This window comes from Oncorhynchus kisutch, linkage group LG17 (genome assembly GCF_002021735.2).
Source record: "Oncorhynchus kisutch isolate 150728-3 linkage group LG17, Okis_V2, whole genome shotgun sequence".
NCBI lineage: Eukaryota > Metazoa > Chordata > Actinopteri > Salmoniformes > Salmonidae > Oncorhynchus > Oncorhynchus kisutch.
Window position 1 is genome coordinate 31,194,183 of NC_034190.2, and position 69,837 is coordinate 31,264,019.

At 43.4% G+C, this 69,837-nt stretch overlaps 1 protein-coding gene across 1 annotated transcript; it reads right to left on the minus strand.

The window, feature by feature from the left end:
* Positions 1–13,410: 13,410 nt before the first annotated feature.
* On the minus strand, positions 13,411–51,920 carry LOC109906917 (brevican core protein). Its single transcript, XM_031793547.1, has 14 exons — positions 51,610–51,920; positions 31,824–31,903; positions 30,727–31,113; positions 30,407–30,581; positions 29,772–29,899; positions 27,934–28,227; positions 25,797–27,746; positions 24,632–25,642; positions 18,791–18,898; positions 17,761–17,919; positions 17,123–17,205; positions 16,872–17,016; positions 16,403–16,585; positions 13,411–15,709 (listed from the first exon to the last, which is right to left on the minus strand). Exons 1-14 carry the CDS (start codon positions 51,627–51,629, stop codon positions 15,582–15,584), a joined length of 4,851 nt encoding a protein of 1,616 aa, XP_031649407.1. The 5' UTR covers positions 51,630–51,920; the 3' UTR covers positions 13,411–15,581.
* Positions 51,921–69,837: the final 17,917 nt, after the last annotated feature.

Consider the following 69,837-nt stretch of genomic DNA (forward strand, 5'->3'; position numbering starts at 1 on the left):
CTTGAACACATTTTTTTTTCATAACATTTTATTTACATGAGGATTGTTATTATTATTTGACACTTGTATATTAAAGCATAATTGAGAAATAATTTAAGTTGGAATACAGGACGTCGCCTGATCCAAAATAAACGATGTACAATGTATTATTACAAATTGTTACATTGTTACACCTTGTTACTATTGCCGAGTCAATCAAGGCCCTGATTGGTGTACCATTGTGCTGGACATTTTTTATGTTTGAGCTTTTCTAATAACTCATTTCTGTGTTCTACTCATGTGCTTTTCTGTGTTCATGCAAGTGACTGACTGAACGAATCCTCACGATCAGCAGCTGCAATTTGGCAGCATGCCCAGACCTTTGTTTTCAGAACCAAAGATATCTCTGTTTCAAGGCCTCAGCTTAGGGAGAAGAAGCCGCATGAGCTATTGGTCTGTCACATGTTATGAACCAGTATTTGTCGGTCACATGAAAGAACCAAAATGGTAATGATGAATTAATTATGCTAAATCATGCAAATAGAACTTGTCTGTGTATAGCCGTGTATAAGACAACTGCTGGGACTGCCCCAGCAGAGCTCCTGATTGACATGTGTGCTATGGTGCATTGAGTTGGTTGGAACATCTCCAGCGCTCTGATAATAAAGGATGATTTATTTAAGATTGACTTCACGTGTCCCTTGTGGTAATTTCCACAGCGTGGCGGTGAATTTCCACTGATCCATTCACCACTCTTTCACTGTTGCCAAGGTTAGAGATACTCACACACGGTGCTTTTAACATAGTGTTTTCAACATACATATACTAGATTGTGCATGTTCATTTACACAATAATTCATATTCAACAGTCCTCAACTAGGATTTGACCTCCCAACCTCTTTGTTTACGGTACACCAATCTTCCTGCTATGCTACCATGTCCGTGTCATGTGTCAGTTAATCTGACCCTACTCATCATTGATTTGATTGACTTATTTCAGCAATTTAAGGGCTTTCAGTGTAGTTGTCTAATGTTGATGGGGCATGTTAACATGCTTTAATGATACTCCTGAACACGGGTTGGAACCGGTTCAGGGAACAGAATAGCGGAAAATAAGAACATTATTTAGGGAACAGAACCAGAACTAAAAGCCGAACGTGATCTATACTGTTCCGGAACAGAACCGTTATTTTAAAAACATTGGAACCGGTTAATAATCTTCTTTAACATTCTAGACATTTTTTTCCCAGACTTTTTCCAGTCCCACAGTGCAACAGCGCAAAGCTGTCACTCTGTCACTCAGAAACTTATTCCAGCGCCTGCCTGCCAGCTGGAAGTCTTTGCCAGTGGGTGTACGTGTGTGTAAGCTATGACCTGCCCGTCGCCTCTGAAGCATAGGCTACTGTAGCCTACTGACAAAGTAACAAACATTAATTCAGAAATTAGGGAGATGTTTAATTAGAGAATAATGGATTGACTTTTTCAATGCTAGATAAGGATACTATAGTTAGTTATCACGTGTCACATTGAATTTATTAACTACAAAAAGGTAAGAAGTGTTTTTCATTCTAGTGCTGCTCTGCACACACAAGCTTGTTAGCAGGTAGGCCAGAACTGGTAGGCCAATGAATTGCCTAATTGCCAGGTGAAAAGCAGCCATTTATTATTATTTTTTTACACAAACACCAGAATGAGAAAAGGCTGACCTGAGAACTGGTAAACTAACACTAACTATGGGGTGAATAACTGCTATTGTAAAGTCTACATAATGTCTCCCCCTTGTGGGAGCAAGAATACATTGTTTGTTTTTTGTTGGAGATGTTAATAATGGGATGGAAATCCTTTTGAGTTACATATCCTTAAGAAAAGCATATATTAGCATAACAAGGTTGTTGGTTGAAGTTTATGTCTTTATCTCTTTGTTCAATTAATGTCAGGGGTATTCATAATTTACTCAAACGTAAAGGCTATTTTCCTGTAATTGCAAATGATTTAATGCAGACTTTTACTTTCAAGAGACTCATGCTTGTTATTCCGATCTAGCTTTTTGGAAAAAATCAGTGGGTTAACGATATCGGGTTATCATATGGCAACAACCACTCTGCAGCTGTAGTAGTTTTAACAGGTGCATTTAAAGGCAAGGTCATCAGTACTAAGACTCACCACTCTGCAGCTGTAGCAGTTTTAACAGGTGCATTTAAAGGGAAGGTCATCAGTACTAAGACTCACCGCTCTGCAGGTGTAGCAGTTTTAAGAGGTGCTTTTAAAGGGAAGGTCATCAGTACTAAGACTCACCACTCTGCAGGTGTAGCCGTTTTAAGAGGTGCATTTAAAGGGAAGGTCATCAGTACTAAGACTCACCACTCTGCAGGTGTAGCAGTTTTAAGAGGTGCTTTTAAAGGGAAGGTCATCAGTACTAAGGCTCACCACTCTGCAGGTGTAGCAGTTTTAAGAGGTGCATTTAAAGGGAAGGTCATCAGTACTAAGACTCACCACTCTGCAGGTGTAGCAGTTTTAAGAGGTGCTTTTAAAGGGAAGGTCAATCAGTAGTAAGACTCACCACTGTGGACGTTGGTTCATTTTAACAGTGAAATGTTTTTATTTGGGAATATTTATGCATCCAACAACAAACAAAACAACAGGATATTACTTAAAAAAATTGAAGAAGAGATTAATAGAGTTATAGGTGTATTTCAGGGTATCAAAATGATCTCATGTGGAGATTTTAATTATATTTCTAATGTGATGATTGAGAGATATCCCCCCCTAACAGATCCAGCATTGTTAATCTTAAATTTAATAACTGCCGTCTTGGTCTTGGATTATTCGATATTTGGAGATCTAAATGTCCTGATAAAAAGGACTTCACTTGGAGTAACAAGGACATGTCCAGACAGTCAAGAATTGACTTCTGGTTGATTTCTAATTTATTAGATAGTGCTGTATGTAGTCAAGGTATCCATTGAACCATCGATTCTTAATGATCATAAAGTTATATCCTTATCTTTAAATATGAATGGATCTGAAGTTAATAAAAATAATCGGAGTTATTGGAAACTTAATAGTAGACTGTTGGAAGATGATCAAGATGGACTTTCAAGATGGATGCCAAAGATATTATACAAGACAATAGGAGGAAAGCCCAGCTATTTAAGTCCTATGGGAAATTTAGGGAATTAATGAAGTAAGACAAACAGCCATGAAGAGAGGTACAGAAATTGCTGACCTTAAAAGATTGAGGGAAGATAAAGTATTTCCTTTTCCCTCCTTTCCTTAACTTGATATAATCTCTATGGAGGACCTTGATGAAGAAGAAAGGGTCAGTTATTCTCTTTACAACTACAAATGGCCTTAATATAGATGGCAAAGAAAATGAAAACCGCAAAGATATTTCAAAATATGTTTCAGAATTCTATGGTAACCTTCATACCAGTAATGCCTGTCCTACTAGTGACATATCTGCCTTTCTAGACTCTGTCAAAGACTGAAAAATTCATAGATGAAGACTTCCAAAAGTTGTGTGAGGAATTTATTTATATAAATGAAATAAAAAAAATGTATCAGCAAGTTTAAAAGAGAACCAGTCTCCAGGGAATGATGGCATTATCAGGTGAATTCTATAAATATTTTCAGGAGGATATTATTGAATTTATATTTCATGTTTTTAAGGAGGCAATTGATTTAGGAGTCCTGCCTGTTTCTATGACACAAGGCCTCATTTCTGTAATACCCAAACCAAACAAGGATTCTATGATGTTAGAAAATTGAAGACCAATCACATTAATGAACAATGATGGAAAGCTACTTGCATCCATCTTCGCAGAAAGACTTAAAAAAGGTATTGACCAAATCATTGACGATACCCAGTCTGGTTTTATGAAGGGCAGACATATATGTAATTATATTCTACTAGTATTGGACTTGATAGACTACAATGAGCACATTATGGAAGATAGCTTTATTTTATTTGTTGACTTTTACAAGGCATTTGATTCAGTTTAACATTGTTTTATTTTTGAGACTCCTCGATTTTTTGGTTTTGGACAATGCTTTCAAAGAGTAATTAAGAGACTTTACACTAATAGTATGAGCTCTGTTAAATTATCCCATGGAACTTCACAGAGATTCGACAATAGGCATGGAATAATCAAGGATGCCCAATTTCTCCTTTCTTATTTTTATTGGTCACACAAGTTATGGCACTTCATATAAATAAGGATAGTTTTAGGGGTATTCAGATACAAGACAGAGAGATAAAATCTTCACTTTTTTTTGAAAGATCATAATGAAGTCAGGAAAGCAATTGAGTGTATTAATGCCTTCACACATGTATCAGGTTTATCTCTGAATATTAGGAAATGTGAATTATTTGTGTTGAAAAGATGTGATTTAAACTCAGTATGTAATATCCCTGTGAAAAATGTGATCACCTATCTTGGTATTAAAGTTAGCAAAGATCAGAAATAAATGGCCAACTTAAATGTCTCTCCTATTGTAGAGAAAATTGGAAAGAGATTTAACTCCTGGTTATTAAGAGATCTTTCTTCATCTGGACGTGTACTTTTATCACAATTTGAAGGTCCAGATGAGTTTATACCTCCCTTGCCTTGGATGTTCCTCTTTCAGTAACTCAAATGGTTGATACTAAATTATTTAACTTCCTATGGAGGAATAAACCTCATTATTTAAGAAAAGTGGTAATATGTAGCACCCAAAGTGAGGGACGGTTGAATGCTCTGGATTTTAAAACCTCTAATATAATCTCTTAGATCAAATGGATTCAAAACTATTTAAGAAATAAGGATTGCATTTGGAAAATAATCTCTAATTTAATATTCCAACAGATTTGGTAGTCTAGAATTCTTACTCAAATGCAACTTTGATATGGGTAAAATCCCTATTGAGCTTGCTATGTACTTCTAACTTGGAACCTCATGTACACATAGGTATACAATCTGGAATAATAAAGACATGAAATACAAAAGCAAATCTTCGTTTTTCCAGAACTAATTTGACAACAACATTATCTGGGCTAAACAATTATTGAATAATGATGGACAACTACATGATTATCCAGAATTTATTAGAACACACAATGTTACATTCACTTCTGAGGAGTATCACATTGTTGTTAGAGCTGTCCCTAAAGGTGCTATTCTTCTTTCAGGAGAATGTAACAGTACTCCAAGTGCAACTGTTGAGGATTTTGTAGCCTCAATACAATTAGAAGGAATTGACATTTTAAACTATAAATGTAATAACATGTATATAAGGAAACTATGTCAATATGTTACTATTCCCTCTGCTAAAATGTACTGGAATGCAGCCCTAGGACAAATGTACTGGAATGCAGCCCTAGGACAAGTGTACTGGAATGCAGCCCTAGGACAAGTGTACTGGAATGCAGCACTAGGACAAGTATACTGGAATGCAGCCCTAGGACAAGTGTGCTGGAATGCAGCCCTAGGACAAGTGTACTGGAATGCAGCCCTAGGACAAGTGTGCTGGAATGCAGCCCTAGGACAAGTGTACTGGAATGCAGCCCTAGGACAAGTGTACTGGAATGCAGCCCTAGGACAAGTGTACTGGAATGCAGCCCTAGGACAAGTGTACTGGAATGCAGCCCTAGGACAAGTGTACTGGAATGCAGCCCTAGGACAAGTGTGCTGGAATGCAGCCCTAGGACAAGTGTACTGGAATGCAGCCCGAGGACAAGTGAACTGGAATGCAGCCCTAGGACAAGTGTACTGGAATGCAGCCCTAGGACAAGTGAACTGGAATGCAGCCCTAGGACAAGTATACTGGAATGCAGCCCTAGGACAAGTGTACTGGAATGCAGCCCTAGGACAAGTGTACTGGAATGCAGCCCTAGGACAAGTGTACTGGAATGCAGCCCTAGGACAAGTGTGCTGGAATGCAGCCCTAGGACAAGTGTACTGGAATGCAGCCCTAGGACAAGTGTACTGGAATGCAGCACTAGGACAAGTATACTGGAATGCAGCCCTAGGACAAGTGTGCTGGAATGCAGCCCTAGGACAAGTGTACTGGAATGCAGCCCTAGGACAAGTGTGCTGGAATGCAGCCCTAGGACAAGTGTACTGGAATGCAGCCCTAGGACAAGTGAACTGGAATGCAGCCCTAGGACAAGTGTACTGGAATGCAGCCCTAGGACAAGTGTACTGGAATGCAGCCCTAGGACAAGTGTACTGGAATGCAGCCCTAGGACAAGTGTACTGGAATGCAGCCCTAGGACAAGTGTGCTGGAATGCAGCCCTAGGACAAGTGTACTGGAATGCAGCCCGAGGACAAGTGAACTGGAATGCAGCCCTAGGACAACTGTACTGGAATGCAGCCCTAGGACAAGTGTACTGGAATGCAGCCCTAGGACAAGTGAACTGGAATGCAGCCCTAGGACAAGTATACTGGAATGCAGCCCTAGGACAAGTGTACTGGAATGCAGCCCTAGGACAAGTGTACTGGAATGCAGCCCTAGGACAAGTGTACTGGAATGCAGCCCTAGGACAAGTGTACTGGAATGCAGCCCTAGGACAAGTGTACTGGAATGCAGCCCTAGGACAAGGGACCTGGAATGCAGCCCTAGGACAAGTGTACTGGAATGCAGCCCTAGGACAAGTGAACTGGAATGCAGCCCTAGGACAAGTGAACTGGAATGCAGCCCTAGGACAAGTGTACTGGAATGCAGCCCTAGGACAAGTGTACTGGAATGCAGCCCTAGGACAAGTGTACTGGAATGCAGCCCTAGGACAAGTGTGCTGGAATGCAGCCCTAGGACAAGTGTACTGGAATGCAGCCCTAGGACAAGTATACTGGAATGCAGCCCTAGGACAAGTGTACTGGAATGCAGCCCTAGGACAAGTGTGCTGGAATGCAGCCCTAGGACAAGTTAACTGGAATGCAGCCCTAGGACAAGTGTACTGGAATGCAGCCCTAGGACAAGTGTACTGGAATGCAGCCCTAGGACAAGTGTGCTGGAATGCAGCCCTAGGACAAGTGTACTGGAATGCAGCCCTAGAACAAGTGTGCTGGAATGCAGCCCTAGGACAAGTGTGCTGGAATGCAGCCCTAGGACAAGTGTACTGGAATGCAGCCCTAGGACAAGTGTACTGGAATGCAGCCCTAGGACAAGTGTACTGGAATGCAGCCCTAGGACAAGTGTGCTGGAATGAAGCCCTAGGACAAGTGTACTGGAATGCAGCCCTAGGACAAGTGAATTGGAACAAAGTCTTGTTGTTGTCTGGTAACTATCGTATATCTAATAAGGTGAAAGAAGTATCATACAAACTCATTCATAGAATCTACCCTGTAAAGACCTTTATTATACACAGATTTAAAATAGCTATTGATAACAAATGTGTATTTTGTGCATGTGACCCAGAGACTCTTGACCATTTATTTTGGGACAGGTTCTTATGTCAGAAGATTTTGGAGTGAGTTAGAAGATTTTATTTGAAAAGAAACAACTATTAAAGTTATTTAAGAGACTCTGATATGATGTTTTATTTTGATCCAAATGACATGGGCCCTGATTTAACTTCCATTGTTCATTTGTCTATCTTTCATGGAAGATTCTTTATCCATGAAATGAAGTGGGCAGAGAACAAACCCCTCTTCACGTGATTTAAGGTAGATTTGAAATATTATTTTTGAAATGATCACTAAATGTAAAAACAAAAAAGCAATACGCACCATAATAGTTTTTTGACAAATTGAAAATGTATGTCGACATGTAACAGCCACCAGTCGTCTTTATATGGCTGTTTAATGTTACGATTTAATGCTGACCAAGTTTAACTACCCTTATTGCAAGATGAAGCCTCTGGTAAATGTGGATTATTACTGTCACATTAGCAAATACATCAAATCTTTTTCCTTTGAGTGGTATTAACCAAGTTCTTACAATGAAGAACAAGTGTAAGTGAACACTGACATGTTTGTAGTGTGTTTGTTTTTAAAATATGCTAAGAAATTAACAACATTTTACACTGCATTTGATGGCATTCACCACATCTGGTTAAACAAATGTAACAAGGCACAGTCTCTCTCTCTCACACTTGTCATTTTAGTGTTAGCACACAGTTCGGCAACACACTACCCTCATACATTTCCACATTCCATTTCCAGGGGGCAGGAGCAACCGGTTTAGGGGATGTGCTCCACCAGGAAGCCTTGATAATTACGCAGGTGTGGACAACCAGTATGATGGTCATTCCCGGGGAGGGAGGAGGCCAGAAGCCTTTGTTTGTTTCTTTGTGTTAAAGGGGAAGCCTGAGAGAGATTTGGAGGAGAAATTGGGAGAACCTGGAACTTTACCAGAACAAACTGGTGAATAAATTCTCTTTCCTCTGTCCGTCTGTGGCGAGGGCTTTCCCTGGCACTTTGCATCCTAATAATGTGTTTGTTGGAGGAGCCTGGAAGGTTGCCATAACAAAATGGTGACTATCCTCTCCCCCTGGCCGCATGTGAGCCAGCAGGTGGCAAGGGCTACCCCTGGTTGTTTGTATGTGCTCTCTAGGAAATAGGGGGAAAGGTTATGCACTAGTTATGTGTTTGTTGAAGGAAATGCAATCACAAATTCACATCCATTGTTCAAAGTTTACCCAGTGCACATCATCACGACAAAAACAACATCACGACATGTTTTTCATGTGAAACCAATAACTAGCCCGCTAATATTGATATGCTTTAAGGCCTAGTTAACTGCTCTTTAACCTAACTTGATTTAAGATGTGCATCTATGTGAGAAATCAGTATATGAGGACCGTGTTGTGTGTACATGTGCCCAGGAGACAGCTAACTTACAGAGTTCAGGACCAGCTCTGTCTTACTCTTGGTCGACCATCCCAAGCAGATTATTCACATGTTGTTAGAGGAATTTCATTCCTATATGTTCATTAACCAATTCAATTATAACTAAGCAAAACACTTTGTCAGTTTCTAAGAATTTGTAAGGTTCTTCTTTGCATAAAATAGACAAAAATCAGTCTCAATATTAATCAATAGCGTTTATTCCCAAGAGCTCTGGTCATAATACTATGTACATCCTCTCAGATACAATGGCAATATAGTTCACAAGCCTTCTCACATTGTCTACCACCTGTTAAACAATCTACTACAAGCCCAAGGTCTCTCCCCTCCCTGGGTGGGGACAGAATGTCCTGTAAGGAACACAGTATTCCAGCCGGTCTGACGATAGCTCCATTCGTTTCTAACAAGGAACAGAAAGTCCTTGTTCTAATTCTTGACCAAAACTACACACCTTATATTCAGTATTATGATTATAATAAGATTCATATGTTCATACAGTAACAGATTAGTATTCTGTTTAGTTATAATTCTAAGCTAAATGTATACATAATTTAGTCCTTATTTATAAAAATCCCATAACACATGTTCATGGTAAAATAATGTTTTTGTTAATTTGCCTGATTTGCATGTTATTTTTCATTAATTCATGTCACATATCAGTTTGCAAACATTGTAAAAACACACTAATTGAGTGAATAAAGCTGCATAATTGGGAGATAGTCGCTTTCTTGAGTAAGGCAGCTCTCAAACGCAGGGTTTTCAGCCTAGCTCAGTGCTTTCTGTGATGCTGGGGCAGCCAGCGAAAAAAAAAACAGAGCGTAGGCGTTGGTAATCTTCTCTAGTTGCGTCGGGATTGGCTCAATGTTCTGTCACTCATGTGGACACCAAGTCACCGCAGAATCTACAGAGAGAGCTAGGCAGTTCAAGCCACCTTAGGTGCAGCCATAGATTTACATTAGAAGTGCCCATCCAAGAAGGCTCAAGTTCATTGGCCACAGATAAAAATCACGTTTTATCCACCGTAGCTTCGATTGGACTGATCATGTCCGGGAGATGACACTTAATGGGATGACCTGAAGTATTCTGTTTTTAGAAAATGTTATGCTGTTTTCAAATGAAACACAATAGCTTGCTCTTGTTAAAGCTTTTATGATTGGATGACACTTAATATGTTGTGAAATCTGTTGTGAATGTATTGTAATGTATTTAAAAAATGTATAATTGCCTTAATATTGCTGAACCCCAGGAAGAGTAGCCTTGGTAGCAGCTAATGGGGATCCATAATAAACACAAATACAAATGTCGACATCATACTTTCAAAATCTTAGCTAGCAAGCTAGACAAGCCGTCATCATCGTGAATCACATCGACAATCTTGGCAAATCCCTTTCAATGCTTGTCATATGAAGAGAAATTATATATAAAACGTATCGGTGCTCATCGGCCATTGGACATAAACATTACACAACATGTCGGAAATCGGAAATTCATCAATAAGTGGTTTGGAAGGAATCAGGGGCTAACTGCCAGCGTTGCAAAGGATTCACTATTTTGCTTCCTCTGTCTGCTATTCGGTGGAAAGGGTGTGTGATCCAAGTCTGGGTTTAAGGATTTAAAACATCTGTCAGAAAGAGTCTCTTTTCCAAGCTTAAAAGGATAAACATTGACACATAACACCATGGGGCCAGAAAATGTTTAATACAATGGTCATGCTGTCAAACCAGCATGACTTCTGCCGCTTTCAAAACATCTGGAATCTCTGCCTGGGAAAATAAACTTTGAACGTTCATCCAACTCTGAATTCCAAGTTGGGAACTCGGGCCACTTTCTAGAGCTCCGACCTGAAGAGCTCTGACGTCGAGATTCAACCTCGTTTTTTCTGAGTTCCCAGTTGTCTTGAAAGCACCATAAATCCAGAGAATGCCAGACTTTGATGACAAACTTGGATGACAAAATTTGCCCACAAGAAGGACCGCCATGCCACCTTCCTGTTCAAGTGATCACAGCACAACAACGGTGAGTCCAATGTCTTGTATGCTTCTGCATAAATTATGTAATATGCCAGGGAGATATGTATGCTGTAGCTAATAAAGTAATACTAAGTGTATGTGGTGTGGTAAACTGTTAGTAGCCCATGTGCGTCACCCTAATAATGTCCCGCCCTTGATCTGTTTCACCTGTTCCTGTTATTGTCTCCAACCTTCCAGGTGTCGCTTATTTTCCCCAGTGTATTTATCCCTGTGTTTCCTGTCTCTCTGTGCCAGTTTGTCCGGTATGTTTTCAAGTCTACCAGCGTGTTTTCCCCATACTCCTTTTCTATTCTCTTTTTATAGTCCTCCCAGGTTCTGACCCCAGCCTGACTCTGGACTACTTTCCTGCCTGCCCTTCGGTACCTATTGGACTCTGATCTGGTTTTGACCTTCTTGCCTGTCCACGACCATTCTCTTGCCTACCCCTTTGGATTAATAAACATTGTAAGACTCCAACCATCTGCCTCCTGTGTCTGCATCTGGGTCTCGCCTTGATAAATTATTTGGTCCCTTTCCCCCTCAGAACTTAGCTTACTGTTCTGACTTGGCGGTGCACATGTAGCCTATAGCCTGTTTTAGAGAAATGTCATCATTGAATATTGTAAGAGCTTTCTTTGCCTGCTTATATGTCCCCTTTATTTATCCTACGGTTCTGACTTGGAGTACAGGCAGAATACTGTAAGAACGGCCCATGTTCTGAATTCTGTCGCTGTACATTTCAAAAGTGCTGAACATATAGTTATATGGACTATGTCCATCTTAGCCACTCATTAATGTCTTAGTCGAAATTACGGATTGCCTCTTATCCGCTCATTGTTCCCTTATGCCCTAGTTTGTACATCTTAATTGTTACAGGCCAATTGCTTATAGAGGTCTATCTCATTTGTATCTTATTCATCATTTTAGGCAATGTTGGAATGATTTCATTGTTTTGCTTACTTTGTGCATTATAATAAGCTCATGTGCTTTTCTTGACAAGGAGGATATACTATATAATGTTGTTGGGTCTGTAACCATGTTTACCAGTGACAGTCTCTTCTCATTGAAATATTTGTTTTCAACAAAATGTTCAGTAAAGTTCTTATTGACTTACACAAATCCACAAGAAGTCAGTAGTAGTCCACATTTGTTTAAGCAAGTCAGCCATATCAGATAGGGTTATTGAAAAGGCAGTAAATGAGGATGAATGAACTGTTTCGCTGCCAGACAAGGCTCCGCTGATTGCCGGGTGTAGCGGTGGTAAGGATTCACTCCATGGTGCTGAGAGGAAAGCTCTATGTAGGACCTAACAGTTTGTGTGCACCATTTGTTACTGTCATAGTACAGTTCATGTATTGTTTAGTGTTGTGGCTTTGCTGGCACTTTAAATCTTGTTGCCCCACCAAGATTTAAGGTGCATTTGGAAAGTATTCAGACCCTATAACTTTTTCCATATATTGTTACGTTACAGCCTTATTCTAAAATTGATGAATTAAAACATGTTCCTCATCAATCTACACACAATAAATCAAATCAAACTGAGATGTTATTGCGGGGTGTAGCAAAATGCCTGTGTTTCCAACAGTGCTGTAATATCTAACAGTTTTATCTAACAATTTCACAACAATACACACAAATCTAAAGGAATGGAATTAACGATATCTAAATATTGGGTGCGAGGCAACGCTGTCATGGGTGAACAGGGAGTACACAATACCCCATAATGACAAAGCAAAAACAGGTTTTAGACATTTTTTTGCGTATGTGTTAAAAAAATAAAAAACAGAAATGCCTGATTTACACAAGCATCCACATTTTGTCATTATGGGGTATTGTGTGTAGATTGATGGGGAGTAAAACAAATGTGATCCATTTTAGAATAAGGCTGTAATGTAACAGAATTTGGAAAAAAGTCAGGGGGTCTGAATACTTTCTCGAATGCACTGTACATGCTAAAATCGCCACTGGGTAGAGCAGATCTTTTTGGGATGCCGATGCTCCTCATTCTGGGAGCGCTGCTTGTTTAGGTAACATGCTGTTACTTTAGCTCTGCCAGGGCCATTGACAGTATGTAGACGCATGAGTTTAAGGTTATTTTGACCTGCTTTTTGTTTGTTTGTTGTAAATACAATCTCTAGATACGGTCTTCATCATCACCTGGACTGTTAAATCAAAAATGTGCACCTGGACCTCTGACTTCATCTCAACTGTTGATCCTCCACACCAACTAAATAGGCACACAAAAAGTCACAGAAACGTTCAAATTTTATTTTAGTTGGTTTATAAAGGAACAGTATTACCGTAAAAGATGCTTATAAAAACCGAAGCAAATAAAGAACAAACACATACAATTTCCGATAATGGCTGTGTGGTTAATACTCATTAAATCCTTGCTTTATTCTATAAAAAAAACTTTATTACAACACAAAGCTTTTCTTAGAACTGTGTCAGTAAAATGTAGGGCATCTATCAGAGGGAAGAGTGGACAGTAATTAAAACATACTTTGAGACTAAATTAATATCATTGATGAGTACAGTAGTGGCATCGTATTCATGGTCAAATCTTTTGCATGCTACTCACTCACTCTCGCCTCTTTCACCCCAAAAGAGTTATGACCACTGTGAGAAATGTAAATTCTACTTCGATAATGGTATTGACTTTTATAAACAAGCTTGTTTGGAGTTGTTTTATTTTTCTAACATCCTACTGCACAAACCTGCCAATTTGATTATTAAGGATAAATATTTCTTAACGTACTTCATGCAGGTATCATACGCAAGGGCGTTAGCACCATGTTTCATATAAAGTCTGTTGATGACAAAAGTCTAAGAAGGCGTATGGTTGTGAGATGGTTGAGATGGACATAAATGCTGAGTTCAAGAGTTGATATGGGTTCCTAAGAGCACAGGGATTTTTTGTTGTTGCCCCAATTCCAAACCAACCATTCCTTCCATTCCGAAGACTTTGTTAAGTCACCTCGTGCATCTAAAATATTTGTATTGGTATCAGCAATGTGGTAATAGCCACACCTAGCCCTCTGGTAGGCTTGGTGGAGTTTCCATCATATTGCGTACACCTATGCAGTCCTTTTTGTTTTATGAAGGGGACTCATAAAGGACATAGGGGTAGTGGTGTGGGACAGGTTACGTTGGACCACAGAGTCGACACTCAACCAGACATCCCTACAAGGACTCACCTGTCCTGCAGTGTACTCAATAAGATGAAAGGTTCAAATCATTGTAGGCAGAAATATTACTAACAGAACTACAGTCGTTCCCGAGTCCCGAGTCTACAGGCAATCCAATGTGGTGTCAGGGCAATTGGTGTGGATCTGTACGGAAATCTGTGACACTCAATTCAGGATGATACATTACGCTACGTTGGATAAAATAGTGGTCGTACAATATCATGCGAGTTGGAGGACGTACAGTATCATACGTCTTGGAGGACATATAGCATTGCAAAGTCTTTGTCTGAGACCACGTTGCTTGTTGCACTGTAACAACAAAGGACAATTACGGGGACAATTTAAGTTGGCGGTTACGGGAACTAACTACAAAGGTTAGGAGGACTAAAATGACAAAGGTTAGGTGAATTTACATAGCAGGTGAATTGGGTTAATGTTAGAATAAGGGTTAGGGGAAAGGTTAGCTAAAATGCTACAGATATCCCCGACGCGGCTCGAACATGCAACCTTTGGATTGCTAGACTGTAGGGATCATACCTCTTGGAGGTGCTCAGAACTACACAATTATATTTTGTGCGGCTCTGAGGCCAGGCTGGGCAATCATATCTATTCTACACAATACATTTCTATCTGAACGTCCTGTAATGTTTGCACCCTCCTGAACAGACCTCAGGTAGTCCTCAGCTGATGGAATATGAATGGAATTGCAAACAGACCAGCTGTTGTTGAAAATATTATGGGTGGATTTATAAAGTTGATTTGCCAATAATAGTCAATAAACAATGATTGAGAACTGACATGATAAATTGCGGAGATGAGATCGCTGAACACCATTAGCCCGCTGAGGCCTGTTTAAAACCAACAAGAGACCTGGGCTTACAGATGACCCCGCACATTGAATGCAATGGCATCCTAGATAGCTACAATGTGGAGTCCGGAACATATCTGGCGAAAAGTCCATAGGTTTACCTGTTTCCAGTAATCCTTTTACTGAATTCACATCTACTATCCATACCTCCTTGTTCATCCTCCTGGATTGTCCAATGTGTGGATATCTTTAAAGAAACCGTCTGAACCAAACCGGCACCAGACTTCACCTGTGATAGACAGTGCTCAAGACGAGCTACTGCATATCCTACCACTATCTGTCTACCACGCCTGGGGTTATGTGCCGGTTTGGAGAAAAGGTTTGGAGAAACGTTTCCTTACAGATCCACACATTATACAATCTGGATGAACGGACAAGGAGTTACTGATTATAGATATGCCTCAGTGATAGGATTTTCACAGAACATGTTCTGGGTTCTGTATTATAGCGTTCTAGGACACTATTGCAATTCATTGCATCCTATGTAGGGCGACAAGAGACCTTCAAGCCCAGGCTATCCCAACAACAGATTCAGATCGATGTGCTTTGGGAAGGACAGTAGGAATGTAAGAGGTTATGCTTGACTGACCCGGTGTCCCAGTACTCTTTCCCTGTCTCCTATCCTTCAAGATCACCCTATTGCCTTGACCTGTTAGGCCATTTCAGATCTCTGGTCAATGAGGAAAGGAAACTCGCGACATGGTATGACATTTAAAAGTTCCACTTGATGTCCCAGTATTGAAGCGTTTCCTTTGTTGTTTGTGATTCCTCTTCAGCCAGCTCCTGGCTTCCTGTGGTTAGTGATGTTACTCCTACTGTCTGTGCTGTGCTTCCTGCCCCTGAAAGGAAACCCCCAGGACAAAGTTGAAAATAAAGACTTCTGACAAATCTGTTGGATAAAAATGTAGTGTCATTTGTTCACCACTTTCATACATCTATCTTGTTCTTCTCACATCATCTCCGGAGTGAGAACACCGTCTGATTTAGACACTAGTTTTCTGGGTTGGCTTTGCCTGCTGCTATGGCATTGCCTTGACTTAGGACGGGACTCAGTGAAAGGCACATTTCGACAAGGGCACAACACTGTCAACATTGCGCTTTCTACAGGCAATTCCCTGACCGTCGTGTAGACTGCACTCACAGTAAACACTGCGAATGTTGGCTCAAGCGTAAACTACCTTTCAAGTGCAGTGTGCTTGTCGACAATGCGACTTTTGATTGAATCCCAATGACAGATCTTATTTTCCAGAGCTAAAGCAGATTCGGCAACTCCCCACTACAGAACAACAACTAACGTTCCGGTTAAAATCCCCGTCTCCACTCTTAAACATCTCCTTAATTCATCGAAAGAATCAGTGACATTCATGTACTAAATCATGATTCTTTCAGTACTTCATTCTTGCTGACAGCCTGTACGAGAGATGAACTGCATCTCAATAACTGTTCTTGAGTCATATTTAGCCATATAAGAACTGCAATGGAACATGGTCACGAATTAGAGATAAGTGGGTGGGTCATAGTACTGTTCATACCAGGGATGCAGAGGATCTGAGGCTCCTCCCACTTGCCACCCGGCAGGCACACGACCAGAGGGTTTTGTCTCTGCTGGAAGCCCTGGGCACAGTAGTAGCGCACAACGGCGCCCGTCTCGTACCTCTGGCGAATTTTGCCAATCGCAGGTGCGTTTCGGACTTTGGGGGGAGGGCCACATGAAGCTGTGGGAGGAGTTACGAACACTGTAGGTGATAATGTATTTTAAATCGAAAACAAATTCATGAAAAGTTGAAAGACTATTTGTCTGTTGTACACATTCAATACAGTTTCGGGCAGGACAATAGTTTGGGACTGTATTGAATGTGTGCATTAAACATCTACGACTACTTCTATAGACCTCTAAGTTACGTCAATGTAATCTATTGCATAGAGGTAGTTACAGGTACAGTAGGTAAAGGAAGTGGTCGATTGGTGCTTGTTTGTAGCAACATCATGTCCATTACTCACAGGTGCCTTTCTTGCAGGTGTAGGCCAGGTGGTAGTTGCAGGGCACGTCACTCCAGTGCCCAGAATCATGCCATACCATCACCACACAGTCCTCTCCAGACAGGAAGTAACTGTCAGGCTGGCCCCTGTACCAGTTCTCATAGAGCTGTGAATACAAGTCTTTTCCTTTAGTCTTTGTAGCTGCATGTCATCCTGTGGACAGGTTTTGACCAAGTACTTTTTCTACGTCAAACTAATCTGTCTGGACTCACCAGTGGCTTGCCATCGGACCAGTGGAAATCCCCCTCGATGGTCTTGTCATTTAGTCCAGTCCACTGATACTCCTTAAAGTTATCTGAGGATAGAATAACACATTTTATTTGCTTTTCAAGCAGTAGTCCTATCGCTTCTCTAACAAGTTATACAGTAGGTCTTTGTCTTTGTGCTTCCACTGCTAATATCAACAACTCTGCCAGGGTTTGCATTGCCAAATGGTTTGAAGTTAATTGGAGGTAATATGGCCTGTAGTTTAGAACACGCTGAAGCTGCCCACAGCACTTCCATTGTTTTTTTGTTAATATCAGAAGTTGGTGACAGTGGCTTAGTACAGTTTGTCACTCTGGTTAAAAGTAAGTGTGCATCTAACTTATTTTGTCATTTTGGTGAACTACCTCACCCAGATTACCATTAGCATGTAGCACTTCTGCCCAGCAGGGTCAATGGCATGACATTTGTCCTTCCTATGCTAATAAATAGCACACATAAAACCTTGAGAGCTAGCTATTGTCTTTCCAATGTATTCTTGTGCAGTAAACTGGTACACTATGCAAACAAATGAAGTAGCCTATCAATGGAAGGGGAAAGGTGGTGTATGAAGTTTGGTGGCTTGCTGTCACTACTCCCAGCGTACTGTTAATGAAGTCCTTCTCTTCAGGTGTCATGATTGACGCCAGGTGGCCCCCCACCATGCGACAGTGCTGCTCCGCCACCTCCCAGCTCAGCCGCTGGTTGAAGTGCTTGTAGCAGTTCCCGTGGAACTTCTGCCAGCCCACCTCACACTGCTCCAGATCTAAGAGACAGAACAGGAGGGAGGGAGGGAGAGATTTTATTAATTCATTTGAATGATTGAGAGGGAAAGGTAAGATTTGTTGAGATTTTCTGACCATTGAGCAAGAAAGAACGAGAACGGTTGGTTTTGAGAAGCAATGAGGCGATCCGAACGAAACTACCTTAAAGACCGTGGCCGTGATTCAATCTAAGACGCATTGTCGACAAGTGCAACGCACTTGACTTTTGAAGGAGATTGTTTAAGCTTGAGCCGACATTCAAGGTGTCGACATGAATGTGATCGCCGCGAAAGTCAGGAAAATGGCCTTTTGATTGAATCCTTGCCGTACATTTTCCCTGATTCACGGAGCAGATGGATCCATGAGGTTCATCCATCTAAAGAACACTTCTCATCTCACCTTCTTTCCATTTATATTTTCTCATCCCTAAATCTGTGTGACAGGAACACAGCGGCATAGCAAGCAGGTCTCAGAGAAAAGCCTACGTCAGACAGAACTGAAGGGGGACAATTGTTCCAAAAGCAAAATGTCCTCTTTGAACAAGGCGGGTCTTTGAGTTTGACAGGCTCCTAAAGCCACCGTGTGTAAGATTTCCCTTTTGATTGATTTTTAGTTAGTTATCAATAGACTAGTTCTACAAAACTAGACTAGCAGAACTGTCTTACCTTATCATAACAAAACAATGAAGGACCTCTCACTTCCTTTGACTTCTTTTATTTGTGAAGATGACTGGGACGTGGCTGATTTATTTTGCTTCAGTACATACAAACCCCAAAGTATTTTTTTACTGAATGTGGTAATGCATTACTGGGGGATTACAACAAGCACTCTTACAATTACAGAGATACTGTAACAGCCGAATGAGGAGCTCACCTGTCTGACAGAGGTCACCTCCATAGCTGGGCAAACAGAGACATTTGGTGCTCCCACCCATCTCAACGCAGGTGCCGCCGTTGGCACAGGGGTCCTCCAGACAGGCATCTGAAACACAGCAAGAGTTGTACAAATAATAGGATGATAACATCATACAATTATAGCCTAGTGTGTAGAAGGCAGTGACGGCAGCAGCAGCCAAGAGGAGAAAGAAAACAAAGGTGGTTCAAATATGAATATGATGATAAAAGAGTTGAAGACAGAGGAGTTTAGAGATTATGTAAAGAAAAAGCGAGGTTGGTCAAGGTCTGTAAGGCTGCCCGAATAAGGTGCTTTATCTCCTGCCCGAATGACGTTCCATTAACTCAGTTTGACCACAGTCCTTGTCATGTTCGCTGAAGATATCCCCTGTAACCTTAAATGATTCCCACACTATTCTCCAGGTCAAGTACTTGTTAACCCTCAGGGTAATTTCGATCCCTCTTCTGGCGAGGATGAGTCATTTCTATCACATCTACAATTATGCTGATTTCAGTGTTGTACTAATTAGAAATGTAGTGTTGGTGATGATGATGTGATATAGAGGGCAAGGGAATTTGTAGTACTGCCTTTATCTGCAATTGATTGCCTAAAATGAACCTGTCGTGATGTTTTCCATTGGTTATACTTTTGCATGTATCTCTGTGTAGATGTAGTTATATTTTGGTCCGGAACATATTACCAAAGTACGGTGTTACGTTTGCTGACAATTATAAAAATGAACTAAGACACATTATGGATGCCTCATACCTTATAGTGGTATTTCTGCAATCTACTGTAAATGTAACCTGGGCTGGAACCAGAAGTGAGAGAGTGAGACTTAGACATCAGACCATTTGGTATGAAAATACAAGAACACCAAATATAATCTAATTGAAAGTATCACTTCGCCTCTCGTGTCAGACTGGATGGAGCGCACACATGTATCAGACAAGAATACCTCCCTGTTCTCCTTTCCTTTAGTACCCTCCAAGCTCATCATTAAATTCGGGGCCCTGGGTCTGAACCCCGCCCTGTGCAACTGGGTTCTGGACTTCCTGGCGGACTGCCCCCAGGTGGTGAAAGGGGAAACAACACCTCCACTTCGCTGATCCTCAACACAGGACCCCCACAAGGGTGCGTGCTCAGCCCTCCTGTACTCCGTTAACCCATGACTGCGTGGCCACGCACGCCTCCAACTCAATCATCAAGTTTGCAGACGACACAACAGTAGTAGACCTGACGAGGCAGCCTACAGGGAGGAGGTGAGGGTCTTGGGAGAGTGGTTCCAGGAAAATAACCTCTCACTCAATGTCAACAAAACAAAGGAGCTGATTGTGTACTGCAGGAAACAACAGAAGGAAAAGGTGGAAAGCTGCAAGTTCCTCGGCGTACAAATCAATAACGATCTGAAATGGTCCACCCACACAGTGTGGTAAAGAAGGCGCAACAGCACCTCTTCAACCTCAGGAGGAGGAAGAAATTTGTCTTGGCCCCTAAAACCCTCCCAAACTTTTACAGATGCACAATTGACAGCACGCTGTCGGGCTGTATCACCGCCTGGTACTGCAACTGCACCGCCCACAACCGCAGGGCTCTCCAGAGGGTGGTGCGGTCTGCACAACGCATCACTGGGAGCAAACTACCTGCCCTCCAGGACACTTACAGCATGCCACAGGAAGGCCAAAAAGATCATCAAGGACATCTACCACCCGAGCCATGGCCTGTTCACTCCGTTATCATCCAGAAGGTGAGGTCAGTACAGGTGCATCAAAGCTGGGACCGAGAGACTGAAAAACAGTTTATATCAGACTGTTAAATAGCCATCACTAGCCGGCTTCCACCCGGTTACTCAACCCTGCACCTTAGAGGCTGCTGCCCTAGATACATAGACTTGGAATCACTGACCATTGTAATGATGGAACACTATTCACTTTAAAAATAATGTTTACATACTGCTTTACTCATCTCATATGTATATACTGTCTTCTGTTATACTGCATTTTAGTCAGCGCCACTTCGACATTGTTAGATCTAATATTTATATATTTCTTAATTCCATTCTTTAACTTTTACATTTCTGTGTATTGTTGTGAATTGTTTTTAGATACTACTGCACTGTTAGATACTACTGCACTGTTGGAGCTAGGAACACAAGCATTTCGCTACACCCGCAATAACATCTGCTAAATATGTGAATGTGACCAAGGAAATTTTATTTTATTTAGATTAACAGCAACCAGCCAGTAGGTGGCACCAAAGTTCTCATATTGAGTTGATACAACACTCACAAGGCCTGTACAGTGCCTTCAGGCCCCTTGACTTTTTCCACATTTTGTTACGTTACAGCCTTATTCTAAAATGGATTTAAAAATGTATCCTCAGCAATCTACACACAATACCCCATAATGACAAAGTGAAAACCGTTTTTTTTAGAAATACCTTATTTACGTAAGTATTCAGACCCTTTGCTATAAGACTCGAAATTGCATCCTGTTTCCATTGATCATCCTTGAGATGTTTCTACAACTTGATTGGAGTCCACCTGTAGTAAATTCAATTGATTGGACATGATTTGGAAAGGCACACGCCTGTCTGTGTAAGGTCCCACAGTTGACAGTACATGTCAGAGCAAAAAAAACAAGCCAGGAGGTCGAAGGAAATGTCCGTGGAGCTCCGAGACAGGATTGTGTTGAAACACAGATCTGGGGAAGGGTAACAAAAAATGTCTGCAGCATTGATGGTCCCCAAGAACATGGAAGAAGTTTGGAAGCACCAAGACTCTTCCTAGAGCTGGCTGCCCGGCCAAAATGAGCAATTGGGGGAGAAAGGCCTTGGTCATGGAGGTGACCAAGAACCCGATGGTCACTCTGACAGAGCTCCAGAGTTATTCTGTGGAGATAGGAAAATCTTCCAGAAGGACAACCATCTCTGCAGCACTCTGCTAATCTGACCTTCATGGTATAGTGGCCAGATGGAAGCCACTCCTCAGTGAAAGGCAATTGACAGCCTGCTTGGAGTTTGCCAAAAAGCACCTAAAGACTCTCAGACCATGATAAACAAGATTATCTGGTCTAATGAAACCAAGATTGAACTCTTTGGCCTGAATTTCAAGCATCACTTCTGGAGTAAACCTGGCACCATCCCTATGGTGAAGCATGGTGGTGGCAGCGTCATGCTGCGGGGATGTTTTTCAGCAGCAGGGACTGGGAGACTAGTCAGGATCGAGGCAAAGATGTACGGAGCAAAGTATAGAGAGTTTCTTGATGAAAACCTGCTCCAGAGCGCTCAGAACTTCAGACTGGAGCAAAGATTCACCTTCCAACAGGACAACGACCTTAAGCACACAGCCAAGAAAACGCATGAGTGTCTTTGGGACAAGTCTCTGAACGTCCTTGAGAGGTCCAGCCAGAGACCGTTTTTTATTTATTTTATTTTACCCCCTTTTTCTTCGTGGTATCCAATTGTTAGTAGTTACTGTCTTTTCTCATCGCTACAACTCCCATACGGGCTCGGGAGAGACGAAGGTCGAGACTCATGCGTCCTCCGAAACACAATCCAACCAAGCCGCACTGCTTCTTAACACAGCGCGCACTCAACCCGGAAGCCAGCCGCACCAATGTGTCGGAGGAAACCCTGTACACCTAGCGACCTGGTTAGCATGCACTGCGGCCCGCCACAGGAGTCGCTAGTGCGCGAGGAGACAAGGATATCCCTACCGGCCAAACCCTCCCTAACCCGGACGATGCTAGGCCAAATGTGCTTCGCCCCATGGACCTCACGTCGCGGCCGGCTAGCACAGCTAGCACTGCGCCACCCGGGAGGCCCAGAGCCTGGTTTTGAACCCGATCGAACATCTCTGGAGAGACCTGAAAATAACTGACTGTACAGCAACGCTTCCCATCCAACCTGACAGATCTTGAGAGGATCTGCAGAGAAGAATGGGAGAAACTCCCCAAATACAGGTGAGCCAAGCTTGTAGCGTCATACCCAAGAAGTCCAGAGACTGTAATCACTGCCAAAGGTGCTTCAACAAAGTACTGAGTCAAGGGTCTGAATAATAATACATGTCATATTTCAGTTTAGAATTTTTTATAAATTTGCAACATTTCTAAAATCGTGTTTTTGCTTTGTCATTATGGGGTATTGGGTGTAGATTGATTAGGGGGAGAAAAAAAACAATTTAACACATTTTAGAAGAAGGCATTAACCTACCCAAATGTGGAAAATGTCAACCGGTCTGAATTCTTTCCGAAGGCTCTGTATCTGGCTTCACCTGTGTCGAGAAAGCTTGAGGTAGTAATGGTCCTTAACTACAATTGTAGGAACAGATTACCCAACCCCCGATTTTAACCATTGGGCAGATGAAAAAAATCTAAGATGCTGTGTCAGTGGTTAGGGCAACTTCTACCTAATCTGTCAGGAAAGTAAAGCACCAGCGATTAAACCAAAACTTAAAGGTCATGTCCTCTAATTTAGATGTGACTTTAATGGTTACGCCTCTGTGTAAAAAGCACATTACCTAAAATGAGACAGCAAATGTAGCATTTTATACAATTCAGTTCAAGTTATCCAACAGGCTGGTTTATGGTCTGTTGGTTTAGTGGTTTTATGAATGGTCCCATCCTGTATGAGTTAATTCCTTAGAGGAGAAAGCACACATGTTTAAAGAACAACCAATGCTGTTAGCTGTGCTTGTGAGATGCTGCTTCTGACTCTCCATCTACACAATCACAATCTGCAAAGACCAATATTTTAGATGAGATGACACGGAACTAATCATGTCACACTGATGTCACTTTAGCGTCAAACAATAAACCAGCCTCAATAGTTTCCCCTTTTCCATTAAGCAACTCTTACTCATTACAAATGTTTAGTAACATTTTCGGGGAGAAAAACTATGATCAGACTGCCATCTAGGAGGTCTTGTCATTCTTCAAATGATACGTCCTGTTACACTGGGAGATTGGTGGCATTACAGACATTTGTACCTCAATTAACATTACAAATATTCTGATAGATGTCATTTAGATATCGACAAGAAACATTCCATTATTGTGGTTATATAAGTGACATTCTGTGCTATACAATCTACTATAGACTAGCTCAATAGCTGCTGAGTTAGTTTAAAAAAAGGTGCTGATGTTTTGTAACCGGGATGCTATCCCTCTATGAAATCAATATTATCTGTAATCTTTACCAATAAAATGTCAGCGGTGTTGCATTTGGGAGTCAGTGCTGTTACATTCAGAGTTAGTGGCGCTACAATGCAAGGACAAATGTTTGTCCGGTTGAATAACGCTGGGTTTATTTTCTCCATTTGGAATTGTGCTCAAATTAATATGGGCCCCTGGTAAGAGGAGATTGACTGTCTGAATGCTGAAACATTCAAGACGGTGAAGTTGCAAGTTGGACATCAGTCTTGCAGGAAGAATAGGAGGAGACAAACAAGCATTGCAATTCTCTTTCACAGAAATGGTGTGTCCGGGCAATACAGTACTTCATAGAAGTCAATCTTTGAGTGAAAAAAAAACATGATGCACAGCAAGACTGGTTTGTTGGACAAATGGTAAAAGGGAGTTGTCCCATATATCTGTCAATGACGAGAAGCAGGGTGCTCTTTATCTGGGAGGGAAGGGAAGGAGGGTGAGTGGGCTGCTGAGACAAACAGGGAGACAGACGAAGAGGAGCCGTTGGGAGGCTGGTGGTTTGCAGAAAGTAGAGCAAGGCAGCTTGGGGTGGGAGTGGCCAGGGTTTAGTGCATCATGGTGCCGAGCAGCAAGAGGAGGGCGGTTAGGCTGGTTAGGGTGGCTCTAGTGTTACCTGAAATCTTCCTGGCACTGCCCACGGCAGCCCTCTCATTGGGCAACATGAGCAGGGTGGGTGGCTGGGTGAGACCGAATTCCAGATCCAACCGGCCCTGATCCACGGGGGGCATAAGAGCCGTCACCCTCTCCGGCTCAGATTTTTCTGGGGGACCTTGTGTCGTGGAGGTGGTGGGGCTCCAGGTCCGTGTGGCCCACTCTGTGGAGGTGTACATGGTGGATGTGGACATGGTGGCTGCGGTGGGATCAGTACTTGAGGTGGACAAGGAGTCTGACCCAAACAGATCAGGTTCTTCTGAGGAGTCTGGAAGATCTGTCTGGGAAGAGGTGGAAAGGGGTTCCCCGCTGTATTCAAGGACTTCCTGAGACTCTTGGGGTGCAGAGGTGGTGCGGTGCAGATCCCAGCTGGATGTTTGCGACTCAAGGGGGAAGACGGTCACTTTTTCTCCCAGGGATGGTTCATCAGTGCTTGGCTCATGTCCACTTCCGTCTTCTTCAGGGTCCGTGGTTGTGGGATCCATCTCTATTCTGGACATGGTCGTTGTTTGATAGCCCAGAGTGGTAAACTCGACGGGCAGCTGGGAGGTGGCGGAGAGGTCTGGAGACTCGGTAGTGGCTATGCCCTCTCCAGACCCCAGGTGCTCCTCATCAGACTCCCCTGGTGCCAGCTCCACTTCTCTAGAAGGTACCAATCTCTCTGGAATGACGATACCCTCAAAATCTAGACTGGTGCTGCCCTCCAGCCTAGCGGAGGAAGTTCCCTGCGAGGTTACTTTTGGATGGCCTACTGTGGAGTACACATCCAGTCCTAGCTCCTCCGAATGATCCAGTCCAGATAAGATGCTGCTTGAATGCGTAACTCCTGTCTGCTCCTCACTGGGAATGCTGGTGGCTCCAGGGGAGGCAGACATGTGAGTGGTGAAGGAGGAGGAGGAGGAGGAGGAGGAGGAGGAGGAGGAGGTGGGGAATCTGTCTGTGTGGATTCCCTGGTGGACAACTAGTTCTATCTCTGTAAAGAAAGTACAATAAACATTTTTTGTTGCATGATAATCAAGTTCTACACGGCTCTACAATGACAAATTAAATAGAGTTAGGAGTAACTTCATGTATCATAAAGCTATGGGCCTAAGTATATTAGGAATTGGCTGCCACATTGGCCATACCTTGGGACACATCTCCAGATCCATCCAGGGGCGACCACACTGAGGTTGCCTTTGCGTGGGGGGAGAGGGTAGACCATGCTGGGTGGGGATCAAGCTCTCCCGGGGACTTGGTAGAGATGGATGTCTCCTCAGGCTCTCCCACGATCACCTCTTTGTGTCTTCTCTCTGCGGCATGGTCACGTGCCTCGGTAGCATTCTCTATGGGTTCAAAGGCCATTGTGGTAGTCTCTTTTGTATTCTCCCGATGACTCTGGTTACCTCCTGTTGTGCTGTAGTTGGCTTCCACTTGATCCAACTCGAGATTGGTCTCTGGCATTGCCTGGAAGTGCTTGGAAGATCCTGACTGTTGGTAGTCTGTTTCCTCCGGGTTCATCTCTGGCATCGGCTGATAATGTCTGTGTGGCTCGTAGGATGGCTCAGGGAATTCTGGGGTTGTTTCCAGCACTAGCTGGTAGAGACTGGAATTGCCTTCGTGGAGAGAGTCTAGAACACTAGAGGTTCTGGGTAGTGAAGTAGAATTTTGTGAGTGATCGTCTCCTTCGTGGAGGGAGTCTGGCTCACTGGAGGTGCTGGGTAGTGAAGTAGAATTCTGGGAGTGATAGTCTCCTTCGTGGAGGGAGTCTGGCTCACTGGAGGTGCTGGGTAGTGAAGTAGAATTCTGGGAGTGATAGTCTCCTTCGTGGAGGGAGTCTGGCTCACTGGAGGTGTTGGGTAGTGAAGTAGAATTGTGTGAGTGATAGTCTCCTTCGTGGAGGGAGTCTGGCTCACTGGAGGTGCTGGGTAGTGAAGTAGAATTCTGGGAGTGATAGTCTCCTTCGTGGAGGGAGTCTGGCTCACTGGAGGTGCTGGGTAGTGAAGTAGAATTCTGGGAGTGATAGTCTCCTTCGTGGAGGGAGTCTAGCTCACTGGAGGTGTTAGGTAGTGAAGTAGAATTCTGGGAGTGATTGTCTCCTTCGTGGAGGGAGACTGGCTCACTGGAGGTGCTGGGTAGTGAAGTAGAATTCTGGGAGTGATAGTCTCCTTCGTGGAGGGAGTCAGGCTTACTGGAGGTTCTGGGTAGTGAAGTAGAATTCTGTGAGTGATAGTCTCCTTCGTGGAGGGAGTCTGGCTCACTGGAGGTGCTGGGTAGTGAAGTAGAATTCTGGGAGTGATAGTCTCCTTCGTGGAGGGAGTCTGGCTCACTGGAGGTGTTAGGTAGTAAAGTAGAATTCTGGGAGTGATAGTCTCCTTCGTGGAGGGAGTCTGGCTTACTGGAGGTGCTGGGTAGTGAACTAGAATTCTGGGAGTGATAGTCTCCTTCGTGGAGGGAGTCTGGCTCACTGGAGGTGCTGGGTATGGAAATATAATTCTGGGAGTGATAGTCTCCTTCATGGAGGGAGTCTGGCACACTGGAGGTGCTGGGTATGGAAATAGAATTCTGGGAGTGATAATCTCCTTCGTGGAGGGAGTCTGGCTTAGTGGAGGTGCTGGGTATGGAACTAGAATTCTGGGAATGATAGTCTCTTTCGTGGAGAGATTCTGGCTCACTGGAGGTGCTGGGTAGTGAAGTTGAATGCTGGGAGTGATAGTCTCCTTCGTGGAGGGAGTCTGGCTCACTGGAGGTGTTGGGTAGTGAAGTAGCATGCTGGGAGTGGTAGTTTTCCTCTACAGGAAGTGAAGTCTCATCAAAGGGCTGGAGAAGGTCCTGGGAAGAGGCTGTATGGGTGAGGGGGACCTCTGTGCTTGACAGGGCAGTAGGGGGAGTCCCCTGCAGATCCTCCTGAGCAGGAGCCGACTGGAAGACGGGGAGGGATCCCAGGACACTCTGGGCCTCTCGCTCCACTTGCTTGCTATCCTGGCTCAGATAGAGCTCCTCAGCAGGCTCCATAAGAACGACAATATCTTGTCCGATGTCCTCTGGCTCAGTGGCCATGTAGTCCATGGGGGCATCAGTGTGAGGATTCCCAACACCTGAGAAGAACAGGGGTTAGACAGGAAAGTCAGGGAGATAGTTTTATCTCCGTTCATATGACAAACACCTTCTCTGCATAACGTCACAACAGAATCGCCGGAAGCATGCAATCCGAAACAATCTCTGGCAATACTAAAACCTATATGATCTGTTTTAGAATGAATTAGTCCAGTACAATACCCAGACCTCTGAAACAGTAAACATCATGGCGGCTGGATGATTCAGGGAAGCCTGTCTGGTTGCTGTAGCGATACAGGGTTTTGACCCCTGCCTGAGGCCCTCCACAGCGCTCCCTAGGGATGATGATGGGGTACCGCACACTGCCATCAGACAGCCAGCCAGGGTTGCAGCTGTCCAAACCCTTGCTCCACGCCACGTACAGCTGCCCTGTGGTAGCCAGCTCTGCCCCTTCCTTCTCGCAGTAAGCCCGAGCCTCGTCCAATGACAGCTGCTGAGGGGCAGAGCCATGGAACACCTCCCCTACACAAAAAGGGTCACGTGTTAGACTCCTAATGGGAATTAGATTCCAGACGCATGTCCTAGATCCTTCATTTCCCTGCAGTATCTAGAAAAACACAAAAGGCTGAACACATGGGAGAATGAGACCTTGGTTGGGAAATTGACTTTGAATATGTTACACATTAAAAAAAGGTATTGTAACTGTCCTTGAAAGGAAAGTACTGTCAATGTCTAAAGTGTATGCTGTTTAAATACTAATGACCTGACTCATCTAAAGTGAGTACTCTGTCCACTAGCTAAAAACCCTCCATGCCTGTAACTTAAAGGGATAGTTATATATTATAAATTATATATAGGTATATATAGGTTTCCTTGCACTGTAAGTAGTCTATTTTCAAGGTATGACAGCAATCCATGCTTTAGTTTAGTTTCCCTGGGACTGTTACCACATGCTAACATTTTAGTATTTGTGGCACAAATCCCATTCAAGAAATGGGACTGATATTAGCATTTTTTGCACATCATGTCCAAATAATACTAAAGTATCTAAAATTGTGAAGCTCACAAAGTAATTTATAGATGATTTGAACATGATGCGTGAAAAATGCTAATATCGGTCCCATGACTTGAATGGTACCACAAATGCTGAATGCTAAAATGTTAGCATGTGGAAACAGTACCAGGGAAACATAAAATAAATAAATAAAAGCATGGATTGCTGTCTTACCTTGTTCATAGACTGTTTGCAGGGTAAGGAACCAATATGTCATTTTGTCATTTGGGTGAACTATCCCTTTAAGGACACCTAACACAGTAATTTGATAGAGTGCCTTCAGAACACATGATAATATATAACGACAAAGCATCTGAATTGACAAATTTACATAGAAGACGACACTGAGTGTACAAAACCTTAAGAGCACCTTCCTAATATTGAGTTGCACCATCCTTTTGCCCTCAGAACAGACTCAATTCGTCAGGGCATGGACTCTACAAGGAGTTGAACACGTACCACAGGGATGCTGGCTCATGTTGACTCCAATGATTCCCACAGTTGTGTCAAGTCAGCTGGATGTCCTTTGGGTGGTGGACCATATCTTGATGCACAGGGGAAACTGTTCAGCATGAAAAACCCAGCAGCATTGCAGTTCTTGACACACTCAAAATGGTGTGCCTGGCACCTACTACGATTTTCCATTCAGGTGCACTTAAATCTTTAGTCTTGTCCATTCACCCTCAGAATGGCACACATACACAATCCATGCCTCAATTGCCTCAAGGCCTTAAAATCCTTATTGAACCTGTCTCCTCCCCTTCATCTACACTGATTTAAGTGGATTTATCAAATGATATCAATAAGGGGATCATAGTTTTCACCTTGATTCACCTGGTCAGTCTATGTCATGGAAAGAGCAGGTGTCCTTAATAGTTTGTACTTTATGATTTACAAACAGACTTACAAACATACGTTATTGCTCTGTAGAATCACATTTACATCCTCTTTTACAGGGAGCTATTAACACTGACTTTTTACGATAAGCTATTCACAAGTTGTTGTTTTTTACCATCAATATGCTCCACATAACAATACACATCAAACAGCTCCTCTGATTCCAGCGTCCCATAGTTCCTCAATCCCGGGCGGCCATCCATGTCACCATAGCAACCTTCCCGGGGAACTTGGATTGGATATCTGCAGAATAGGTGCAAGAACTGAAAATATGAGTATTTCCTGTGAATAGAAAGCATTGTAAAGACTAACTCTGACGGGCGAGGGGGCTCAGTCTTGTTGTATAATCTGTTAGCAGGATTTTTGTGTGTGTTGGAAACATGGACCAAATGCAGTCCCTATCTTGCACATGTAAGCCATGACAATACACATGAGGAAATCTAGCATATTCAACACCAGGACTAGAGTGAGCAGGAGGAGGATTCAGCTGCCGTCAGGTCAACACACATTCTGCCAGAAAAGGGCAACAGCTTCTGCGTGAAATAGTATCACACACCACACAGTGGGCCAAATTCAAAGCCCCGGTAGCCTATTAGATGTGTGAATAAGCTCACTGCTGTGGGTCGTCATTCTATAATCTTGGCACCTGAGCACTTTCTCGTTAATAACTCAGGTAGTCAAAACAAAGTCTAGCAACTTTAAGAAATGTGTCTTTGTATTATAGGTCATGTTGTGGATACTGGGGTTTACCTGACAGATTGGTCAGCGAGCCAGCCGGCGTCACACTGCTCATAGCCATCGTAATAGGCTGCCAGAAGCTGGTCGGGAGTGGCGATGTGTGCCCCAATGCCCTCGCACGACCTCTGGGCCTCACTGAACGAAAACGCATATCGGCCAGAGGCGTGTCTATAGTGGAAGACCACACCTATATGCACATGCGTGGGCACAAACACAAACATAGGCACACAGAGAAATACAGACAGGCTTAAATACACAATATGTGGTAAAAACTGCAAGACAAATAAAAAAAACTCGAAAAAATTCACAACGACTCCTACAACCTCTGTTACCTTTGACTTTTATCTGTGTGAAATCACTGGCATCGTCCAGGCCTTGCTGCACCTCGCAGCGGTAGTGCCCCGTGTCGCTTGAGCGCAGCTCCCCCAACCAGAGGGAGAGGTCCTCAGGCGAGTCTGCAAAGTTGACCAGGGAGGCTCGTTCTCTGTAGGCCTCATTGACCTTCACCCTTTGACCCCGCGCCACCAGGATCTCTGTCTCCTCCTGCTCCCCCTCATGCAACACGCTCCACTTGACCCGGGGTGGGATAGGGGGCGAGGAGGATGAGAGGGGCCCAGGTGACAGGGACACCAGGCAGGTGATTGTGATGGAGCCCCCCAGGTGTGCAGTGGAGATGGGGGTTGTCTTGGAGATGGTGACCTGGAGTTGACGCTTGTCGTCTAGGTCAGGAAGGAGAGGCACAGTCAGTAAACGATGCTACTGAGTAAGTGGCCGGCTATTGACCTCTAGTGGTGGTGGTGAATAATGCATTTTGGGGACAATCTTCAAGATTTTGCAGCAATTTTTATATTCCACGGATGAGTTCCGTGAATCCATGATCTCGGAATGGCGGAAAACCAAATACTTTAATCAGGTACGTGTTGAATATATAGAAATATAAATTATACACAATTTATGTTTATCTTAACTATCTCCAAACTCAAGCATAACAGCAACAATTATGCAGCAATTACTACACAGCAACTAAGGCTTTAAATTATAGTTCATGAGGAGCACAGAGCTTCTAAGGTTATTTTTATGTCTCTGCGTCCAGTATGAAGGAAGTTAGAGGTAGTTTCGCATGCCAATGCTAACTAGCATTAGCACAATGACTGGAAGTCTACAGGAACAGCTTTGACTGTAAGTCTACGGGAACAGTTAGCATACTGCTAGTTAGCAATCAGGCTAACACTAGTTAGCAACTTCTTTCAAACTGCACGCAGAGACATAGAAATGGTCCCCACAAGTTCCTTTGACTCTGGGGAAGTACATAAAGGAGGAAAAACCACTTTAAAATAATAATCTGATCTCAAAATAAATGCTTTCATGCAATGCATTGCCATCCCATATAATGATAGTCCGTCAAAAGAGACATTTAGAAGATTTGTACCTTCTGAGTATCCTGTTTGGGCGGGGAAAGCCATGGTCAGGTGGCAAACTGTGCACAGAAGGGGGAGGAACCTTACTGGTCTGTGGAGGAGAGGTAGTGAGAGTGAGATAGGGGGAAAAATGGGACATATTCCATATACACCCTATGGCAAATGCACCTTGTTTGTACCACATCGAAGAAACAATCTCTACTCCGCCAATTGGTTACAATATTCTTTTTAAAGCTTATTTTACTCCTACATTATTTACCCTCTATGATTTGAGTGTACATAAGGACAGAGGGGTCCAAATGTAATGAATGATGAGTATTAAAATGTTAGATCAATGCCAGAGGGTAAAGAAGTAGATTGAAGGAGATAAACAGGGTCAAACAGATCGATGGAGAGCTGAGAGCGAGAAGGAGCAGAGAGAGGGATATGTGGTGAAACAGAGGATGATGAGATTGAAAGTGGAGTTGATGAAGAGATTAGGGGAAAGCACACATGATGAGAAAAATGTGTGGGGGAGGACAGAACATTTACCATTTATGGGAATAAAGTAAAGACTAAACGGTCACAATTAAATCAAATAAAAAAGATCAGGGGCTTTGAAAGCCTAATACAGGACACAGAGGCAGCTCAGCCCCCAAAAAGGGGTAAATCCACATCTGACCGGAAGCGGTTCATCACCTCCACGAGCAAATTACATGTCTGCATAGCCCAGGGCTGCCTGCCAGTGCTCCTTCGCCAGTCTGGCCCTGTTATTAGCTCAGCAGGCATGGCAGGCCGCTCTCACTGACCTCACACGAACTCACAGAGTCAGCCACGATGGAAAAGGGAGGGACCATAAACGTCTACAATCACACAAATAAGGGTAGAAGCATTTTTGAGTGAGTACGTTTCAGGAAAGTTAACTGAACAAAGCTTGTACTTTTACCTCACACAAAAGACAGCAGAAGAAGCCTACTTTTTGCCTTCATGTAATGTTTTTCAAAATACTTTTCTGGTCCTTTTCAAAAAGGACAGGGCAACAAATTTTACTTCATACATTTGCGTACTTTCCAGATCCTTCTCCAAAAGGGTAGGATTTAACCTTTTGCCTCACATAAATTAAAACATTTCAATTTTGTTTGCCTTGACCACCAGTTTAATCACCTATAAAATGATGATTTCACTCATTATATCATCATTATGCCATCCCCGTTTTTCCTAGATGCACTTTCACAAAATTCTGTAGACCTAAATTACCATTTACAGCAAATAAATATATATAAAAAAAATGTATTACTTATCAACACGATATGTTGCCTAGTTTGCTGCCGTTTAGCTTAGCTGGTCGTAAAAACCTATCTTCCTCCATCAATGATGAAAATAGAATCTCAATTGGTTTTGCTCAACTCCTTGCGACCTCTCCTCCTCCTCAAGGAGAGAACGGGAGGAAATGTGGAAAACAAATCACTTCTTTGATATGAGACCTTCTTCACTAGCGCTTGACGTTTAAAAGTGTGGTAACCCAAAATAAATGTACGAAGTAGTACAAATACATTTAGCTAGTTGTGCTAGAGATTTTATAGAGAAAATTATATATTTTTAAAAAGCGGATAATTTTTAAATATGTGCATGTGCAACAGCTTATTCAAAGAGGGTGTGGCAGATGTTTTTTTTTAAAGTTCAGCGGAGAATACGTAGAGGACGCACTTCGCGAGAGGAGACTACTGAGGTGAGGAGGACACTCCTGTGTTCGCCTACTAACGAACTGACTCCTCGACCACTCAAAAACCACTTATCGGGTTTCCTGGTCACGGAGGAGAGGAGGACGGAGGAATCTCCCTGAATGTTTTGACTGGTAGCCTTAGTGGAGTTGCCAACAAATGGACGGTATCAAGGTAACACTCTATCTTAACTCCTCCTCCACATTTAATGGATTGGTTGAACAGCACAGAAGATAACCTCGCCCGACAGTTTTAAAAAATTATTATCGTCAAGACCAGAATGTGGGGGATCTTGTTTCAGGTGTTTCTTTTATGCCTGGCTACTTTAGGTTAGCTCAGAGTTTCCACAAACTCCATCCTGCCCCCCAGACACAGTAGACTATTAACAAACACAGTAGACATTTAAGTCACTTTGACTGCAGACACTGTTTTAGAGACAAGCAGAGTCTGTGAGCTGCCCCCAAAACACAGCCCTGCTCACATTAATTGAAGGTCTTCTCATCAAAATACACACAAATACTCCCTGTGTGTGTGTGTGTGTGTGTGTGTGTGTGTGTGTGTGTGTGTGTGTGTGTGTGTGTGTGTGTGTGTGTGTGTGTGTGTGTGTGTGTGTGTGTGTGTGTGTGTGTGTACGTGTTCATGTTTAGGGAGTTCACTCCTATCCAGCTGGCTTGACTCAGGCTTTTTTTTGTCATATTCTATGTGACTGAAATTCTAATAGTCAAGCACCAATCCACCTCCAACTCAGTTTCACAGAGCTTACTACTAGCCTACTAAATGAGCCCCAGACACCCTCAAAACAGAGCCACGTTCATTCACTTGACCAACGGCGACCTAGTACATACAGTGCATTCGGAAAGTATTCAGACCCCTTGACATTTTTCACATTTTATTAAGTTACAGCCTTATTCTAAAATTGATTAAATTGTTTTTTTTCCCTCATCAATTTACACACCATAATGACAAAGCAAAACAGAAAAATGACGTTTACATAAGTATCCAGACCCTTTACTCAGTACTTTGTTGAAGCACCTTTGGCAGTGATTACAGCCTCGAGTCTTTTTGGGTATGATGCTACAAGCTTGGCACACCTGTATTTGGGGAGTTTCTTCCATTCTTCTCTGCAGATCCTCTCAAGATCTGTCAGGTTGGATGGGGTGCATTGCTGCACAGTTATTTTCAGGTCTTTCCAGAGATGTTTGATCGTGTTCAAGTCCGGGCTCTGACTGGGCCACTCAAGGACATTCAGAAAACTTGTCCCGAAGCCACTCCTTCATTGTCTTGGATCGGTGCTTAGAGTCGTTGTCCTGTTGGAAGGGGAACTTTCGCCCCAGTCTGAGGTTTTTTATTTTAATTTTATTTTACCTTTATTTAACCAGGTAGGCTAGTTGAGAACAAGTTCTCATTTGCAACTGCGACCTGGCCAAGATAAAGCATAGCAGTGTGAACAGACAACACATGGAGTTACACATGGAGTAAACAATTAACAAGTCAATAACACAATAGAAAAAGTCTATATACATTGTGTGCAAAAGGCATGAGGAGGTAGGCGAATAATTACAATTTTGCAGATCAACACTGGAGTGATAAATGATCAGATGGTCATGTACAGGTAGAGATATTGGTGTGCAAAAGAGCAGAAAAGTAAATAAATAAAAACAGTATGGGGATGAGTTAGGTAAAAATGGGTGGGCTATTTACCGATAGACTATGTACAGCTGCAGCGATCGGTTAGCTGCTCAGATAGCAGATGTTTGAAGTTTGTGAGGGAGATAAAAGTCTCCAACTTCAGCGATTTTTGCAATTCCTTCCAGTCACAGGCAGCAGAGAACTGGAACAAAAGGCGGCCAAATGAGGTGTTGGCTTTAGGGATGATCAGTGAGATACACATGCTGGAGCGCGTGCTACAGGTGGGTGTTGCCATCGTGACCAATGAACTGAGATAAGGCGGAGCTTTACCTAGCATGGACTTGTAGATGACCTGGTGCCAGTGGGTCTGGCGACGAATATGTAGCGAGGGCCAGCTGACTAGAGCATACAGGTCGCAGTGGTGGGTGGTATAAGGTGCTTTAGTGACAAAACGGATGGCACTGTGATAAACTGCATCCAGTTTGCTGAGTAGAGTGTTGGAAGCTATTTTGTAGATGACATCGCCGAAGTCGAGGATCGGTAGGATAGTCAGTTTTACTAGGGTAAGTTTGGCGGCGTGAGTGAAGGAGGCTTTGTTGCGGAATAGAAAGCCGACTCTAGATTTGATTTTAGATTGGAGATGTTTGATATGAGTCTGGAAGGAGAGTTTACAGTCTAGCCAGACACCTAGGTACTTATAGATGTCCACATATTCAAGGTCGGAACCATCCAGGGTGGTGATGCTAGTCAGGCGTGCGGGTGCAGGCAGCGAAGCGTTTAAGAGCAGTTGGAGGCCACGGAAGGAGTGTTGTATGGCATTGAAGCTCGTTTGGAGGTTAGATAGCACAGTGTCCAAGGACGGGCCAGAAGTATATAGAATGGTGTCGTCTGCGTAGAGGTGGATCAGGGAATCTCCCGCAGCAAGAGCAACATCATTGATATATACAGAGAAAAGAGTCGGCCCGAGAATTGAACACTGTGGCACCCCCATAGAGACTGCCAGAGGACCGGACAGCATGCCCTCCGATTTGACACACTGAACTCTGTCTGCAAAGTAGTTGGTGAACCAGGCACGGCAGTCATCAGAAAAACCGAGGCTACTGAGTCTGCCGATAAGAATATGGTGATTGACAGAGTCGAAAGCCTTGGCAAGGTCGATGAAGACGGCTGCACAGTACTGTCTTTTATCGATGGCGGTTATGATATCGTTTAGTACCTTGAGCATGGCTGAGGTGCACCTGTGACCGGCTCGGAAACCAGATTGCACAGCGGAGAAGGTACGGTGGGATTCGAGATGGTCAGTGACCTGTTTGTTGACTTGGCTTTCGAAGACCTTAGATAGGCAGGGCAGGATGGATATAGGTCTGTAACAGTTTGGGTCCAGGGTGTCTCCCCCTTTGAAGAGGGGGATGACTGCGGCAGCTTTCCAATCCTTGGGGAGCTCAGACGATATGAAAGAGAGGTTGAACAGGCTGGTAATAGGGGTTGCGACAATGGCGGCGGATAGTTTCAGAAATAAAGGGTCCAGATTGTCAAGCCCAGCTGATTTGTACGGGTCCAGGTTTTGCAGCTCTTTCAGAACATCTGCTATCTGGATTTGGGTAAAGGAGAACCTGGAGAGGCTTGGGCGAGTAGCTGCGGGGGGGGCGGAGCTGTTGGCCGAGGTTGGAGTAGCCAGGCAGAAGGCATGGCCAGCCGTTGAGAAATGCTTGTTGAAGTTTTCGATAATCATGGATTTATCGGTGGTGACCGTGTTACCTAGCCTCAGTGCAGTGGGCAGCTGTGAGGAGGTGCTCTTGTTCTCCATGGACTTCACAGTGTCCCAGAACTTTTTGGAGTTGGAGCTACAGGATGCAAATATCTGCCTGAAGAAGCTGGCCTTAGCTTTCCTGACTGACTGCGTGTATTGGTTCCTGACTTCCCTGAACAGTTGCATATCGCGGGGACTATTCGATGCTATTGCAGTCCGCCACAGGATGTTTTTGTGCTGGTCGAGGGCAGTCCGGTCTGGAGTGAACCAAGGGCTATATCTGTTCTTAGTTCTGCATTTTTTGAACGGAGCATGCTTATCTAAAATGGTGAGGAAGTTACTTTTAAAGAATGACCAGGCATCCTCAACTGACGGGATGAGGTCAATGTCCTTCCAGGATACCTGGGCCAGGTCGATTAGATAGGCCTGCTCACAGAAGTGTTTTAGGGAGCGTTTGACAGTGATGAGGGGTGGTCGTTTGACTGCGGCTCCGTAGCGGATACAGGCAATGAGGCAGTGATCGCTGAGATCCTGGTTGAAGACAGCGGAGGTGTATTTGGAGGGCCAGTTGGTCAGGATGACGTCTATGAGGGTGCCCTTGTTTACAGATTTAGGGTTGTACCTGGTGGGTTCCTTGATGATTTGTGTGAGATTGAGGGCATCTAGCTTAGATTGTAGGACTGCCGGGGTGTTAAGCATATCCCAGTTTAGGTCACCTAACAGAACAAACTCTGAAGCTAGATGGGGGGCGATCAATTCACAAATGGTGTCCAGGGCACAGCTGGGAGCTGAGGGGGGTCGGTAGCAGGCGGCAACAGTGAGAGACTTATTTCTGGAGAGAGTAATTTTAAAAATTAGTAGTTCGAACTGTTTGGGTATGGACCTGGAAAGTATGACATTACTTTGCAGGCCATCTCTGCAGTAGACTGTAACTCCTCCCCCTTTGGCAGTTCTATCTTGACGGAAAATGTTATAGTTGGGTATGGAAATCTCAGAATTTTTGGTGGCCTTCCTGAGCCAGGATTCAGACACGGCAAGGACATCAGGGTTAGCAGAGTGTTTTACTCACTGCTTTAGCACAAACTTAGGGAGGAGGCTTCTGATGTTGACATGCATGAAACCAAGGCTTTTTCGATCACAGAAGTCAACAAATGAGGGTGCCTGGGGACATGCAGGGCCTGGGTTTACCTCCACATCACCCGCGGAACAGAGGAGGAGTAGTATGAGGGTGCGGCTAAAGGCTATCAAAACTGGTCGCCTAGAGCGTTGGGGACAGAGAATAAAAGGAGCAGATTTCTGGGCATGGTAGAATATATTCAGGGCATAATACGCAGACAGGGGTATGGTGGGGTGCGGGTACAGCGGAGGTAAGCCCAGGCACTGGGTGATGATGAGAGAGGTTGTATCTCTGGACATGCTGGTTGTAATGGGTGAGGTCACCGCATGTGTGGGAGGTGGGACAAAGGAGGTATCAGGGGTATAAAGAGTGGAACTAGGGGCTCCATTGTAAACTAAAACAATGATAACTAACCTGAACAACAGTATACAAGGCATATTGACATTTGAGAGAGACATACAGCGAGGCATACAGTAATCACAGGTGTTGAATTGGGAGAGCTAGCTAAAACAGTAGGTGAGACAACAACAGCTAATCATCTAGCACAACAACAGCAGGTAAAATGGCGTTGACTAGGCAGGGAGGGTCGGATTAACTACACACAGAGCCTGAGTGCGGCTGGGGCCGACAGATAAAACATAAACAATCAGAATGGAGTATCGTGATTAATGGACAGTCCAGCATGCATCAGCTATGTAGCCAAGTGATCAGTGTCTAGGGGGCAGCGGTGGATGGGGCAGGGAAGCTAGACTGGCGAGTATTATCCAGGTTAAAAAAACTGGCTGGCTGTGCAGAAGGTAAAAGCCGCTAGCAGTGGCTAACAATGACTAAATAGCTAGTTAGCTGGTTAGCTTCTGGAGGTTCTTGAATGTGTTCTAAAAATTTAAAATAATAGCGATTCCGTATCACATTGGGTGAGGCAGGTTACCGGAAGGTATAATCGAATTAAAAATCGAAAAGAGATTGAAAGTAAATATGGGTCCAGTGAGTGGTTGGGTTGGCTGGGGACGCGGCGATTCAGACAGTTAGCAGGCCTGTGCTAACAAGCTAACAGTTAGTAGGCCGGGGCTAAACAAGCTAGCAGTTAGCAGGCCGAATTAGCAAGCAAGCAGATAGCAAGGGCTAGAAAGTTAGCCTTTGGGGGACGTCGCGATGGGGTGAGTCTGTTTATGACTCTGCATGCGGTGACATCGGTAGACCGGTCGTGGGTCCGGATATTGTAGCCCAGGAGTATGCTTCGGTGGTAGCACAGGAGCTCTGGCCGGGCTAGCTTCAAGCTAAGTGGATGGAAACGCTAGCCATCCGGGGTTGCGGTTAGATAGTTAGCTAGTTGTGAAGATCCAGCTGAAAATGTTCCGTTTGCGGTGGGAATCCGGGGATAAAAATAATAGGTCCGTTATGCTCTGGTTAGTCGCGTTCTTCGAACTGGTGAGAGATTTCCGAGCTAAAGGTTAGCTGATGACCGGTTAGCTGATGACCGCTAGCAATGGTTTGCTGGTAGTTAGCTGGCTAGCTTCAGTTGAGGGGTTCCGGATCCGAAGTAAATATAAATACTTTAGAAAAAAAGCAGATCCACGCTACATTGGGTGAGGCGGGTAGCAGGAGAGTATTTAGATGTTGAGGTTTAGCAAAATGTTTTAAAAGATATGCAAAGAAAAGTATGTTTAAAAAAAACTGTGCCTTGCGAAAGTATTCGGCCCCCTTGAACTTTGCGACCTTTTGCCACATTTCAGGCTTCAAACATAAAGATATAAAACTGTATTTTTTTGTGAAGAATCAACAACAAGTGGGACACAATCATGAAGTGGAACGACATTTATTGGATATTTCAAACTTTTTTAACAAATCAAAAACTGAAAAATTGGGCGTGCAAAATTATTTAGCCCCCTTAAGTTAATACTTTGTCGCGCCACCTTTTGCTGCGATTACAGCTGTAAGTCGCTTGGGGTATGTCTCTATCAGTTTTGCACATCGAGAGACTGAAATTCTTTCCCATTCCTCCTTGTAAAACAGCTCGAGCTCAGTGAGGTTGGATGGAGAGCATTTGTGAACAGCAGTTTTCAGTTCTTTCCACAGATTCTCGATTGGATTCAGGTCTGGACTTTGACTTGGCCATTCTAACACCTGGATATGTTTATCTTTGAACCATTCCATTGTAGATTTTGCTTTGTTTTGGATCATTGTCTTGTTGGAAGACAAATCTCCGTCCCAGTCTCGGGTCTTTTGCAGACTCCATCAGGTTTTCTTCCAGAATGGTCCTGTATTTGGCTCCATCCATCTTCCCATCAATTTTAACCATCTTCCCTGTCCCTGCTGAAGAAAAGCAGGCCCAAACCTTGATGCTGCCACCACCATGTTTGACAGTGGGGATGGTGTGTTCAGGGTGATGAGCTGTGTTGCTTTTACGCCAAACATAACGTTTTGCATTGTTGCCAAAAAGATCCATTTTGGTTTCATCTGACCAGAGCACCTTCTTCCACATGTTTGGTGTTTCTCCCAGGTGGCTTGTGGCAAACTTTAAATGACACTTTTTATGGATATCTTTAAGAAATGGCTTTCTTCTAGCTTTTTCTAGCTTTCTTAAAGCTTGGGAAATCTTTTTGTATCCAAATCCCGCTTTAAACTTCTTCACAACAGTATCTCGGACCTGCCTGGTGTGTTCCTTGTTCTTCATGATGCTCTCTGCGCTTTTAACGGACCTCTGAGACTATCACAGTGCAGGTGCATTTATACGGAGACTTGATTACACACAGGTGGATTGTATTTATCATCATTAGTCATTTAGGTCAACATTGGATCATTCAGAGATCCTCACTGAACTTCTGGAGAGAGTTTGCTGCACTGAAAGTAAAGGGGCTGAATAATTTTGCACACCCAATTTTTCAGTTTTTGATTTGTTAAAAAAGTTTGAAATATCCAATAAATGTCGTTCCACTTCATGATTGTGTCCCACTTGTTGTTGATTCTTCACAAAAAAATACAGTTTTATATCTTTATGTTTGAAGCCTGAAATGTGGCAAAAGGTCGCAAAGTTCAAGGGGGCCGAATACTTTCGCAAGGCACTGTATACAAGGGACACGACACGACAAGACGTCTGACTGCTACGTCATCTTGGATCTTAGCACTCTGGAGGAGGTTTTCATCAAAGATCTCTCTGTACTTTGCTCCGTTCATCTTTCCCTTGATCCTGACTAGTCTCCCAGTCCCTGCCAATGAAAAACATCCCAACAGCATGATGCTCCCAGTTCTGGCCTTTCTGCCTGTCCTGAGCCTGATCCTGCCTGCCATCCTGTACCTGCCTGACTCTGATTTGGATTGCGACTCTTTGCCTGCCTTGACCTACTTATTGCCTGCCGTCCTGTGCCTGCTTGACTTACCTTTTGCCTGCTCTTGTACTTTAATAAAGACTGAGACTCATACTATCTGCCTCCTGTGTCTGCATCTGGGTCTTAGCCTGAACCATTATAGTAGAAACATCTCAAGGATGATCAATGGAAACAGGATGCACCTGAGCTCTAGTCTCATAGCAAAGGGTCTGAATACTTATGTAAATAAGGTATTTCAGTTTTTATTTTTAATATATTTGCTAAATTTTCTAAATACCTGTTTTCATTTTGTCATTATGGGGTATTGTGTGTAGATTGATGAGGGATAACATTTATTTAATACATTTTAGAATAAGGCTGTAACATAACAAAATTTGGAAAAAGTCAAGGGGTCTGAATACTTTCCAAATGCACTGTACGTTATACATGTACACTTCTCTGGATACCTAAGGTCACCATACATCAGGGATCATCAACTAGATTCAGCCGCGGGCCGATTTTATTTCTGGAGTGGATGTTCGGGGGGCCGGAACATAATTACAAATAATTTATAGACTGCAAATTGAACACAAGAAGCCCAAACAGATATAATGTTTGACTAAAACAATCATTTCAAACCTTGCTTACATTTGTATACAATCATGCGTCTCTCTGTTATGCATGGGAATGCTTGGCAACAGATTTCTTAAATTAAAATCACTTGGAGCTGATTTCCTGGTGTTTTTACAGTCTTTTATGTCCAACAATGAAAATTCCACCCAAATTTGTCTTAATAATTTGTTGTTGTTTTTTGTTCAGAAAACTTGGGGGTACAAATAAAACCTGGCCCGCGGGCCACCAGTTGGGGAACCCTGCCTTACATCATGATACAAGTAATGGTACTGAAGAGATAAGTGCAGGAGATACCACATTGCCTACTCTGAGCTGTCTGTGTTAAAGGGCTTGTACAGTAGCTACTCTGGTGCGGGTTGTAGCTACATACAGTGGGGAGAACAAGTATTTGATACACTGCCGGTTTTGCAGGTTTTCCTACTTACAAAGCATGTAGAGGTCTGCAATTTTTTATCATAGGTATACTTCAACTGTGAGAGACGGAATCTAAAACAAAAATCCAGAAAATCACATTGTATGATTTTTAAGTAATTAATTTGCATTTTATTGTATGACATAAGTATTTGATACATCAGAAAAGCAGAACTTAATATTTGGTACAGAAACCTTTGTTTGCAATTACAGAGATCATACGTTTCCTGTAGTTCTTGACCAGGTTTGCACACACTGCAACAGGGATTTTGGCCCACTCCTCCATACAGACCTTCTCCAGATCCTTCAGGTTTTGGGGATGTCGCTGGGCAATACGGACTTTCAGCTCCCTCCAAAGATTTTCTATTGGGTTCAGGTCTGGAGACTGGCTAGGCCACTCCAGGACCTTGAGATGCTTCTTACGGAGCCACTCCTTAGTTGCCCTGGCTGTGTGTTTTGGGTCGTTACCATGCTGGAAGACCCAGCCACGACCCATCTTCAATGCTCTTACTGAGGGAAGGATGTTGTTGGCCAAGATCTCGCGATACATGGCCCCATCCATCCTCCCCTCGATACGGTGCAGTCGTCCTGTCCCCTTTGCAGAAAAGCATCCCCAAGGAATGATGTTTCCACCTCCATGCTTCACGGTTGGGATGGTGTTCTTGGGGTTGTACTCATCCTTCTTCCTCCAAACACGGCGAGACATATGTCTCCGAATCCCTGTGTCAGGGGTACATTCGGTCCTCCACTTCACCAGTCTCCTCAAGTTTCTTTTTTGTGAAGGAGGGAGGTCTGCGCCTGTGTATTGACTATCGGGTCTGAATCAAATCACCGTGAGGTATAGTTACCCGCTACCGCTCATAGCCACAGCAATAGAGTCAATGCACAGGGCCCGCTTCTTCACCAAACTAGATCTCAGGAGCACTTACAACGTGGTGCCTATCCGAGAGGGAGACGAGTGGAAGACTGTTTTCAGTACCACCTCAGGGCACTATGAGTACCTCGTCATGCCGTACGGGTTAATGAATGCGGCATCAGTCTTCCAAGCCTTTGTAGATGAGATTTTCAGGGACCTGCACAGGCAGGGTGTAGTGGTGTTTATTGATGACATTTTGACATACTCCGCTACACACGCTGAGCATGTGTCCCTGGTGCGCAGAGTGCTTGGTCGCCTGTTGGTGCATGACCTGTACGTCAAGGCTGAGAAATGCCTGTTTCCAATGGTCTGTCTGCTTTCTAGGATATCGCATTTCCACCTCAGGTGTGGAGATGGAGAGTGACCGCATTGCAGCTGTGCGTAATTGGCCGACTCCCATTGGCCGACTCCGGTAAAGGAGGTGCAGTGTTTCTTAGGGTTTGCCAACTACTACCGGAGGTTTATCCAGGGTTTGATCAGGTAGCGGCTCCCATTACCTCACTGCTGAAGGGGGGCCCGGTGCGCTTGCAGTGGACAGCTGAGGCGGACAGGGCTTTTCATCACCTGAGGGCTCTGTTTACCTCGGCTCTTGTGCTGGCCCATCCGGATCACTCTTTGGCGTTCATAGTGGAGGTGGACGCGTCCGAGGCTGGGATAGCAGCTGTGCTCTCTCAGCGCTCGGGTACGCCACCAAAGCTTCGCCCCTGTGCCTTCTTCTCGAAGAAGCTCAGCCCAGCAGAGCGAAACTATGACATGGGGGACCAGGAGTTGTTGGCTGTCGTCAGGGCTTTGAAGGTGTGGAGAAATTGGCTTGAGGGGGCTAGACACCCTTTTCTCATCTGGACTGACCACAGCAATCTGGAGTACATCCGGGCGGCGAGGAGACTGAACCCTCGCCAGGCAAGGTGGGACATGTTTTTCCCCCGTTTTGTGTTTACCCTTTCTTACAGACCAGGCTCCCAGAACGCGAAGGCAGACGCATTGACCCGGCTCTGACACAGAGGAGCATCCCATGGATCCCACTCCCATACTCCCCGCCTCCTGCATGGTGGCGCTGGTAGTGTGGGAGCTGGACACAGACATTGAGCAGGCGTTACGTGCAGAGCCTGCTCCCGTCCAGCTGTGCGTCTGTATGTCCCGTCTACTGTTCGTGACCGGTTGATCTATTGGGCCCACACGTCACCCTCCTCTGGTCATCCTGGCATCGGTCAGACAGTGCACTGTTTGAGCGGGAGGTACTGGTGGCCTACCTTGGCTAAGGACTTGAGGGTTTATGTTTCCTCCTGCTCGGTGTGCGCCCAGTGTAAGGCTCCTAGGCACCTGCCCAGAGGTAAGCTACACTCCTTACCTCTTCCACAGCGGCCTTGGTCGCACCTGTCGGTGGATTTTCTTACTGATCTTCCACTCTCACAGGGAAACACCGCAATCCTGGTCGTTGTGGATCGTTTCTCTAAGTCCTGTAGTCTCTTCCCTCTGCCCGGTATGCCTATGGCCCTACAGACTGCGGAGGCCTTGTTTATACACGTCTTCTGGCACTACGGGGTGCCTGAGGATATAGTGTCTGATCGGGGTCCCCAGTTCACGTCTAGGGTCCGGAAGGCATTCATGGAACGTCTGGGGGTCTTGATCAGCCTTACTTCAGGTTTTCACCCTGAGAGTAATGGGCAGGTGGAGAGAGTTAACCAGGATGTGGGCAGGTTTCTGCGGTCTAATTGCCAGGACCTGCCGGGGGAGTGGGCAGAGTTCGTGCCCTGGGCCGAGATGGCACAGAACTCGCTTCGCCACTCCTCCACTAACATCTCTCCCTTCCATGCGTACTGGAGTACCAGCCGGTTCTGGCGCCTTGGTATCAGGGTCAGACCGAGGTTCCTGTCCGTGTCCATCTTCAGCAGGACGTGACGCGCCAGAAGAATAATGCAGATCGCCACCGCAGTGAGACACCGGGGAAGCTGGGTCCGCGGTTTTTGGGGCCATTTAAAGACCTGAGGAGAGTGAACAAGGTATGTTATAGGTTACAGCTTCCCCCCGATTACCGCATTAATCGCTCGTTCCATGTGTCTCTCCTCAGGCCGGTGGTGGCTGGCCCGCTCCAGGAGTCTGAGGTGCGGGAGGTTCCTCCGCACCCTCTGGACATCGCGGGGGCCCGGCGTATTCTGTTCGCTCCATACTGGATTCGAGGCGCCTGGCGAGGGGCCGTCAGTATTTCATGGAGTGGGAGGGGTACAGCCCGGAGGAGAGGAACTGAGTTCCGGTCGAGGACGGGTTTGACCCATCTATGCTGCAGGAGTTCCACCGTCTTTGTCCGGATCTCCCTGCGCCTCACCCATTCGACACCGTCCCCGAGGACTGTCACGACCTCCGCTGAAGTTGGTCCTTCTCCTTGTTTGGGTGGCGTTCGAAGTAGCCATTGCTGATCCTATTTTCAATTTCCTTTGGTTTTGTCTTGTCTTGTATCACACCTGGTTTCAATCCCATCAATTACATGTTGTGTATTTAACCCTCTGTTCCCCCTCATGTGTTTGTCGGTGAATGTTATTTGTAAGTTTTTGTGCACGTTTGTCCTGGCGTGCGTAGGGTATTGTACCCATTTGTTATATTTGTTATGTTTCCCGGTGAGTTTTTGTTCAATAAACTGCACCACTGGAAACAGTTTTCTATCCTGCGTCTGACTTCTCTGCCGCCAGTATGCGCCCCCTTACACAATTAGCCAATCAGAAGCGTCTAAAGCCATGACATCATTTTCTGTAATTTCCCAAACTGTTTGAAGGCACAGTCAACTTAGTGTATGTAAACTTTTGACCCACTGAAATTGTGATACAGTGAATTATAAGTGAAATAATCTGTCTGTAAACAATTGTTAGAAAAATGTATTGTGTCCTGCACAAAGTAGATGTTCTAACCGACTTGCCAAAACTATAGTTTGTTAACATGAAATTTGTGGAGTGGTTGAAAAATGAGTTTTAATGACCTAAGTGTATGTAAACATCTGACTTCAACTGTAGTGTCTGCGCAGATACGGGTGTGCTTCACGCAGCTACAAAGTGGTAGCTACAGGACCAAAACAGCAAATAAATTCAGCCTCACGCTTCAACTCTGAAGTCGCTCGCAATTGAGTCAATTGCAGCACACAGATCATTAATCTTTTTTTAAATTCCACCCTTATTCTCATCATTGCTGTTACTGTATATCAAATCCAGTCAAAGGAATCCAAACACAGAGCAGACAAACAGACACAAGTGGTAGCTACAGGACCAAAACAGCAAATAAATTCAGCCTCACGCTTCAACTCTGAAGTCGCTCGCAATTGAGTCAATTGCAGCACACAGATCATTAAGCTTTTTTTAAATTCCACCCTTATTCTCATCATTGCTGTTACTGTATATCAAATCCAGTCAAAGGAATCCAAACACAGAGCAGACAAACAGACACAAGTGTCTTATAAACCGACACTGCCTTGTGGTTGAATAAATGTTGTTTGTATTCGTGCCAGCTGGGTTAGCTCCACAGACAGGCAGCCATTAATATTCTTGACTGGAAAACGTCGGACAAAAGGCGAGCGGCGCGCGAGTGGACAGCTGCACACTGTGTTTCACTTTATACCCATTCTCTTACAAACGTCCACATTGGAAAATTACAGGACAAGAGATACTGGCCCGTTTTCTTTATTTCATGGAAAAAGAAGCCAAAAGCTACTAGGAATCACTTAAAACAGGACTTGAAGAAAAGCAATGACCACATGAAGAGAACACTAACCAAGGGCCTCTCAAACTGAACCATTGTTACCGAGTATCCGTAAACACAGGTTTGTGTTCATCCTGATGGCGACAGACTGATGACGGTGAATAAAATGGCAGTCAGGCCTGATTTGTTGGGTGCCTCTTGGCCACATCTTTCAGAAAGAACGTCCTTGGCCAGTTATTGTGCTGTCAGCTTTTCTGTTCTTTTTAATTAAGAAAACAGGGAATAGAACTCAAGCGTGGCCCAGAGACGCCACCAACAGCACTGCCATGTCCAGAAAAAGCTGCCTGTGCAATATCCTCAAGTACATGGTACACACAGTACAAAATAGGGCTCTTCCAACCAGCTCTTTTATCCACAGACGCTGAGACGTGATAGTACTGCGTCCCATTGTGACATAGCTACGCTATCGTCCGCGGGGGGATTCACAGTCCGAATGCGCACCTTCCCAAAATTCCCAACCAACGTGGCTCCATGTACGCGTCCTTTTTTCATTTGAATGTGTTGACAGTTGAAGAGAATGGCTTGAGCCGCGCTGAAAATTTGAAAGCCAAAGGTCCATTATTGTAGAACATATGGTTTGGACCATGATGGACGCTTTATGCAGACACAAAAAGACAGGCACAATGCAAGCAGACCGCTTATGTAGCTGTCGAGGAGGTATTGCGGGGACTTCGAAAATAGGTTATCGCAAGCCACGCTGCACTTTATTATGATGTCAAACACTTGTACTGTACTGTACAAGAGCCATATCAAGGTCAAATCACACAAACAGCTACAATGCTCTGGGTAAGACAGCACTGACTCTTGAAACCATTTTAGTGAGGTTATGTTTTCCGTCACTTCATTTCAAGGTTGCTTAATGGAGCGTTTTTGTTTAGAAATAATCTTACTCTCCCTCCTTACCTCCTGCTCTCCACTTCCATCAGTACTTGTTCAGGCCCATTCACTTATATGGACACCTCTCACTTTTCTGCTTATGCTCCCCCCCTCCCCCTATATACCGTGTCCATTACTGAGTTGAACTAAAGAAGCCCACAGTCCCCGAGGCTGTATGGTGAAAGCCAGAGAAACAGAGTGCACTCAGAGCGTCCTGCTCTCGCCTCCTGCAGGGTGGGATGAAAGACAAGAAAGGTGCATGATGTCCTGATTTCCCTGGATGAGGAGACTGAGGAGACTGTGTCACAGGGGAAGCAGAGGATTTTAGCAGTCTCTGCACGGTCTAGCAAGGGCACAACATCCACATGTTGTTTTATAGAAAATTGCAAAAAGAAATGTTCTGGCCCAGATACACACAAGAGAATGTTGGCCGCTTGTTTTTAATTCTCTCGGCTCTTAGTCTTTTCATCACTGGTCTAACCCACATAACCCTAGTTCATTTGTCTAACTTCCCCTTGTTCAATGAACAGAGAAGGCTAGTTCAAGTTCCCTTTTTTAAAGTACTACCTCTGAATCTCCCCTACAACCTTGTCTGTTAAATGGATACTTCACCCACATGACATATTTGTTTCCTTACTCTGAAACGAAAATCCACACTTCGGATTGAAAGGAAACAATGTCATTTGGGTGAAATATCCCCTTAACAACCATGTAGACCTTAGTTACTTTTTTTTGCTTGTTCCTCAAACCTGCTTCCTCAAATTCACAAATCACTCGTATCTTTTAACATAAAAAAAGTCCCTTGGGGAAAATTACTCTCCCAACTCCCTCAACTTACGGCCGCATCGTAACTTGAGAAATGTGTGTGTGCTGTAATTCGAACTTCCATGTAAATCAGGAATTGATGTCAATGGGAGATTGATGTCATTGACTTGGAAATCTCTAGTCAGGATTATTCTATATTCTTTGGGCTGGACTGGAGATTCCATAGAGATTGTAAATGCTAATATATCTATTAAGTTTATCCATCCATCCTTCCATTTCATTTAGCCATCAAAATGTGTGTGAATCACACAACCACCCCACTATTGAAATTTCAGCTTCTTGAGTGTGAAACGGTTGGTTGAAAATGTCATTTGATTGCACCCAGAGTCTATCAGAAAGTGTCTTCAAATAAACAAAAAAAGCATTGAAATTGAATTGACCCCAACTCTGGTTTCAACATAGTTGTACAACCTACCAGTGGTTGATGAACTCTTCAGAAGTTCACATTCACAACCAATAGTGGCAATAACATTTGTTTTTCAAGACCGTATCTCTCAAAAATATCTTGGGGTATGGGTGTTCTACTGTAATATGGGATATAGACAACAACCTTTGTAGCAACAAAGTACACAAGCTAGCGATAGTAACAATTAATATATGCCCACCGTGTCACCAGCAATTTGAAACCATATCTGGCATCATAGGTTGGTTAAAATGAGCCCTGAAGTTCAATATTGATAATAGTTTGGTAGTTATTAGCTAGAATCCTATTGGTGCCACTAGATTAAAGTGCCTAAGCAGTGCCGCAGGGGTCAAAACCCATCATGTGAATAAGCAACGACTCTCTTTAGAAAATAGTTCATGTTAAAATGAAATATCACCACGGTTTCGTCCCACCACAGTTGCTACTTATTAGGCTTTAATGTCCAAAGCAGCCATTTTTATTTCTGGGTAAGAATAAAGTACCTTACTGTGATTGTTTTCTATAAAAAATTCTCAAAAAGAAACAAAAATCATTTTGCTAAGACTGTCTGGGAGTGGTCTGAGTGGGGAGTGGAAAACTGAAAACTAGCTGTTATTGGCAGAGAGGTTTGGAAGTCTCCACCTTATTGTTCGATTGATGATGTCACCAGGCAGGCCAAAACTCCATCCTACCAAAAAATGCTACAATTTCAGGCTCTTTTCAAACAGCTCTTATACTAAAAGGGCATTATCATCCTTTTCACATTTTCACAGTATTATTCCAACCTCAGAGTGTGGAAATATATATATATATATATATATATATATATATATATATATAAAAAAACACAGCAAAATCACGTTTTTGGCTGCACCAAAGACTGACGCTTATAGCCTGTGATGCCAAAGGCAACATGTCCACTAAGAGACTACATTAGAGAGGGGGACAGAGAGGGGGACAGAGAGAGGGGGGAATAGAGAGCTCGCAGGGAGGAGAAAACCCAACGGGCACAGACGTCAATTCAACGTCTATTCCTTCAATTTCATTGAAGTTACGTGGAAACAAAGTTGATTCAACCAGTGTGTGCCCAGTGGGAATAGACAGAGTGGGAGAAAGGACAAGTAAAGACTAAAGACAGTGAGAGAGGTGTTATTTATGACCCTGTCGAAACTGAGAAGTACTAGGAGTGGTACTGTGCTAGAGGACAGCAAAAAACGAAAGTGGTGAAGGAAAGTTATTTTGTGCTTAAATGGATGGATAGAATAGAGAGAGAGTTTAATGGTGTTTAGGTTTCTACATTACAAAAAGAGCTAAGACTTAAAAGTCTAAGCCATTGATTTTAATTTTAGTACCCCTTTAGGTATATATATATTTTTTTTATTGTATGATTTGATAAAATATTTGATTTGGCATTTACTACTATTGCCACTAGAAACATATTGAATAATACATTCATAAATGGCCCCAAAAAAATACAGTAAAAAAAAGATATAAGGAATAAGGTTTATAAGTGTCGGGAAATATTTTGCTTTTTAAAACAAATATTTAACCCCTTACTTTTGTTTGCACAAAACTACACTCATACATGAATTTGTATGAACACCATAGTATTCCTGAGATTCTCATCTTTTCATAGAGTGGGCACTTTAGTTTGTAGGCCGAACCCTTTTGGATGCTACACATTTTATTTGTGAGGAGATTGATTTTTGGACATCTCATGGTTTGACAAACACCACTGTAGCTTGGCCACCTTCCACCACAGATGCAGAAGGCTGACATATGTGGATGTGGTCATTGAGACGCAGCCCATGTACACAAAAAAAACACATCTCTAGTTTAAACTGATGGATTTTTATGGGGATTGTTTAAAATGATGTTACTTAGATTGACGCACGGGTGTCAATTTGACGCACGGGTGTCAATAGACACTTAATGGTTAAACCAACCATGGGCGGAAGGTGTCTCTTACTAAATAATACTGCTGATGAAAGTGCGTATTGATGTGGAAATACAGTTTGTGGAACATCTTGCAAAGCTCTGTAGTATTAAACTTTAAGCTGCAAAGTTAAAGATGCACCCGTCAAAGGACAATGCAGAGACATTGTGAAATAAAAAGTTATGCTACTGGATTTATTCTCAATCTGATGAAAAGATGTTCAAATGACGCATCCGATTTTCACTGTAGAATAAGAAACGTGGAACATTATTCTTTAAAAAAACATTCTGAGGGCGCAGGTGAGTTTAAAAGAAATACGACCCCTAAACGGTCTAATCCTGCTTGTAGCCCAATTATAGCCCATGTAAATAAGAATTCAGGACCACCGGGGAAGGAAAGCAATGAGAGGAAAAAATGAAAATTGCATGTCACACATAAGTGCAGGCTATATATATATATATATATAATGACAAAGCCAACTATAACTTTCTGCCCTCATTTAAACGCCATCGGTCCAAACTTGTTAGGCTAAATTATCAATAAAACGACACCTACCGCATTATTTCGACAAACATTTCGATTAATGGTTGTCCAATCCTGGATTTTCTAATATTTTTGGGGTTGAAAGGATGGGAAGTCTTTTCGGCATCGGCTCCCTCACTTGGTGCAGTGCGCGCGGGATATTGCGACGTTCAATACTGTACCCAAGAATACTGGGAACTCTATGCAGGTATGGGACGCGTACGTCCGACCGGCTGCAAAGGAGAGGAAGAAAAGAGAGAGTTTGAGACAGTGAGGGCAAATATGAAATCTTGAACTGCCCACTTTTGTCATTCAACTAAGAGGATGGAGGAGAATGTGTCCGTGTAAAGGGATGGGGTAAAAGTGGGATGGGATGACATACATGGCAATGCAGTTGAACTGTTTGAGCGACGTCTCAACGTAGGCTTATTCGTGACGATTGATGACGTATTAATGGAAAGGATCAGACATGGTTTTATTACAAGGGGGAATATAAGAGAAATGCGGTGGGTAGAGAGGAGAGACGAAGGGGGAGAGTGCGTCAGTCAGTGCAGCATTCGGGCAAATTGCTGATGCTGCAGGTAAGCAACGAGAGAGAATAGACTAGAGTCTCAGAGAGCATGCAAAGAAGGCGATGGGATGATGCAGCCTATGAAAAAGTATTTATTGAATATAACGTACGCCTGCAGGTAACCATGAATAATGCATTTACAATAAATGTATAATCCATTTCAATTGGTTTATTCTGGTCAATGAACACTATACCAATCATTTCGAAATTCCAGATGTGAATATTTAATTTATGTGAATGTAGGATTATTTCAATCAGAGTGAGTACACGCAACGTTTCTGTACACAAAAGTTGACGAAGACTTTTGAACTTCACAAAGTTCCTCTTCTGCTAATGATTTCTGAAAGTGTATCAATGACAACATTGTCTTCTTAACCCCAAAGAGCAGTATGCATAGCAAGCACACATAGTGAGGCATCCCATCCTTGGGGTTAAACTGTGAGTGAATGGTGCTTTGTAGATGTCCTCTGCCTTGGCAGAAGTGGCGAGACCCAGAGGAATTTGACACTGATGAGACATTGCTGGGACTGTTTAGGCGGGAAATGGCAAAGCAGAAAGGGCTAGGTCGTGTTCATTATGCTTCAAACAGAAGAAAACGGACTGAAACAGGGAGAGAATACCTGGAATTGTCCAATAAGAAACATTGCAAAACATTTTAGGCTGTTTTGCTTGCTATGTATGGGATTCATTTTAAAAGCCCAGAAGAAGGTTCCATTTCCGCGGTTAAATTTCAGCCTCTCTCACTTTTAATCACACAACCTGCCCAACCCAGCATTATCCTGAGTGGAGTCACACGTTTTCCCCATCCTTTGCCAACCACAGCTGATTATCCACTAGGGTACCTACAAAAATAAGCCGTAAACTACAAGGTACTCCCCGGGGACCATGATTGTCAATCATCAGGTAATCTAGAGATGACATGTTAGAGAACGGTGGAGTGATTGGTTTATCTGTTTCATAGAAGAAAGCATTACCGTATATATCAAAGTTTCGTAAGCTTCTAGTCCTGTGAACATAGCATATAATATTGATTTGATGACAGATGGAGTATTGTAAGACAAAATTTATGTGGCAGGGTTTACAGACAATCCCGAATTACAAAAATAAACCAGCCCCGTCGCTGACGTCGACGTCTTGCTTCCAGACAAATTAAACAACTTCTTTGAGCGCTTTGAGGACAATACAGTGCCACCGACGTGGCCCCCTACCAAAGACTGTGGGCTCTCCTTCTCCGTAGCCGATGTGAGTAAAACATGTAAACGTGTTAACCCTCGCAAGGCTGCCGGCCCAGACGACATCCCTAGCCGCGTCCTCAGAGCATGCGCAGACCAGCTGGCTGGTGTGTTTACAGACATATTCAATCAATCCCTATACCAGTCTGCTGTCCCCACATGCTTCAAGATGGCCACCATGGTTCCTGTTCCCAAGAAAGCTAAGGTATCTAAACTTCTGTCATCATGAAGTGCTTTGAGAGACTAGTCAAGAATCCTATCACCTCCACCCTACCTGTCACCCTAGACCCACTTCAATTTGCTTACCGCCTAAATAGGTCCCCAGACGATGCAATCGCCATCACACTGCACAATCCTATCTGGACAAGAGGGATACCTACGTAAGAATGCTGTTCATTGACTACAGCTCAGCATTCAGCAGAACTGAATCCTTTACTGCTGACCCAGGAGGACTGCCCCCCAGTTATTCATTGTGTGTGTACACAGGAGAGTCTCTCCCTATCATTATTTGTTTAGCTTGGAAATATTGTACTCCTTTAATGGGGTGGTGAACTCTGGGCATGGGCAAGCCTATTGGAAGCCAGCTTTTAATCAATGGTTACGGCCTGCCAAAATATGTTGTTGTTTTTGAGTAATACATACCTCAAATGTGGTTTACCCTACTGAAACATCACACCGCAAATAGACTTAGTACCCTCCAAACTCATCGTTAAGCTAGAGACCCTGGGCCTCGACCCTGCCCTGTGCAACTGGGACCTGGACTTCCTGATGGGCCGCCCCCAGGTGGTGAAGGTAGGAAACAACACCTCCACTCCGCTGTTCCTCAACACTGGAGCCCCACAAAGGTGTGTTATCAGCCTCCTCCTGTACTCCCTGTTCACCCATGACTGCGTGGCCACACACGCCTCCAACTCAATCATCAAGTTTGCAGACAACACAATAGTGGTAGGCTTGATTACCAACAATGACGAAACAGCCTACAGGGAGGAGGTGAGGGCCCTCGGAGTGTGGTGTCAGGAAAATAACCTCTCACTCAATGTCAGCAAAACAAAAGAGATGATTGTGGACTTCAGGAAACAGCAAAGGGAGCACCCCCTATTCACATTGACGGGACAGCAGTGGAGAAGATGGAACGTTTTAAGTTCCTCAGTGTCCATAGCACCGACAAACTGAAATGGTTCACCCACACAGACGTTGTGGTGAAGAAGGTGCAACAGCACCTCTTCAACCTCAGGAGGTGAAAACCCTCACAAACTTTTATAGGTACAATCCTGTTGAGTTGTATCAACGCTTAGTACGGCAACTGCACCGACCACAACCACAAGGCTCTCCAGAGGGTATTCTGGTCTGCACAACGCTTCACCGGTGCCAAACTACCTGCCCTCCAGGACACCTACAACAACAGATGTCACAGGAAGGCAAAAAAGATCAAGGACAATAACCACCCGAGCCACTGCCTGTTCACTCCGCTTCCATCCGGAAGACCAGGTCAATACAGGTGCATCAAAGCTGGGACAGAGAGATAGAATCTGTTTTTCAATCTCAAGGCCATCAGATTGTTAAACAGCCACCACCAGACTTGATATCATTGGCCACTTTAATAAATGGAACACTAGTCACTTTAACAATGGCACTTTAAGAATTTTTACATATCTCGCATTACTCATCCCATAAGTATATAATGTATACTGTATCCTTCACTATCTATTCTTTACTATCTATTGCATCTTAGCCGCTCTGTCACTGCTCATCCATATATTTTTTCTTATCCCATTCCTTTACTAGATTGTGTGTATTAGGTTTTGTTGTGGAATTGTTAGATATTACCTATTAGATACTGCTGTACTGTCGGATCTAGAAGTATAAGCATTTCACTACACTCGCAATAACATCTGCAAACCATGTGTATGTGACCAATAAAATTTGATTTGAAGGTTGGCCAAGTCCCTCAAAGGTCCCAGGTTTCAAATGGAAAATGTGATTTCCAGATCAATTTAAATTATTTAGTGATCATAATCTTTTAAAGTATTCTGTTCAGATTGATTTAAGTCCAATGTCTCTAGTTTCTGCAAACCCTCCTTGAAAGTATTACCCAAGGTCTGGATATAGTTGGTCCCAACATTCATGTTCTTTAAGAGCCCTGGGCCATTAACTGAAAAGTTGCTGGTTCGAATCCCAGAGCTGACTAGGTGAATGCAAGGTACTTAACCCTAATTGCTCCTGTAAATTGCTCTGCATAGAAGCATCTGCTGACCAAAAAAAAATGTTTTATTGAAGTTTGGAGATCATTATAATTTTTCATTGCAGGTTTTGGTATTAAGACCCTTCAGTCGGTGTACCTTGACATCAGTTATAAAGTTATATCAGGTCTTCCTTACAGAGCTGTTTCGTCCAATTCCAATGCTAAAACAGCTCCACCTAACCTATGGCCAACTACTGTCTTTAGATTTCCCCATACAAGCAAGATAACTCTTTTACCTCCTACTGGGCACAGATGTCAATTCAACGTCTATTCCACGTTGGTTCGATGTAATTTAATTAGAAATGACATGGGAAACAATATTGATTCAACCAGTGCGTGTTCAGTGGGCTGTGACTGCAGGAATGCTTGGTTCATCCAGTGGGTGAAGAACAATAGCCAGACAAGTTATTTATGCTCATGACTTAGTCTGCAAATCCCTGTATGATCAAAGCGGCAATAAACTGTTGGACCTCGACATCCACTCCTATTGGGTAGACATAGGCTTCTTCTGCTTCATCTCCACCACTTCCTTGGTCCTCCTCACCCTGATACCATAAGTATAAGTATTTACCTGCTTGTAATTAACCCATTGGTTGTAATCGGTTAATATGTCTTCTCAACCAGAAAAGCTGTTTACAACCAGAAAATGATGGTATCAATGTTACCTGCTGGGTGATTCACTTAGCTACAATGGTTCCTCCTTTAAAAGTTGGGAGCTTGCACCGCAGGACTTAGAGGTACCCAGCGTCACGACTTCATTGCTCCAGACCACCACAAGGGGGAGATAGAGCACTCATTATGCATTTGGGTCCCAAGGTTTTTATATGAACAATCATATCGAGTGGTTCCAATTATGAATTTTGACGCGAGTCACCCTTGCCTTCATGGCGTGCTTCAACAAAGATGGCTGACAAAGCATTACGGTGGAGCCAGATGTAAGTTGTTATAACGTCATAACGGGTCAAGCAAAAAATGTACAATTGAGAGGAATATGTTAGTAAAGGTAGAGACAAAGAAATATTTTTATGTCATAAAGTTAACTTGTTAAATAGCGATTTTTGTAAATTATCTGACGAGCTAACATTAGCCAGCTAGCTAATGTTAGGAGAATGAATTTGTAATTCGTGTTGTTTAATGTTTTAGGGACTCCTGACAAAACCAGCACACCAGGCTGTCGTCTTTTGAAACAGTGAATGTAAAGAATCTAGCTAGCTAAAGCATTTACTGCAAATTGAATGTACAATTATGCAATCTTATTTTGCAATGCAGCTGAAGTAACATAGCTAGCTAACTATTTGTAGCTATCTACAGTATGTAGCCGATCTGTGTATGGACCCTAAAACGTTAGGTTCTGAACTAATATTCATACCAATTTATGAACCTCAGCTATCATAGTTGTTGTATCAACTTCAAGTCTGAATGGCATTAATGAATCCTATGGATAGAGTAGAATATACTAACTTTATTGTGCCAAGGATGCAAGTCCGAAATACACAGGTACTGTAGTTCTACCATGCCTGAGAATCCCACATTGTAGCCTGTTGTCACGTCGTCATAAAGAGGAGACTAAGGCGCAGCGTGGTAAGCGAACATAACTCTTTAATAAAGAGAGAACACTGAACAGAACTAAACAAAACAACAAAACGAACCGTGAAGCAATATAGCTAGTGCAGAACAGGCAACTAAACATAGTTTGTGGGTTATTATTCTATCCAAGGAATATGGCTACCTAAATATGGTCCCCAATCAGAGACAATGATAAACAGCTGCCTCTGATTGAGAACCAATCTAGGCAACCATAGACATATAAACACCTAGACCCATAAACATACAAAAACCCTAGACAGGACAAAAACACATATATCCACCCTCGTCACACCCTGACCTGACCAAAATAATATAGAAAACATAGATAATTAACGTCAGGGCGTGACACCTGTACATTGAATATATTCACTGATCACATTGTAACTATACAATAGACTAGAAACATGATTGATTTGTAATTCATATATACAGAAAAAAAACGATGCATATCTAACTCCCTTCATCTGCATTAATCTGAGGACACAGTATTTCAATTAGATACTTAATTTCAACCCGTGGAGAATGTGAAACACTGTATTGAAGGAAGTTCATTATCTAGGTGTTATAAATGCATTATAATTATGATAATTTGAATAGAAAACAATGGGAAGACCGCAGAGTTCCAATAATATTTTTAACTATAAAACAACGTGAGCAGGTCTCACTGCAAAGAATAGTGAAGCAGGCATTGTGACGTTGAACAATAAGCTGGGAATAGAATGTTCGGAAGGCGAGTTGGTGCCACGGTGCTCAATAGAACTAATAGGAGCTGGCAGGGTGAAAAATGCACTAAAATAAGGACAGTTTTTTCACTATTACTTCAAAACGACGGCAAGCGCCAACGCTCTGGATAACACGAAAACTGCCTTACCAGCTCTGCTAGGGCGAGTAAAATGGTCAGAGTGGTCTCATTTGTGTCTGGAAGTAGCCAGCCAACGTTAGCTTGGGTGCTTGACTGCCGTTGTAAGGCCAGAATGCTCAAATCAACCCTACTCCTAGGCCCGAACGTCCTGTGTGCACTCCGAGAGCGAAACGGACTGAATTTACAAACTTACACATTTTCTCTGAATGGAAACACCATAATATTAATCAAATTAATTAAGCTAAATTTATCAAAATCAATCCCATATACTATGTTATTACAAAAAAGGTTACAAATTCTCTGGTAATGCCAATACGGAATACTATCAAATGCTTCTCAAAGATGCCCTCTGGCGGTCAAACTAGCAATAACTTGCAGTAACAGAAGAAATGGCTGAGAATTAAATGATCTGCCACAGAATGCTGCAGCAGCACGCAGGGTGTCCCGCAGTATGACGCAACATTTAAAGGAGGAACCACCGTAGAATAAAAATGTGTGAATAAAATGATGTACAATGACGAAAACATGACAAAAACATTGACAAATTGATCAGGAAACATAAGGACACAAATATTTTTCTCACAGTTCTTGCATTCACGTACAGTGAAGGATAAAACAGAATAATAATGTTCGAAATACTGAGATTCTTTGCACAGCCACAGTTGGCGAGCTGAACTTGGGAGTTAGGCTAATAAACACTGCCGGCTTGTGCTAGCTGTGACTTAATCACTCACTCTTAAAGGGACAGGCTTTCTTACAGGTGAATAAAACAGAAATGAATATACAACTGTTGTTTATGATCAGCAAACAGTTTGTGATTCATGTCATTGTATTGTACTGGAAGTTCTGACAACAAAACTATAATTTATTGGGTTCAATGAAGAAAGTTCTAATAGGATTCTAATTGGGGTCTAAAAAAAGGTAGTCCAATAGGATTCCAATTGGATTCTGATAGAGGTGATAAAAAATCCTATGGGATTGTGAGACTCATATAGAGTCCAATATGATTACCTTTGATTCCCAGTAGGAAAAAGTAGTTCAATAAAATTCCACTAGGATTACGAAACATGTTCCACAAAATCTTATAGGACTGTGAGAATCCTGTAGGATTCAATATGATAAAAAAAGACTAATCCATTAGGAAAAAAGTAGTGCAATAGGATTCAAAAGGGATTTTGAGAGAGGTGACACCAAATCCGATAGGATTGTGAGACTCCTATAGGGTTCTATTGGAAAAATCACTAATCTTATAGGATTTCTTGACTAGAGCAGGAAATTGGACAGTAGTGACACAGACACTGTACTTACCAAGGATTGGTTTGCAACTGTATCCCACAGGCAAACCCATCATAGACAACAACACAGATGCCATATATGGGAGCAGAAAGACCATCTGTGTGATCAGCCGCTGCTACCGGAGAGTGAGTGGTGCTCCAGAGAGATCCAGGTGGCCAGGTGGGTCCTTCTAATCAGACTTGGGTGACAGGTATCAAATACTGCAAATGTAGATTTAAACCCCAGGTTGCATGTTACATGCAACCTGGGGTTTGCAACTTTGCTGGCTGGGCTCCACGCTTGTGCCATGAATGTTCAATCTTCCCAAGTTCTCCCATGTCACTCCGCTCCTTTGGACTCTCCATTGGCTCCCAGTAGCAGCTTGCAGCCAAATCAACACCTTGGTTCTTGCCTACGGTGCAGCGATGGGAACCTCTCCTCCCTACCTCCCGTCAGAGATGTGTAATACTTCTGTTGCATATATTTGAAATACATATCTCCATTACTTTTTAGTATTTTATCATTTGTTTTTTATTTTATTTCACCTTTATTTAACCAGGTAGGCTAGTTGAGAACAAGTTCTCATTTGCAACTGCGACCTGGCCAAGATGAAGCATAGCAGTGTGAGCATACAACAAAGAGTTACACATGGAGTAAACAATTAACAAGTCAATAACACAGTAGAAAACAAAGGGGGGGTCTATATACAATGTGTGCAAAAGGCATGAGGAGGTAGGCAAATAATTACAATTTTGCAGATTAACACTGGAGTGATAAAAGATCAGATGGTCATGTACAGGTAGAGATATTGGTGTGCAGAAGAGCAGAAAAGTAAATAAATAAAAACAGTATGGGGATGAGGTAGGTGAAAAGGGTGGGCTATTTACCAATAGACTATGTACAGCTGCAGCGATCGGTTAGCTGCTCAGATAGCTGATGTTTGAAGTTGGTGAGGTAGATGAAAGTCTCCAACTTCAGCGATTTTTGCAATTCGTTCCAGTCACAGGCAGCAGAGTACTGGAACGAAAGGCGGCCAAATGAGGTGTTGGCTTTAGGGATGATCAGTGAGATACACCTGCTGGAGCGCGTGCTACGGATGGGTGTTGCCATCGTGACCAGTGAGCTGAGATAAGGCGGAGCTTTACCTAGCATAGACTTGTAGATGACCTGGAGCCAGTGGGTCTGGCGACGAATATGTAGCGAGGGCCAGCCGACTAGAGCATACAAGTCGCAGTGTTGGGTGGTATAAGGTGCTTTAGTGACAAAACGGATGGCACTGTGATAGACTGCATCCAGTTTGCTGAGTAGAGTGTTGGAAGCCATTTTGTAGATGACATCGCCGAAGTCGAGGATCGGTAGGATAGTCAGTTTTACTAGGGTAAGCTTGGCGGCTTGAGTGAAGGAGGCTTTGTTGCGGAATAGAAAGCCGACTCTTGATTTGATTTTCGATTGGAGATGTTTGATATGAGTCTGGAAGGAGAGTTTGCAGTCTAGCCAGACACCTAGGTACTTATAGACGTCCACATATTCTAGGTCGGAACCATCCAGGGTGGTGATGCTAGTCGGGCATGCAGGTGCAGGCAGCGACCGGTTGAAAAGCATGCATTTGGTTTTACTAGCGTTTAAGAGCAGTTGGAGGCCACGGAAGGAGTGTTGTATGGCATTGAAGCTTGTTTGGAGGTTAGATAGCACAGTGTCCAAAGACGGGCCGAAAGTATATAGAATGGTGTCGTCTGCGTAGAGGTGGATCAGGGAATCGCCCGCAGCAAGAGCAACATCATTGATATACACAGAGAAAAGAGTCGGCCCGAGAATTGAACCCTGTGGCACCCCCATAGAGACTGCCAGAGGACCGGACAGCATGCCCTCCGATTTGACACACTGAACTCTGTCTGCAAAGTAATTGGTGAACCAGGCAAGGCAGTCATCCGAAAAACCGAGGCTACTGAGTCTGCCGATAAGAATATGGTGATTGACAGAGTCGAAAGCCTTGGCAAGGTCGATGAAGACGGCTGCACAGTACTGTCTTTTATCGATGGCGGTTATGATGTCGTTTAGTACCTTGAGTGTGGCTGAGGTGCACCCATGACCGGCTCGGAAACCAGATTGCACAGCGGAGAAGGTACGGTGGGATTCGAGATGGTCAGTGACCTGTTTGTTGACTTGGCTTTCGAAGACCTTAGATAGGCAGGGCAGGATGGATATAGGTCTGTAACAGTTTGTAGTTGAGAGGCCAGAAAAAAATCCATGTGATTTGTAACAGGATCCTTCAGAACATTTTATCAGACGTCTTATGACAGTATCCTGTGAGGCCATTACAGGTGTTGGTGGATGAGTGGAGGAACTTGAGAGAAAGTTGAAGCAGGGATGCACTTCCAGAGAAAGGATAATGCAGTGAATTTGGTCCACATGGGAATCGACTTTTGTATTTTCTGTATTTTAAATACAAGATATTGTGTATTTTATTTGACACCAGTATTTTGTCATTTATTCAGATCATTTGTTTGGGTGGTACTTTGTAACAATATACATTTTGGTGGACCCTACATAACCAAAAGTATGTGGACACCTGCTCGTCGAATATCTCATTCCAAAAATCATGGGCATAAATATGGAGTTGGTCCCCCCTTAACTGATAAAACAGCCTCCACTCTTCTGTGAAGGCTTTCCACTAGATGTTGGAACATTGCTGTGGAGACTTGCTTCCATTCAGTCATAAGAGTATTGGTGCGGTCGGGCACTGAGTTTGGGCAATTAGGACTGGCTCGCAGTCGGCGTTTCCAATTCATCCCAAAGGTGTTCGATGTGGTTGAAGTCAGGGCTCTGTGCAGGCCAGTCAAGTTCTTTCACACCGATCTCAACAAACCATTTCTGTATGGACCTCACTTTGTGCATGGGGGCAATGTCATGCTAAAACAGTTTGGGCCTTCCCCAAACTGTTGCCACAAAGTTGGAAGCACAGAATCATCTAGAATGTCATTGTATGCTGTAGCATTACGATTTCCCTTCACTGGACCTAAGGGCCTAGCACGAACCATGAAAAACAGCCCCAGACCATTATTCCCCCTCGACCAATATTTACAGTTGGCACTATGCATTGGGGCAGGTAGCGTTTACCTGGCATCCTTCAAACCCAAATTTATCCATCTGAAAGCCATATGGTGAAGCCTGAATAGGGTTGCACATTTTGGGGAATATTCAGAGGTGCATACTTTCTGTGGGAATTAACGGGAATATATGGGAATTAACAGAAATATATGCAAATTAATATTAATACCATTTAAATGTAGGTGTTTTTTGCATTGGATATATTTACCATATAAATAGAGACATAAACAGAAACCTTTCACCTTATCATAAGTAGACATAATTGCAAATTATTATATCCTTCCAATATAAATAAAATAAACAATTTAGTTACGAATTGAACTTTAATTAATTGAGTTGACTCTTCACATGGGATGATTCCACTGAACAACAAAAGAAAGGGAATATTGAATGATCCCCAATGATCCATCGCATCTACCAAAAAACGTTTTCAACATACATCTGTAAAATGATAGTCTAGAAACTAAAGCTTGGTTGTCTTCCTCTCAGGCTTCCATCCTTCTCCCTGGACCTCCTTAATATCCATGTCTTGAACATCAGACTCTGAGGCCTCATCTTCACTCTCACTTTTCAACCTTGTTTACGATGGCTCGGTGTCAGGCTCAAAAAGCCGCAAATTTGCCCGGATGGCCACCAATTTTTCAACCCTTGTATTGGTCAGCCTGTTGAGTGCTTTGGTGTGTGTGTTCCCAAACAAGGACCAGTTGCGCTCTGATGCGGCTGATGTTGGTGGGATTTGGAGGATGATGGAGGCAACAGGGGAAAGAGCCTCAGATCCACAAAGTCCCTCCCACCAGGTGGCTGATGAGATATATTGGCACGACTGCCATATTGCATCTCCATCCCAAAGCCCTTGCTTGGAAGTGTACCTAGCCAGACCTTTTTTATTTATTTTTTATTTCACCTTTATTTAACCAGGTAGGCTAGTTGAGAACAAGTTCTCATTTGCAACTGCGACCTGGCCAAGATAAAGCATAGCAGTGTGAACAGACAACACAGAGTTACACATGGAGTAAACAATTAACAAGTCAATAACACAGTAGAGAAAAAAAAGGGGAGTCTATATACATTGTGTGCAAAAGGCATGAGGAGGTAGGCGAATAATTACAATTTTGCAGATTAATAACACTGGAGTGATAAATGATCAGATGGTCATGTACAGGTAGAGATATTGGTGTGCAAAAGAGCAGAAAAGTAAATAAATAAAAACAGTATGGGGATGAGGTAGGTAAAAATGGGTGGGCTATTTACCGATAGACTGCCAAGTACCTTGCCCTCATCCAGGCCAAGGTGGCGAGACATGGTAGTGATGACACCATAGGCCTAGTTGATCTCTGCACCAGACAGGATGCTCTTGCCAGCTTGGGGTCCAACATGTACACTGCGGCATGTATGGGCTTCAGGCAGAAGTCTTTACGCTTTTTGATATATTTCAGAACTGCAGTTTCCTCTGCTTGGAGCAACAGTGAAGTGGGCAGGGCAGTACGGATTTCTTCTCTTACATCTGCAAGCAGAGTCTGAACATCAGACAGGATGGTATAGTCTCCCTCAATCCGTGCAAAGGCTACTGCTATAGGTTTCAGGAGTTTCAGGCTGCTTACCACTCTCTCCCAAAATGCATCATCCAGGAGGATCCTCTTGATGGGGCTGTCCATATCGGCAGACTGTGATATGGCCATTTCTTGGAGAGACTCCTTTCCCTCCAGAAGACTGTCAAACATGATGACAACACCACCCCAACGGGTGTTGCTGAGCAGCTCCAATGTGGTGATCTTATTCTTCTCACTTTGCTTGGTGAGGTACATTGCTGCAATAACTTGATGACCCTTCACATACCTAGCCATTTCCTTGGCTCTCTTGTAGAGTGTATCCATTGTTTACAGTGCCATAATGTCCTTGAGGAGCAGATTCAATGCATGCGCAGTACAGCCAATGGGTGTGAGGTGAAGGCAGGACTCCTCCACTTTAGACCAAGCAGCCATCATGTTCGCAGCATTGTCTGTCACCAGTGCAAATACCTTCTGTGGTCCAAGGTCATTGATGACTGCATTCAGCTCATCTGCAATGTAGAGACCGGTGTGTCTGTTGTCCCTTGTGTCTATGCTCTTGTAGAATACTGATTGCGGGGTGGAGATGTAGTTAATTATTCCTTGTCCACGAACATTCGACCACCTATCAGAGATGATTGCAATACAGTCTGCTTTCTCTGTGATTTGCTTGACTTCACTTGAACTCTGTTGAACTCTGCATCCAGCAAATGAGTAGATAAAGCATGTCTGGTTGGAGGGGTGTATGCTGGGCGAAGAACATTCAGAAATCTCTTCCAACTCACAGCTCGAGCAAGACATTCATCAGCATTTCTCTGACTACCTTCCTCCATTGAGTCAACAAAACTCTGATTCCAAGAGGACCATGAGCTGTTGCTATCGATAGGGTGTCTAATTCATCATTTTCACCTTGAATAAAAGTAGAGGGACTTTTGTCAGAGGTTGCTTGTTGTGAGCGCTGAGGGAACTTTATGTACAGTCGTGGCCAAAAGTTTTGAGAATGACGCAAATATTAATTTTCACAAAGTTTGCTGCCTCAGTTTGTATGATGGAAATTTGCATATACTCCAGAATGTTATGAAGAGTGATCAGGTGAATTGCAATTAATTGCAAAGTCCCTCTTTGCCACGCAAATGAACTGAATCCCCCAAAAAACATTTCCACTGCATTTCAGCCCTGCCACAAAAGGACCAGCTGACATCATGTCAGTGATTCTCTCGTTAACACAGGTGTGAGTGTTGACGAGGACCAGGCTGGAGATCACTCTGTCATGCTGATTGAGTTTGAATAACAGACTGGAAGCTTCAAAGGGAGGGTGGTGCTTGGAATCATTGTTCTTCCTCTGTCGACCATGGTTACCTGCAAGGAAACACGTGCCGTCATCATTGCTTTGCACAAAAAGGGCTTCACAGGCAAGGATACTGCTGCCAGTAAGATTGCACCTAAATCAACCATTTATCGGATCATCAAGAACTTCAAGGAGAGCGGTTCAATTGTTGTGAAGAAGGCTTCAGGGTGCCCAAGAAAGTCCTGCAAGCGCCAGGACTGTCTCCTAAAGTTGATTCAGCTGCGGGATGGGGCACCACCAGTACAGAGCTTGCTCAGGAATAGCAGCAGGCAAGTGTGAGTGCATTGGCACACACAGTGAGGCGAAGACTTTTGGAGGATGGCCTGGTGTCAAGAAGGGCAGCAAAGAAGCCTCTTCTCTCCAGGAAAAACACCAGGTACAGACTGATATTCTGCAAAAGGTACAGACTGCTGAGGACTGGGGTAAAGTCATTTTCTCTGATGAATCCCCTCCAATTGTTTGGGGCATCCAGAAAAAAGCTTGTCCGGAGAAGACAAGGTGAGTGCTACCATCAGTCCTGTGTCATGCCAACAGTAAAGCATCCTGAGACCATTCATGTGTGGGGTTGCTTCTCAGCCAAGGGAGTGGGCTCACTCACAATTTTGCCTAGGAACACAGCCATGAATAATGAATGGTACACACATCCTCTGAGAGCAACTTCTCCTTATTTTTATTTTTTTAATTATTTTATTTTACCTTTATTTAACTAGGCAAGTCAGTTAAGAACAAATTCTTATTTTCAATGACGGCCTAGGAACAGTGGGTTAACTGCCTGTTCAGGGGCAGAACGGCAGATTTGTACCTTGTCAGCTCGGGGATTTGAACTTGCAACCTTTCAGTTACTAGTCCAACACTCTAACCACTAGGCTACCCTGCCGCCCCATCCAGGAACAGTTTGGTGACGAACAATGCCTTTTCCAGCATGATGGAGCACCTTGCCATAAGGCAAAAGTGATAACTAAGTGGCTTGGGGAACAAAACATCGATATTTTGGGTCCATGGCCAGGAAACTCCCCAGACCTTAATCTCATTGAGAACTTGTGGTCAATCCTCAAGAGGCGAGTGGACAAACAAAAACCCACAAATTCTGACAAACTCCAAGCATTGATTATGCAAGAATGGGCTGCCATCAGTCATGATGTGGCCCAGAAGTTAATTGACAGCATGCCAGGGCGGATTGCAGAGGTCTTGAAGGGTCAACACTGCAAATATTGACTATTTGCATCAACTTCATGTAATTGTCAATAAAAGCCTTTGACCCTTACGAAATGCTTGTAATTATACTTCAGTATTTCATAGTAACATCTGACAAAAATATCTAAAGACACGGAAGCAGCAAACTTTGTGGAAATTAATATTTGTGTCATTCTCAAAACTTTTGGCCACGACAGTACTTGTATGATTCTGCATCTTTGTTGCATTCTTCACAAATGATTTGGCACAGTATTTGCAAATGTACACAGCTTTTCCTTCTACATTAGCTGCAGTGAAATGTCTCCACACATCAGATAGTGCCCATGGCATTTTCCTGTAAAGATTAGATTTTTTTGTTGTAAAAAAACAACAAAATACAATTCCATGTACAGATAAATAGTTAAGCAGTTAGATTAAACAACTCCTTTGTAAAATAAATGTTTTAAAATGAAACGTATGGAAACAGGTGAATTAACACTCCTCAGTTAGCAGGCTCAAGCAAGCTAAAACCCACATGGTAGCAAAAACTTACTAGCAGAAATTGTTAACAAGTTAGAAATGATTTAAACACACTTCTCTGTAGGCTACAATCATGTATGTCATATAAAATATATTCACCCCACCCAGTATTGTAATCAAAATTTACCAGAAAGCATGTAGTCCTTGGCTCAGACAGTGTAGTAGTGTGGGCTCAATAGCATCTCATTAGTGTGCAAGATTTTGAGAATCAGCTGTACATGTGTTGGAATAGTGCACTGCACATGTGATGCAATAATTTTTTCCGCGCTGCGTGCTTAATCACTCGGCGGTCCCATTCTGTGAGCATGTGTGGCCTACCACTTCGCAGCAGAGCCGTTGTTGCTCCTAAACATTTCCACTTCACAGCACTTACAGTTGCCGGGGCAGCTCTAGCAGGGCAGAAATTTGACGATCTGACTTGTTGGAAAGGTGGCGTCCTATGATGGTGCCACGTTGAAAGTCACTGAGGTCTTCAGTAAGGCCATTCTACTGCCAATGTTTGTCTATAGAGATTGCATGGCTGTGTGCCCGATGTTATAAGGACAGAGGCGTTTTCCTTTTGAGGACCTGGCTGGTTTATTCAGGCATCCAGGTGGACGACTAAATACACATTGAACGAGGGTGATTGGTGGTCCTAAAGCACAAGACTGTTTGTGCCACGTCTCACAGTGAAAAAGCTTTGAGAATTATTGTGTTAAGAAATAAGGACAGTTTCTTAGCTTACACGAGGCCCAATGAAGGTGCCCAGAAAAAACTGCCACTGTGAATTAATTCAGTTTCAATTCGTGACCAATAATAACCAAATACCCTTTGGTGAGGGAAGCCACGTTAAATGGTTCCGACCAAACAAAACCAGATGCATTCCTCAGATATAATATAAACATTTTCTGACATGCAAGTAACCATAGCCAGTGGAGGCTGCTGAGGGGAGGACGGCTCATAATAATGGCTGGAACACAGCGAATGGAATGGCATCAAACACATGGAAACCATGTGTTTGATACCATTCCACCTATTCCGATCCAGCCATTACGACGAGCCCGTTCTCCCCAATTAAGGTCCCACCAACTTCCTGTGCTACAGACACACAGAAACCATCATCTGGTAGCACACAGGTCATTAAGTGACTCATGGGCGTGATTTCAAATGCGGTTCAACATTGCTTCAGAAATATGCTGGAACTCCTTGAAACAAATAACCCACAATCAGTAGGTAAACAAACATTCTACTTAATCCATGCCTACAGGTGGGATGCATTTGTTGTCCATGGACAGGCAGGGTTACCAAAGTATATCACCTAAATTAGAAGGAACCGAGTTGTGTATATTCGAAGTCTGTAATTTAGCCCATCTGAGTCACTCTCGGCGGTCTTATTTAACTGTTACAGTTCCTGCTTATTTACCACATAAAGGAAAATACAGGGTGGCATATTTTTATAGGTCACTTTTGTCATTACTGTGCAGGCTCAAAGATGGGTTGTTGGGAAGTGTATTTTCATTTGTAATGACAATTAAATATTGAGTATTGCAGATAGGGAGATTTTTCTGTCATCATTCGTACAATATGTCCCTCCCAATACATTTGCTTTGGTAATGTAAGTTCTTGCAGTATCCATGCCAATATAGCTTCGTCAATTAAATTCAGAAAGAGTGCCATCGATCTCACAACACACAGGCATACAATTGCGAGCAAGAGTTCTGTCTGCTATAGGCCTCCTCTGACTCTCCATATTCCTACGCTGCGATCCATAACGCACTCACACTACAGTGAGAAAAGAGGCCAGCTGTTAAGTCATTTCCCCCCATTCATTCCTTCCCTTTTAAAGAAACCACAAAGCCAGACGTTTAGCTGACTCGCTGTTCTTTTTCCTTGGATGCAAATAGCGGTGGAAAACTGGATAACTGGGGAAAAAACCTGGGCAAATAACTGTGCTTGTCTCACTTACAGTAAGAAGCTGACTGCTCTGGCCAAAACTCTGGCTAGTCATACTCCCAGAAGATGATGGCATTTCATTGGCCAAGGGAGGATATGGATGACCATGAATGAGGTAATAATGTATTTATATGACATGTGACACATCATTTCTCTTGTCTCGCCGGCTAGCGGCGATAATTGTTTCTCCTGCAGTTGGAAACCTAGGAAGCACTTTTCCCTGGGAGGAAATGGAAACCAGTGGCTATAACATGTCAGCGGTGGTGTTTGGAGGAATAATATACATTAGGGTTATGAGGGTTTATAGCCACACACACGTTTGGTTTATCCTGAGAGTCAAACAGAAGAGGGTTCATGGCAGACCACCCCGATAGCATAGCAAACTGTGGCACAAAAAAGTGTGCGTGTGTGCAGTCTGCAGTCTGCATGTGCTGTATTCCTTTGTTCATAGTGCAAAGACAAGCTAGGCATTTAATCAAAGACACACACACATGCCAACCCGAAAATGGACAAGTTTAATAACCAAGAAGACACACAGAAAGCCACTTGACAAAAAGGGAGGGAGTACAATGCAAATTATAATGTGAGATCTGGAAAATATGCACATTTTTTCCCACCAATGGTGTTTCCACCAAATGGACTTGTTGCAGATAACAATCTGTGCGTGATGATGCAATGCACACAATGTACTTTAAAAAAATGTTTTTTTTTTACGTTTTCATGAACCTAATAAAAAAAGCTAATGTTCAATGTGTTTTCCATAGCATTTTCAACTCAACTGATAGTTTTGTCACAACATCTGTTGCGTTAAATTGCGAATGTGCCTACTCTGGTCTTGACATCT

Coding starts and splice junctions, on each gene's coding strand:
- LOC109906917 (XM_031793547.1), bottom strand. CDS start 51,629: ATGTTTGTCGAAATAATGCG. Junction 31,904..51,609: donor ATGTTTGTCGAAATAATGCG/GTAGGTGTCGTT, acceptor TCTCCTCCACAG/ACCAGTAAGGTTCCTCCCCC. Junction 15,710..16,402: donor TCAGATCCTCTGCATCCCTG/GTATGAACAGTA, acceptor GTTTCCTTTCAG/GGGCAGGAAGCACAGCACAG.